The 60,019-nt window shown below is 35.3% G+C and overlaps 6 protein-coding genes across 11 annotated transcripts; 3 read left to right on the forward strand and 3 right to left on the reverse strand.

Annotated features, from left to right (window-relative positions):
• Positions 1-367: 367 nt before the first annotated feature.
• On the reverse strand, positions 368-2,030 carry LOC125192969 (lactosylceramide 4-alpha-galactosyltransferase-like). The gene has a single exon (XM_048090654.1). The coding sequence runs from the start codon at positions 1,866-1,868 to the stop codon at positions 609-611; it is 1,260 nt and encodes a 419-aa protein (XP_047946611.1). The 5' UTR covers positions 1,869-2,030; the 3' UTR covers positions 368-608.
• A 14,957-nt stretch (positions 2,031-16,987) lies between these two features.
• Positions 16,988-17,856, forward strand: LOC125193669 (dof zinc finger protein DOF3.4-like). The gene has a single exon (XM_048091510.1). It carries the CDS (start codon positions 17,082-17,084, stop codon positions 17,706-17,708), a length of 627 nt encoding a protein of 208 aa, XP_047947467.1. The 5' UTR covers positions 16,988-17,081; the 3' UTR covers positions 17,709-17,856.
• A 6,522-nt stretch (positions 17,857-24,378) lies between these two features.
• LOC125195716 (nuclear/nucleolar GTPase 2) lies at positions 24,379-29,426 on the reverse strand. The gene is made up of 11 exons (XM_048093891.1): positions 29,109-29,426; positions 28,454-28,587; positions 28,196-28,325; positions 27,907-28,064; positions 27,251-27,352; positions 27,039-27,143; positions 26,549-26,677; positions 26,180-26,320; positions 25,447-25,547; positions 25,242-25,299; positions 24,379-24,824 (listed from the first exon to the last, which is right to left on the reverse strand). The coding sequence occupies exons 1-11, from the start codon at positions 29,347-29,349 to the stop codon at positions 24,549-24,551; spliced, it is 1,575 nt and encodes a 524-aa protein (XP_047949848.1). The 5' UTR covers positions 29,350-29,426; the 3' UTR covers positions 24,379-24,548.
• A 2,056-nt stretch (positions 29,427-31,482) lies between these two features.
• On the reverse strand, positions 31,483-40,317 carry LOC125193905 (helicase-like transcription factor CHR28). Of its 4 annotated transcripts, XM_048091843.1 has the most exons (12): positions 39,821-40,317; positions 39,138-39,180; positions 38,031-38,881; positions 37,563-37,910; positions 36,167-36,238; positions 35,329-35,406; positions 34,340-35,240; positions 33,929-34,059; positions 33,620-33,841; positions 32,472-33,074; positions 32,183-32,392; positions 31,483-31,891 (listed from the first exon to the last, which is right to left on the reverse strand). In XM_048091843.1, exons 1-12 carry the CDS (start codon positions 39,959-39,961, stop codon positions 31,784-31,786), a joined length of 3,708 nt encoding a protein of 1,235 aa, XP_047947800.1. In that variant the 5' UTR covers positions 39,962-40,317; the 3' UTR covers positions 31,483-31,783. The 4 variants fall into 4 exon arrangements, with proteins under 4 accessions (XP_047947800.1, XP_047947799.1, XP_047947801.1 ...); XM_048091842.1 differs by having other exon boundaries at positions 37,563-38,881; XM_048091844.1 differs by having other exon boundaries at positions 37,563-38,881; positions 39,134-39,180.
• A 784-nt stretch (positions 40,318-41,101) lies between these two features.
• Positions 41,102-43,702, forward strand: LOC125192817 (pentatricopeptide repeat-containing protein At4g21190-like). 3 transcript variants are annotated; one of them, XM_048090474.1, is made up of 6 exons: positions 41,102-41,183; positions 41,269-41,320; positions 41,438-41,534; positions 42,659-42,757; positions 42,840-43,196; positions 43,316-43,702. In XM_048090474.1, the coding sequence occupies exons 1-6, from the start codon at positions 41,129-41,131 to the stop codon at positions 43,652-43,654; spliced, it is 999 nt and encodes a 332-aa protein (XP_047946431.1). In that variant the 5' UTR covers positions 41,102-41,128; the 3' UTR covers positions 43,655-43,702. The 3 variants fall into 3 exon arrangements, with proteins under 3 accessions (XP_047946431.1, XP_047946432.1, XP_047946434.1); XM_048090475.1 differs by having other exon boundaries at positions 41,444-41,534; XM_048090477.1 differs by lacking the exon at positions 41,269-41,320 and having other exon boundaries at positions 41,167-41,183.
• A 9,295-nt stretch (positions 43,703-52,997) lies between these two features.
• On the forward strand, positions 52,998-54,607 carry LOC125197317. Its single transcript, XM_048096052.1, has 2 exons — positions 52,998-53,484; positions 54,295-54,607. Exons 1-2 carry the CDS (start codon positions 53,212-53,214, stop codon positions 54,409-54,411), a joined length of 390 nt encoding a protein of 129 aa, XP_047952009.1. The 5' UTR covers positions 52,998-53,211; the 3' UTR covers positions 54,412-54,607.
• Positions 54,608-60,019: the final 5,412 nt, after the last annotated feature.

Genomic DNA, 60,019 nt, shown 5'->3' on the forward strand with positions numbered 1-60,019 from the left:
CATTAATGAAATTCTCAATGTTTGATGCCAAAAACTTACTCTTGTTTTCTATATAGAGCTTAGGTTAGGTCTCTATTTCTCTCTGAGAGTCTTATTTAGGGAAAAGGCAGTTGTATAGCAAACTCTAGCCTACAACAGTACAACATAATTGCATTTTACCAAATTGCATAAGCAGATATGATAATGTAGGGCAAGAAATCAGGAGTTTGCATCTCTGGAAATGCACTAAGCAACTCTCTATTCACATCTCCATTAAACAACTTTCCATATTTTCAAATTTTCCTATTCATTCAAATTCAAACAGTTTGTAATAAAAAACTCAAAAACATATCCATCACTAACTCAAGAATGCAACAACACAACATCATCTATCAACTGCTCTGAGAAATTTGCATTTTGCATTTCAAATTCAGACCAATACACACAACACAATAACCACCTATATATCATATGTAACTGATCTACAATTCCAGAAAAGAAAAAAAAAAAAACTTTGGCTTCTCCAAGCTACTATCAATTCATATTGCCCCCCTCCCACAAACCTGGATTGAGATAATCCAAATACACCACCTAAAAAAAATCTTAACTTCAAAAAAAAATCCAAACTTTTACTCAACACAACAACCAAACATGAGGTGTTGGATCACACTCCCCTTCTCAACCTCAAACCCCCTGCTCTGCTTGTTCCACAGATGCACCGCGAAGCTCTCGTTCCGTATCTGCCTAAGCTTAGCGAGCAGCCACTTGGAGTGGCTCAGGCTCTGCGGCCCTTCAAACAGGCCCCGGACCTTGCTCCAATCCACGGGGTAAAACGCCATCGGTGGCATCACCGTGAAGTTGTACCCCGGCCGCCCCCCAACCCTCGACACCACCCTCGACACCAGGTAGGGCCCGTTGTGGCCCCACTTGTTCCCATCAAAGGTGAGTGCAAATTCTTGGATGAACTTGAACACAAGTGGATGCCCCTCATCAAATATCATCACTGCATTGTTCAATCTGGTCCAATTCCCTGACTCAAGATCAATAGCTTGAGCACCAATGACATTTCTCAAACCCCCAAAACTCTTCAAGATTATCACATCAGTGTCTAAGTAAATCCCACCAAATCTATACAGCAATCCAAGCCTAAGCAGATTGGAGAGATTCTGCCCTAATGCAACTTCACCAGTATCCACATTTCCCTGCATCAATTGGTTGTACCACACCTCTGCTGGAGTGCCCTTGAACAAGAAATCGAAATTGGGGGAAATTGGCATCAATCTAAAACCCTTTCTCAGTAAGGGTTTCAAGATTTGCATCCCAATTGCTGAATCGAGTGAATTCGAGGCTATGATTAGGCACCCATTTGGATGCGTCTTGAACAAACTGGTGATGGCAAACATCTCCCTCTCCCCAAAGGACTCCGCCGATGAGATCCACGTCATGAAAAAGCGAGATTCGCAGGTAGAATGTGATGAATTCTTGTTGAAGAAGTTCCTCACCCGAACTTGAAAAGGCTTCACCTTTGCGAATTTCTGCCTTTTCCGCCGCTTTGGGTAGAAGTCGTCGATTTCTTTAGCAAAATTAGGATTCTTGTGCAAAAGGGGCAAATGGGATTTGAGCTCCGGTGGGAAAGGCGGCTGCTTTGCGGAGAAGGAGATGGAGAAGAACCTTCTTGATTTAGCGGCGACATTTTCCGGCAAGAAGAGAGCGGGCTCCGGCGAGGTTTTGGGCGGGAAGGGGACTTTGGCGCAGAAAACGGAGGCGCTGTTGTAGGCTAAGAGGCAGAGAGAGAGGAGAGACACCAAAGCGTAGAAAGATTTCTTGCCTCTCTGCAAATGGGAAAGAAGCTCAGACAAGAAAGTATCAGTGATTTTCTCAATTGTCATTTCTGAAAAAGATATAGTTGCGGCTGCTATTATGAGCTCAAGAAGTAGAGAGAGAGGGAGTGGTTTTGAGGTGCAGTAGAATTCCAAGTGTGGTGGTTTGGTTTTTGGTGGTGATGAAGCTTTTTGGGTAGTGAAATTCCAGAAAGGAAAATGTTGTGTGCTAATTTTGGCTTTTGTATTTATATGATTTTCTTCCAAAACTGAATGTAGTTATTCATCGCCGTACAATTTCATAGAATAGACGAATACGATGGTCGAGCACTAATTTTTATGTAGGACTGTCACACTAAGCAAATCATTTTAATTGAAAAATGAAATATTTTTCTCAGTATTGTTTTAAATGTATAAATATAATTTTGCTGGGCCAAATTTATTTCTAAGGGGAACAAGCCGTTCATTAAGAATGGAATCTGTAATAACACCCCATGAATAAGTGTGTGTATCAAGTAGTACAATGTTTGTATACTCGCAAAAGTACACCCAATATGGTACCTAAAAGTATATTTGTACGTAAATTTAAGAGTGAAGGCCAAAATTGATCCTGAACATATGGTCATTTTACGATTTTGGTCTTAAATTTTATCTTATTTTATTTTTTGGTCCTGCACATTTTAAATCGGATCACAATTGGTCTCCCGTCAATAGTTTCGTTAATTTTATAATAGTCAACATGTTTAGCCCAATTTTGACCAAATTAGACTTTTAATTTTATTTTTTTACTCCCTAATTAGACTAGGTCCCGGAGCTCCCGTCGGCGGAGCTAGAGGGCTCGTTTGTGATGGAGATGGAGATGGAGCAGGAGAAGTCGGTTTCGACAGAGCCGGGGTTGGAACCAAAGCCGGAGGGGAAGCAACCGGAGCCGGCATAGGTGCAGCCGGTGGAGGAGGAGATGGCACCGGAGGCGGGAGGAGAAACTGCTGGCGGATGTGACGCTGGCGGTGGTGTGCTAACTGGAGGAGGAGCGGCGACGGGAGTAGCAGCAGGTGGCGGAAATAGAGCACAACTCCAATTTGAGATCACTTTGTTTCTTCTTTATTTCTCTACATCTTCACTCTCTCTCTCTCTCTCATCTCTCAAATCCTAAAGCACCCTACATTTTTCAACCTCCGGCAAACTTTTCACCTTCTCTCTCTTAGAGAGAATCTAATTTGAGTAGTAGTGTTGGGTGGTGCTTTCAATTAAAAGTCTGGTGCTTTAATTTGTCGTGCTTTAATGGCACGACAAAAAGCCGCCTCCAACAGCGACGCCGCCTCCGGTTTCAACAGTCTGCACCTACGCCGCCTCCGGTTGCTTCCCCTCCGGCTTCGGTTCCAGCCCCAGCTCTGTCGAAGCCGACATCTCCTGCTCCATCTCCATCTCCATCACAAACGAGCCCTCTGGCTCTGCCGACGGGAGCTCTGGGACCTAGTCTAATTAGGGAGTAAAAAAATAAAATTAAAAGTCTAATTTGGTCAAAATTGGGCTAAACATGTTGACTGTTATAAAATTAACGGAACTATTGACGGAGGACCAATTGTGATTCGATTTGAAATGTGCAGGACAAAAAAATCAAAAAGATAAAGTTTAGGACCAAAATCGTAAAATGACCATATGTTCAAGACCAGTTTTGGCCTTTACTCTAAATTTAACAATGGTGAAAAATATAATAAAAAAGTTAAATCTTGAGGTGGGGAGGAAAATGAAAGTATATTTTCAGTCAGTGGAATTTTGCAGAGAGAAGCTAATGGATGGGGGACTGGGGGAGTTTAGAGCATCCACTATAGGGGAGCCGCGGCCGGGCCACCAGAGAGCCGCAAGCCGCGCCTCCCTATAGTGACTGGGGTGGGCAGTCGCCGCGGGGGGGTGGGGGGGTATTGCATTGGCCACGAGCCGCGGCTCCCATATTTTCGAATTTTTTTTTTTAATTTTCAAAATTTTTCTATATATACCTAAAATTCATATCTTATTTTTACTCTACTCTCACACACAATTTACCCTATTCCCTTCAATTTGAATTTTTGTGAAATGCAAGGCGGAGACGATCCCGGTTATGGAGATTCGGGACAGGGGAGCTTTCCACCCCCCCAATGCTGGAGATCGAGTCCCAACCCTCCTCCATCCCAGATGTGGAGTCCGCCATCGCCGGCGCCGTGGCAACAAACACCCCAAAACCGGGGTCAGTCCCCGACTTATCAGCAGAGATATGCGGGTCGTACCCAACCGGGGACGGGCGACTACCGACCCAACATGGACGTGATAAACTTCTCGTCCCAATTTCAATCCTCCTCATTCCAGAGCAGTCAATCTCCGCTTGATGAATCTGATATATTCACATGGGAACAATTGATGGGGTCGCCTGATACCCGGACGCCGACGCCCGGTCGTGTAGAGACGGGGAGAGGAGGCGGTGGAAGAAGCGGCGGCGGGCGAAGTGGCGGCGGCAACGGCGGGCGAAGGGGCGGCGGCGGCGAGGTGGCGGCAACGGCAACGGCGACAGCGGGCAGCAAGGCGGCCGCGGTAGTCGCGGACAAGGCGATGGCGGCGGCGGTGGTCACGGAGATGGCAATGGCGGTCGTGGTCGACGAGGGTTTCTGTAAACAGACGCCGAGTCCATTGCTATTGCTAGGGCATGGGACGCGGTGACGACAGATGCCATAGTTAGCACGGATCAGACCGACTTATGCTTCTGGCGGAAAGTCTTGGTGGTGTACAATGAATTCAAACCGCCGGGGAGAGTCGACCGTACACCCGATCAGATTTGGAAGAAGTTCGACAGGATCACTATAGCTCTTCGGAAGTTCATTGGTATATACGAGAACCAAATGCGCACTGCTCAGAGTGGCCGCAGCGAAGCCGACATAAAATCCCTGTCGAGTAGCGGCGGTTCAAGGACCTTCGACCTCAACGACGAGGTTATGGAGGAGCCCCCCCCCCCCGTCACTATCCCGGCGTCCACGGCTCCTTGGTCAAAGTCCGCAATCCGAGCCGCTAGATCCGCCTCCACCGCTGCCTCCCAACACTCTGTTGCGGGCCCGTCTGCACCCTCCCCCCCCCGGATCGGCCCGAGCGGCGTTGAACAACACCCTAGCGGTGCAGATGATAAAGGAACTCAAGGACACTCTGGCCTTGTATGAGAAGTCGACCGACCCGACTACCAAGATGATGTACTACGACCTTATAGTGAGGCTGAGGTCGTTGTTGGGGTGGGAGGACACGGCGGCGGCGGCGGCGGGACCTCAGAGCGGTGGCGGTGGTGGTGACGGTGATGGCGGTGGTGGTGACGGTGATGGCGTTGGCGGTGACGATGCAACGGGTGAAGATGAAGCGGCGGATTCTGATGATGACACCGAGTAGTCGGCGATGACGGTGTTTTTTTATGTTTTTGTTTGCATGTTCTAAAACAATTTTCGTTGTATAATTTTACCCCGTTCTATAATGCAACGAAAAATTGGTTTTCGATTTAGTTTTCATTAAATTATGCATTTTATTTAATTATTGTAGTCTAACAATTTTTATTGTAGTAGAATTAAAATATAAACAAAATGGAAAAAATAAATTTGTTGGTGGCTTGACCGTGTCTACTATAGTGGAAAACATGGGCATTGGTGGCCCGGCCACAATTTTGTGGCCTGACCACACTTTGTGGCTTGACCCGATGAACTATAGTGGACACTCTTTTTGCCTCTCCATAAATATTTTCCATTTTAGTAGTACTTGTAAAAAACTGGAGTATTTATTTTTGGCGTTTTGTGGAGGTTGGGCACTCGAGCTTATTTTAAATTTTTTAAGTGTTTTTTATTTAAATCAAAAAGTCTCAAAGGACTGGTCACTGGTGGACTGGTGGTGAGTGAAAATCCACAAGACAATTAAATTTTTATATACTTGTATAATGGAGTAATCTATGTCGATTCAAAACTTCTACTATTACTAGTAGTAGTAAAAAGGAATATCATCCTATTGTAGGAAGATGAATCGTTTTATTAACTTGGTTGACTATATAGTAGTATTAGTTGATTTATTCTACACTTGCTGAACTACCCACTTATTAATATTATGAGGATAAATATTTATGTATATGTACTTGTTTTAATAGATATAATATAATACTTCCTTCGTCTTTAAAAATACTACATTTAGTTCAACAAAATTTGAATGTATACTTAATAGATAAAGTAAAAGAGATATATAAACAAAAAAGTAATTAAATTATTATTAACTAAATAATGAGTCTCACCTTTTTAATGAAAAAAAAAATTCAAAATTAAAATATTTATATTTTTTAAAAATGGACTAAAAATGAAATTATTCCTGCTTTTCAGTTTTTGGGGAGAGAGGGAGTACTACCAATCGGCAGTATATATGCTCAAAAAGTTAGACATACCGCCACAAATTATTTGGTCTACTTTTTCTGTTATGTAGACCGAGAATCATTTCTATTATATTATCTATATATATTAGTGAAGTTCGTGACTTCACAAAATACTTCACTTACATCATTCATGATACATTTTAAAATTTTAAGACAGTAAACGGCACAAATCTAAATTGTACTACTATAGCAGAAATAGTATTAAAAGAGGCTCTCAGATGGAGAAATTATTTATTTTTTATAAGTTATGAATTTGAATTACACTTAATGTTTGTATGATTACAATATTTTCTAATCACGCATATAGTTAGAGTTGGCAGCAAGTCCAGGAATAATTAATATTCATCATATCTATTTAAAGATAACAATTCCATCATAATGATTGTAGGTAACTAGGTATAGTACATCAGTTACTAGTTAGGTAGTTCCACACTAATGTTTACAAATATTCGAACATTTTGAGATTGAGTAATGTGAATTGTTGGATTGCCTTATTAGAGCGAGATTTGAGTAAACGTGAATTGTTGGATTGCCTTAATAAGGTCCTTCGCAATAGGGCACTTAATTGCCGCAACCGTAAAATTAGACAGCCTAGGCTGCCAAGTGCGTGATTTATCGGCCCTATTGCAAGTGTTCCAGTTGCCAGAAATAATTTTCCTTTTTTTTGCAAATGCAAATTATTTTTAATTTTATTACTCTCTAATTTAATTTGAATTGTTACATTGCTTTTTTTTTTTTTTTTCTAGTTGAGATAATTGTGAACTGAATTGTGATTGAAATGAGGCTATGGTGATTGGTGAGCATAGATAGGACTGGTCTTATTGCAAGTGTTGTGGGTAAAATTTTTTACTGATATAGAAAAATGGAGTTGTAGTTAAAAGTAGAGCTGAAATCGGCCTTATCAACTGATTTTTAGTAGTACTAAGTTTTGGTTTACAGATAAAAGGAAATTTTTGATATAAACATATGATTATTTTATGATTTTGGTCTAGAATATTAATATATGTGATAGCTTCTGGTCCCAAAATATTATGATTTGGTCAGTTTTTAGTCCTAAAAGTGGCAATCGATGCTGCAAAAATATGATGGTCAAAGCGATTTTAACATAATTAACTTAAAGACATTAATCAAACAATTAAATACCGATTACTAGACTAAAGTAGCTTTTAGTCCTAAACGTTTGAACATTTTGCAATTTTGGTTCACAACATTATGTTTGCTAATTGTTGAATTGATACATTTATTGTCGAAAATTGACACAACCGTTAAATTATTACCGTAATAGAGTTTCACTCATGATGTAACCTACTCAAATTTTGGTCGATATTGATAGCGAAGGGAAGTGAAACTTTAGGTGTTTTAAAGGCGAATATCCAACCTTCAAAATCCCATGTATACTTGAGCATGAATAGCACATCTACAAAATTTCGAAGGCAAAAACCTAGCTCATGGTTTTGCGCATGTGATGGTGTTTGTCCTCAACATTGCTCTCGCCGCGCGACCTTGAATCAGTGCGTGGATGTCGAGAATCAACTGATCATATTAAGACGACTAAGATAAGTGAGGTGGCCACAAGTACACTTAGGTTGAAGCATGATTGGAAGTTATGGTTATGGGATGGAAATCATAAATTTGAAAATTTCTTACTTCAATTTTCTTGTAAAATAAAATTTTTTAAAAGTTAGTCAATATTGTTTGAGTTTATAATCAAATATTAATATTATTTTTTTAATGTTTAATTGTTTTAATTAATTGTATTGCAAATTTTGAGAAATGTAATCGCATGTGTGAACATATGTGCTAGATTTTCACAAAATATTCGCCACCAATGTGTTATTTCATGGTCGGGCATCATATAGATATCGAAGATTTGATGATTGATATTTGAAACTTTTACGGTTTCACTGCCCTTCGCTATCAATATATATATAGGTTGAAATTATCGTGATCCATATTGCGAATAAAATCAACTACTGTCGCATTTTAACGATTCCGTCAATTTTTGGCAAAAATGGATCAATTCATAAATTTAGAACTTGAAACTAGCAAATATAATGTTACGAATCAAAATGAATTTTGGTACAGTGTTAAGTTACCAATTAAATCAAATAATAATGATGCTGTTGCTTTTAAGATTATAACATAATGTTAAAGACACAAAACTATTAAATAAATTGAAGTAAATCGCGAAAGGACGATACGATTAGGATAAAATATGTAGTAAACTTTAGTCCAACAAGAAATTTGTTTAAAATTCAATACTCAACCTGAGCCAAACCAAATTTAGAACAAATCAATGCTTCAAACATAATGAATCCCATATATAATATATGGAGTATTAAACAAAATCAATGCTTCAAACTATCTCATAGAGAATGATAACTCTAGATCAAATTTATGGTTGAACTAATGCATGTGGGCCCAACTAATAAAAATATAGAATTCAAGTAAAGTTGGTCCCCCATTTTTTAAAAAATTCTATAATCAATACACAAAAGTTCCCACATCATTGAGATACATCTCTCATTTTTCCATTTTCTTTCCTTTTTGCGCGTAATTATGATCTCGTGAAGGTATAATTAATGTTCTTAATCAAAATAACCCTGCTTTATTAAAGTAAAATGAGAGGATATTACCAGTGATACAAATAGCCAAAATCAAACATTAAAACAAAAAGATGTACTTGAATTGACATTGAACTCATTCCTCCATTGAATATGAGAAGATGGATCTTCAAAACAACGAGTACATAACCCTTCTTATATTACAATAAATTATCCTTGATTCAAAATTTGTGGTCCCTCGACAAAGTTTGTCGCAGTATCAATGCGGTAACACATTTATTTCAATGACAATTAGATACATTTTAAATCCAAACTTACAAATTACTTAATAAACAACTCTAATTTAATTATTATAAGAATGCTATATAAATTAACACATGTTAGTTCAAAGTTAGAAATTTTCAACCATCTCCAACTTAGACGACCTCTATTTCGAGCAAATGCTACAAGTTCAAATTTTATTATTACATATAGTTATCTAGAAATATCTCATCCACTGATTATAGACATGTAAAGATTTATAGACGTTGTGTCACTTTATGCTTGTTGGACTAATTGACGTGAATCCAGATTTGAGCCATAGACATGAACCCAATGAAAGATTAGGAAGGACTGATGGGCTATGACTCACCAGATGCTGGAAGGAGCATCAACAAGGAAGAGGAGGACCGATTCGAAGAGGCACAGAGCTTGAAGATGGTGCTAAAGTTGAGGGCAAAGGAAAGAGTCGATAAGGCGCTTATGAAAGTGCCATCAAATTGCATTGATAATTTAAATATGAGTGATTAATTAATCAAATGGTTGCCTAGATTAATTGCAATTTTGCCATTAAACTTAGAGTGTTCTATATTGATTTTTATGGTGAACACACTAATTAGCCCAACTAAAGGTTACTGGGCCCTTAACTTAGCCCAATAATAGTAAAGTATAGAAAAAGAGACAAACTTATTTTCTTCAGTAAAAATTAAGTGTGAACACGAATAAATAGTGTAGTAGGGTAGTATTTAAACGGGAACACACTAATTAGCATTGGATACAATTTATTATTTTGAGAAACAACCCTTCATTATTGATAATTTGATAGCATTACATTCGAAGTTTAAATAGAAACTTTATCCATTGAAAAATAATTTATTGCCGGTCATTATATTGCGATTATATACTACGAATGTATCTTCTTTGGTAGTAGAGTAATGCATAATCAAGGTCGGAACTTTGAATAGGTGATAAAATATTATAAATATATAGTATAATATTTTGGGAAATTGGTCTCTAAAACCATGAACTTTGCCTAAAATTTGGTATTTCCCATGAACTTTAAAATTGGTATATAATATCATGAACTTTGCATTTTGTTTGGTATTTTCCACGACATGTTTATTGCTCCCTCCGTCCCATTGAAGATGACCCACTTTCCTTTTTGGTTTGTCCCAATCAAGATGACTCATTACTTAAAATGGAAACCCTTTTATCTCTATTTTATTCCATCTCTCTTACTTTACTCTCTCCACTTAACACACAAAATAAAGTTGCATAAAATCCCGTGTCGCCCAAGAAAGGGGTCATCTTCCTTGGGACGGAGGGAGTACTATATTTGACTAACTTACGAGGCTTTTATCATACTTGACAAAATTAAATCAACTTGGTTTTCAACGTGACTTTTTATGCTACATGTTATGAACTTAAAAAGTGGTTTCAAATATTATAAAACATATCACGGTTGCCTATGTTAAATAAGATTTTGATGAAAATATCTTATTTGAGTGAGTTTGGGAAATACCAAACAAAATGCAAAGTTCGTGATATTATATACCAATTTCAAAGTTCATGGGAAATACCAAATTTTAGGCAAAGTTCATGGTTTTAGAGACCAATTTCCCTAATATTTTTTTGTCAAAGTCTTAAGTTGATGGTTTCAATTTAAAAGGCACACTACCGCTGGAAGAGTGTTAGTTACTTACTTCCATCTGACACTGTAGTTCTTAGTGCATCAAAATTAATAAAATTACTTCATTTACTATTATTCTTCCTTGTTAGGGCATCAAAATCAAATTTAGCTTCAAACTATGATATGGGACATCAAACGTAATTAATCATACTAAATCCACACGACTACATGAGGTGTAGTGCATGTAACATATTATTATTTTTCAAAAACCAAATAGAATAAGAAGAGATGAAGCATTGTATATTTGACTAGAATCTTATACTATAATATAGTAGTACTCTGTTTTACTACGTGAAGTTGTAAACATATCTATCGACAATATATGGAATGACACGTTTGAAAGACAGCGACTTGTATTAGATGCATTCTCTTTACTTAATATAAATATAACCATACCTAATTAATGTGAACTAACAAGATTCTTGTCAAAATGGTTCTAGATTTTATATCATTTTAATTTTAATAGTCGTGCTTTAATTAGTACTACAAAATCTATGTCGCAGAATAATAGTACTACTATTATGTCCACAACTTTCATTGCATTTCAAAATGTGCCATAATATTTTCAATTAAAAGCATTTCCTATAAAATACATGCAATACAAAACCGGTCATTTATATTTAAGCTAACTAATACTCGATCCGTCCTAATTAAAAACACGTTTCAACTCAGTATATATTATAAAAAAAATATTGATTTTATGAAAATGAAAACAAAAGAGTTAATGAATTATAGGTCTCACTTTCATATAGTTTTATTGTACTAAATGATAGTGAGGAATAATAATGTAATGGAGTGCAGGGTACATTTATTATAAATGAAAACAATGTAAATGTGATTTTAAACACCATATGTTAAAAAAAAAGTAAAATGATAACAGGTTTTGGCCGATGTAGGGAATATTATTAGAGTATGAAAAGACGTTGTGTTAGTAAGACAGGAATATGTACTTTTGTTACCCCAAATTATATTTTCTAAGAATTCAATAGTTAATTGTACTTTTTTAAATGTTCAATTGTGTTTAGATTACAAATTATAATTTTCTATAGTTAATTACAATGTAATTGTAAAATGTATATCGAAATTTAATGTTTTATGCGTAACAATATATACTCCATATAATACTATCAATAACAAAAAATATATATATACAAACTGAAAATATATACTAGTCCATATTGGGGATTGTTATATTGCTAACTCAATACCTAATTGCTAACTACAACTAAATAATAGCCATTAGATATTCAAATTAAGGGCCTAGATCATCAACCAAGAAATATCAATACGATCAACATAAAACGTCAATAAAGCCATGGGATTAATTCCTTAAAATATCAATAGGGGTATTAATGTCAATTAACTACATGTTTAGTTATAACTAACTTTTAAAAGAAATCCTAAAACTTTAAATTCATATAACATATATCAAATTAAAGATAATTTTATAAGGATTCCAACGATATCATATATGCATATGTTCCGGCGTCAAAATTTGAAAAAAAATTCAAAAATTTTTCAATTTTTTCGTAAAGCAGAAATGTCAACATACTATATAAAATATGTCAATATAATACATGTAGAATGTCAATATAAACAATGGGTTAACATTCTTAAAGCATCGTGTTGATATTCTCAAAGCATTGTGTTGATATTTCCGAAACACTATATTGACATTTTCATCTAAAACCCTAATTTGGCGTTTTTTTTAAATCTTTTTTTATTTTATTAATAAAAGCGAAAATTACACGTGGCAAATTATAGACCACACATTTTCTAAAATCCTATGACCTTAAATTAGTTGTAGTTAGCAATTAAATGATGAGTTAACAATTGATCACTCCCCGGTCCATATTATTGTTGGATACCACTATTTTATATTGCAAGTCTTACTATGCGTAGAATGAAAGCACAATCAAAAATTTAAAATTACTAAGAAAAAGTCTTAGACAAAAACAATCATGGAGGCATTGGTCTTAATTAATAATTAATTAAATATAACGCATGATTCTCATTAATAAATCAATTGCCAAGTCACATTGCACATCCGACATACATTCGATTCTACCGAATACTTATATTTAATAATTTCAGAAAGAATCATCACTACCTACCGTTATTAACTAATTTCCCCTCACATTGCATACTTCTTATTCTTAATTAATGTATTCAATCTTTGACCCTTTGAAAAAAAGATTCACAAAGAAAATAGTGCCATTTTGACTACACCCTCAAACTCCTCAACGCACTAATCAAATAAAAAAATATAAATAATTTACTGTTTAAGCTTTATCAAAACTTTCTTCTTCAAATTTTCAACTTCCCATATGCTATGCAAATTCTTTTTTTTTTCTTGGGTAATATAATTTCTTCGTGTCATGAATAAGAGCATCCGCAGCAGTGAAGAGCCGCTGCTCGTCTGTCCGTGTCGTTGAGCACCGGCTCGTCCGTCCACTAATGGGGCTCGTCCGTCCGTGCTAGCGGCACGGCGTTGCTCTTAGCTAAGAGCACGTCTGTGCCGCTGAGCAGCACACGTGGCGTCGCCTTATTCGCCAACGGCATAGCCATTGGCTTATTTAATTTTTTTAAAGCGAAATTAATTAAAAAAAATGTTTTTAAATAAAAAAAAATATTTTCCCACTTTCCAAAAAAATATATCCGTTTTCTCCCCACTTTTAATTTGTTTTTCAATTTTTTCCCCCCAAAATTCACATTTTCATCTATAAATACCCCCACTTCAATACCAAAAAATCACATTCTCATCTATTCTATCATCACCTACATTCTCTCATCTTTTTTCCTCATACTTTCTCATCTAAATTCCCACCACACTACACAATGTCCGGCTCCGGCGATCACCCCTTCGACAATCGCGGTTGGAACCACGATTGGTTCGACTCCGAGGCCGGATTTAGTCCGGAAACGCAATTTACGGCCCCTCCTCAAACCCAAGGTTCGCAAGCTCCGGGTGGCGATCGTCTTTACCCGGTGCACGACCTAAACGCCTCCGGGTTCGGGTGGGCACCCGAGCCCGGATCGGGAGGGAGCAACGGCTCTACTCCTACTCCTACTTCTGTTCCTACTCCTACTCCTCCTGTTCGTGGCACCCGCATCCCATACACTCCGGGTGAGATGATGGCGATGTTCAAAGCCTACTTGGCAGTCTCCGAAGATTCGGACGTCGGCACGAACCAAACCGGGGATACGTATTGGTGGATGAAAGTCGGTGTTTGTTTCTCGGTGCGCACAGAAGGAAATAAACAGGTTCCCTTGGTCCAGCAAATCCACTAGATCACGCGGTCTAGGAACTCGTTGGTCGTAGGAAATCCTGGTCGTCGGACACACGAGCACTCTTTCAAAAACCCTCAACCACTTTACTAAACCTAGTATAGGGAAGTAGGGATCGATCCCACAGAGATGGATGCGTAATAATCGTGTTCAAGAATTTGGACTTGTTTTTGGTGTTGGTTGCTGCCACGCATTTTTCTTGGGTTGAGGAAAACAAAATAAACTTGACTTGGGAATTTTAAAACGGCTACGCTAACAACTAGACCTAGGTGAAGCAACAAAGAAAACTATGCAAGGAAAATTAACCGCACAATCACTAGATCTAAAAGAAAAACTACTCTAATTACCTAGACCTGGGAAACAAACTGACTGTGGGGACCATGACTGAAAAAGCAGAGTACGGACGAAAAGCTGGCAGAATAACTAACTCTGGTACTAACTAACAGCGACATCATCTTCTTCCACCAAATTGCGTAAAATCTCATAAGAAAAACAACATGAACGAAATCAGAGCAAACTAAATCTAAACCAATTTGATGCATAACAACGAAGAACTAAACAGATCTACAGATGCTAGACGAAGTAAAACAGGAAACAAGCGGAAAACTCAAATCCATCCAACAACTCCCCTTTCTCACTTTGGATCCAACCTCAGACGCTAAATCCACTTCGAATCCAAGCGTCCGACACAAACTCCAACCAACAGAAACATTTCATAACTTCAGATTTTTAACGACAACCTCCAATAAATCAACAAACCACAGATCTATCACCAAATTCCCAGATCGAGTACCACAGCATCAAAATAAAAACAGAGATCGACATAAAACTTGTTAAAATAAACTCTCAGCAGCAAGATCTACGTAAATCAACTTGAAATATCACAAATAAACGCAAACCAATAGAAGCGAAATGATAATAAGTAACATCAACAGCCAAGTCGATTCCCAAAAGTGAAGTTCGACCGCAAAAGTGCAAAAACAACTGAAATTTAAAGAGATTGTATCTTCGCCCACATGCGGACGGTGTTGCAACTGAACTTCTGAAGAAATGAACCCCTTCGTAACCCAAACTACCCCAGATCTCCCATTCCCAAGTGTGTGTTATGTGTGTGAGCTAAGAGTGAGCGAGAAAAAAGTGATAGCGTCTCCTTTTGTGTGTTGCATGCTCTTCTATTTATAGGCGTTGGAGTGGGGCCCAGCAAGGTATAGATAGACTTTGTTGCCCTCAGCTACTGACTCCATCCGTCACGCCTTCTTTTCCTTTTAAGTCTGCTCATTTCACTTCATTCCTTCGCTAGATTGTTTCCTTCAGCATTCCCTCGATCTAGCGATTCTATCACACACCTGGCTTAGGAAACGTGTTAGACTCAGCAAAATGTAACGCTTTTCACCATATAACCGATGCATGAAATTAGCCTTATCGGTGGCGCATCACTCGCTTCTACAATGAAACCCGGCCGGGGGAAACCATCTATCGCACTGATAGTATGGTACGCAATTGCCTCTTCAGATGCAACGAGGCAATCGGTGAGTTCTAGGGGTATTACCTCCAGGAAGAGCGGTCAGCGGGGAGCGGCACGAGCGAGCTCGACATCATCACTGCCGCCTTGGCGACCTACCAACGCATGAAGTTCAAAGCGTTCAAGTACCTCGATTGTTGGCGGGGAGGGGCGCCTACATCCGAAGTATAAGGGCGGCATAGTAGCATTCTCCTCCAACTCCTCTAGCAAACGGTCGAGGTCGGTAGCCCTATCCGACGGCGCCTCCGATGATGTGGCTACCCGGCTTGCCGGAACTAACTTGGGTAGCCCCGACGCTGGCCCGAGCAGTTCCCGCCGACCGCAAGGAAGGAAGAAGGCGACGACCACCCGCCGTCGCGCCCCGACTCCAGCCGCCCCCGCCCCCGCTCCGGCTCCCTTTGTGCCTCCTCCACCCCCGAACAACACGTTGTGGACCCTCTTGGGTCAACTCTATTTGAACGATACGTCTAAGATGACTCCGGAGCAACTTGCAACACATGAGCAAATGATCCGGGGTCTCAAGAGGCAATTGGGGTTAGAGGACTAGTCTTCCACGCGTGTAATTTTTATTTCTAGGATTTTAATTATGTATTCTTATTTTTTAGTATTTTAATTATGTAATTTTTATTTTTTAGGATTTTAATTATGTAATTTTTATTTTTTTAATGTATTTTTATAATGCAGAAATGTTTTTAATAATTGGAGTATTTAAATTGAATAATAGAATGGTGGGACCCTTGAGCTTGTCCTTAGCTAAGAGCACGGATGTGGGTGTTATGCTCTTTCTAAGAACAAGGAGTAAAAGTGGGTTCAGGTCCACTTCCGTGCTCTTAGTTAAGAGTACGGATGGGAATGCTCTAAGTCTTTTGTCCTACCAAAAGAGAATGAAGTGAGCGGATGCAATACTTTATTTTGATTTTTATACAATCACAATTATGTAAATATAATGGTGCAAAATACTCTTGCATTCTTCATTTCATACTACGCGAATTCACATTCACTTTTAAATTTTGACTTAGGAATTGACGTAATAATTTGCGATTTCCACAAAGTTATGAACACCTACCAGCCACGATAGAAACAGTTATTCTTTATTACTACTACATGATAATTCAAAGAGTTTTTCCAAATATTCTCATTATTTCAATACATTTGAAAATTTTGCTTTACTTTGATACACGCTTCTTAATATAAATATGAAATGTGTCTGTAACACATTATTCGATAACGCACATAAAACGCATACTCATTATAATATGATGAAACACAGAATTCAAACTATACAAAACGTGACACAATATCCTAATTCGTCATCACCTTCCTCCCAATTTCATCATCTCCTTCACACACATTTCGTTGATTTATTATAATCATTTTATTTTCACTGTAACAACCCACTATCTCTCATTCTCCTCGTGCTTACTCAAACTTCACACATGTATAAATCTCAAACTCCACTCAATTAATCGACAAAAATTCCATCACAACAATTAATTCCTCACCTAATTATTTAATCAATTCCACTCTTATCCAATTCTACAGCATGCCTTATTTGCTGACTCATCACTTTCCCCACGCCCAAACCGCCGCGCCGGATCTCTCCAAACCGCCGCGCTCGGACTGCCCGAGGTGCGGCTCCGCGAATACGAAATTCTGCTACTACAACAACTACAACAAATCGCAGCCGCGCCATTTCTGCAAGGCGTGCAAGAGGCATTGGACTAAAGGCGGCACCCTGCGTAACATCCCCGCCGGCCGCCGCAGCCGGAAAAAGCGCCCAATCCCTTCCGCGCCGCCGAAGCGGACGCATCTCCTGAATTCTCTCCCTGTCGCCATCGATCAGAGTGATATGTCAGATATTCTCTACCAAGCCCTAATTCGAACCTCGTCTCCAACCTCTGCTGCTCAGGGTACAATCCTGGAAAGCAATGGTACAAGCACAACATGCGGAGTACCTCAAAATTATACCAATACAGAAGAGTTTGCGCTCTCGAGTTTTAATTCCGCTCCGACCTCCGCTGAGAATGGCGACTCCGCGGAGGAGTCGGCCGTCGCGAATAGCGCGGCGGAGATATGGAATTGGAATGAGGTTGATTTTTCAGATAGTTTGTGGGATCATTCGATGATGGCAACGTACAAGTCTCATTTCGAAGGGTATTATCCACGTTGATTAATTTGATTTTTTATACTAATTAATGGATTGGTTTAACTATGGATATTGTTATTTTTTATGTATAGAATAGTGGTGTGTGCATTTGTATCATTGTATTTGTGAGCTATCAACAAAATTGTGCAATATAAGAATACGAATTGATCTATGGGTGAAGCTTGATCTTCACAACAATATGTTATCTGGTGTAATAGTAAGTACTCCAGGATTCACTCTTTGAAGAGGCTAAATACGTTAAATTGACAAATAATGGAATTTCAGATTGTATTATGTGTTGAATCCAACAATCTCCTGTCATCAAATGACCCATATTACATTTATAGAAATGTCATATATCCACACAATATCATTAAGTGATTATAATTATAGTTTCTTAAGCATATAAAATTATCATATGAAATCTTATCAATGTATTACTTTATACTTCCTCCGTTTAAAAAAAATAGGACACATTGTGAATGACACGAGTCTTAATGTGAAATTGATAAAGTAAGAGAGAAGGAAAAAAAAGTAAGAAATAAATAGTGTAAGTGAAATGTATAGTCCATATTATTAGTAAGAGAGAAGTAGAGTTAGTGAAATATGAGGTCCATATTATTAGTAAGAGAGAATGGAAAAAAAGTAAGAGAGAAGTGTGTTAGTGAAATATAAAATCCATATTATTAATAAGAGAGAAGTTGTAACATTTTTCTTTTTTAAATGTGCTATATTTTTCGTGGACTGAGGAAGTATAACGTATCAATCTCGACTACATTCAAAATTTTTTCTTATATTTTTTTTCCAAGATGTAAAAATAGATGGTTCCGAAATTTATCTTTAAAAATATGACGCATTCAAACCTCAATATTAGATGAATAATTATAAATCTTTTAAAATTTATTAGTTAGTTTATATACTTCTAGTTTTAAAAATACCACATCAATTCAAATGTCATCATCTACTAACAAGAGCAGAAGTTTTAGTACTTAAGGATGATGAATAAACAAACAAATACACATATAACCGATCTAATAACAATTACGTATGATTTTTATCAAATATGTATTCGATCCTCCTTATCTTGTCAAAACAATAGTAGTCACCAATTACTTTATCAAATGGTGCATGAACAATCATTCCATACAAAGTGTAAGTGACGAAAAAATACTTTTATGAAATAAGCATACTGATATACTACCAATTTACATTGTGAGGTAAGTTCAATGATAAAATCGTTGTTGATTTCCCTATAAAGTCGTTTGTGTCTAATGTAAAATAGTCGAGCAAAATAGAGAGGAGTGGAGGTAGTCTAGTCCAACTCAATTACACATTCTAAGTAAACAATACAGCTATACTCATCGCATGTATAACCAGCTACAGTTGTAACGTTATACCGTTCCAAATCTTCATAAACTGAACTGCTATTAGCCAATGTTAGTTGAAGGCCAAGATTTTCAAGTTTGTTCTTCTTAACATATTCGCATGTTGGACACTTGACCTACAATGAACAAGTTATAAGAAAACACTAACACGAGACAAAAGTGATAATCTAAAATGATATTCACCAAACACTCTCTTGATCATAGTGTCTGAAACTTCAATATCTAAGCCTTCGTGAGACTTATCACATACAACCAATTCGTTAGAAATATTTTTGAGAATCGTTCTTACGGACTCAATTCTCACATCGGTTGTGATAACAACTGTTGTCGGGTATATAGACTAAATGAGCTCTCTCTCTCTCCTAACATGCTAGTCTTTTGAGCCGAGTTCTCATGTTTGGTCTGTATCAATCGTGATCAAAACCCATGCGGAAGTTCTCATTAGAATGAATTGAAAGTATCTCTACATCAACTGTCTCATTTTTTTGTTTCAATCATCCGTTTGAATAGCACTTTCACATAACACCGGCTACATTCTTCTTCTTAATATTCAAATGCTACATTAAATGACATTGTGTATTAGAATACTATGAATTAGGTAATAACAAGGATTAGTAGTACTTGTACACTAGCCATAGCATTATTCGGTAGACATGATATCCCGGTGAAAAGACTCGGAGCGAATCAAGTTTTGAACAACATAATTGATTGCAGTGTCTAGCCACATTCGATAAACCTATAGCTGGAACAATGACAGGTGCAAAAGCATGTGCCAGACAAGAATCTTTGTTATCTACATCATAACTATCTTCAATATCATCATTGAATTAAAACAGAGAAGAACAACACATATAACCAATGATTACAAAGTTACAGGCAAATCAAAACTCTTACATATTCAAGAGCATCATGCAAGATCCCGACCTCATCTTCAAAATCACCCTGCAAAAGATGGTTAAACAATCATACAAAAAATCTCAACAATTGCAATTAATCAAATACAATCAATTCGAGTAGTTAAACGCACTCGTATATCGGAACACTTTCACAGCGCCCATTTCAAAACTCTCTTCAGGATTCATGGAAGCTAATTAGCTAAACAACCCGAAGAATCCGTATCCGGGGAAGCTACAATTCCCAACTTGCCGGTAATTTGTTAATCTATACAGCAAAAATAAAAACGGAAAGAATATTATAGAAAACTGTTTGTCATTTTTTATGAGAATTCTGCCCAATTTGCTCTGAAATATTGCGAAACTTTATTGTCACATGCTTAGGAGAATTCTCCTCAATCTACTCTGAAATATAGAGAACTTGTTTATCTTAATCTGCCCAATTTACTCTTTGGTGTTTAGGAGAATAGTGTTGGTTGCAGGATTCGTTTACATGGGCACAAGAGAGTATGTTAAAGGATAAAAGCATCAGATACGTTCTCACTTGGCTCTGGCACAAAGTGAATCCAACTGAAATTGTAGGAATGCTCAAACTGATAGGTGCACTGGATGAAGTTGGTCCATTTGGGCACATGCTTGATATTGACCCGACAAAAAAGTTCTCATAATCGGTCTTGGACGCTCTGATCTGTCGAGAGATTAAAAGTCCTAAAATCCCACAACCCGAACATTGGTTTCAGATATCTGGCCAACGAGTCAAGTTTACGGCTAGAGAGTATGCCCTCATCACAGGGCTCAGCTTTGGGGAAACCCAATCATAGCTGAACTTCAAAAATCCTACATTTCCTGAAAGTAGTGTTTTTCTTGAACTCCGAGGTCAATGGGTAAAAAATTAAAACTGGCGGATTTGAAAACAACCTTCTTGAATCAAGAATTAGGAGAAGTTGAAAACTATGTAAAAACAACAAATCTACATATTTGCTACGGTTGTCTCCTTTGCCGAGAGGATTGCACGGTCGAGTATTGGGCATTGACCTTGGTTGAAGATCCAACGGCATGGCGTGGTGATACATGGCGTTGACAGTAGCGCGGGTTGCTGGCAACAATGGAATTGGTTCAAACGACAACAATCCTGGTAATTTAATTTTGCATACAATCTGCTTTCATTTAATTTAAAATTGTGTATATTAGATAACTGCACATTAAAATGTGGTGATACATGGCGTTGACAGTTGTGCGGGCTGCTGGCAACAATGGAATTGGTTCAAAGATCCAACTGCATGGCATCATGTTCCATGAGGAGCTTACACATTTCAGATGATTGAGGACTACATGAAAGACGCTGGAGCTAATGAAGGCCAAAACACATACGGTTTGAGTGGTCTCTTTTGGGCAATTCAATTTTGGGCTCTATAGACCTTTCCTAGTCTCCAATGTTTGTCTGGAAATAAAGTTAGCGATACCAAACTTCCGAGATGTTTGAGGTGGAAACAGGTTACACGAATTTGTCCACGGTTCTTTGTTTGATCAAACAGACGTAAGTTTTATGATTTTGCACCACATGAATTACCAGATTTACATTATTGGTAGGATTTGTTATCAAATCAACATCCATATGTCCTATTCTACGGCAAGGAGTTGCCACTGTAATAATCTTGGCGTTGCACAGCTTTGACGTGTGGCTTGTATCTATGATTTAATGGTTGCATTAGATTTTAGCTTATCCTTTGTCAAATGCAATAAGGGGTATATATATTTTTTATAAGAAAGATCTAATATACTCCTTCCGTCCGCCATTAGGAGTTCCGGTCACTTTTTCACTCATTTTATAAAAATAATAATAAATAGTTAAAGTGGAGAAATAGTAAAGTAAGAGAGAGAATAGTGTTGAGAAGATGCACCGACCTAACCCACCCGGTCAATTTACCGGCCCAACCCACTTGGTTTGGGGTCTGGCCCACTCGGGTTAGAAATTTCAAACTTTATGTTTGGTTGACGGAAAAGTAAATTTGGTAAAGAAAATGAATCCCGGAATATGATTCCTAGTAACTTTACTTTCCTGTATTTTGAAAATATCTAGATTTTAAATTTATATTTAATTTAAACATCAAACTAAAAATATACTTATTACTTTTTATAATATAAAAAAATAGTACTCCCTTCGTCCACGAAAAATAGGACACATTGTGAATGACATGGGTTTTAATGTGGAATTGACAAAATAACATAGAAGGGAAAAAAGTAAGATAATGTTAGTGGAATGTGGAGTCCATATTATTAGTAAGAGAAGGAATAAAAGTAAGAGAGAAGTAGTGTTAGTGAAATGTGGGGTCCATATTATTAGTAAGTGAGAAGAGAAAAAAGTAAGAGAGAAGTTGTTGAAAACTTTCATTTTTTTTTTAAATATGCTCTATTTTTTCATGGACAACCAAAAATGACAAATGTGCTCTATTTTTGGTGGACGGAGCGAGTACAAAATAAACAAATATTACTACTATCCACTAGCTAAATAAACTTCATAAAAGATTATATGCCAAATAGTGAACTACAAAAATGGTCCCTGCACTATAGGGTTATCTCATAAATGGTCCCTGCACTTTAAAAATATCACCAGCAGTCCCTGTACTAAGGGTTAATATCAAAAAAGGTCCTTTTGCACAGTTTCAAGACGAAAATGCCCTTTTGAGGGGTTTGGGCAATTTGGTCTTTTTACACTTTTAATATTTTAAATCTGATATTATTTCAGTTACGTACTAAATTTGATATTATTTCAAAATTATCATTCTTGTTCCCTTTTGTCATATTTCACTTTGTTTCTTTATTTCAATATTAGATTTAATTTTATAAAATTAAATATTAAATTTCAGTTTTTAAATATCAATAAATTTTTTTAATTATAAAATTTATTAAATAACAAAAAATAATAATATAATCAATATTTGATAGTGTCTAATATTTAATCAATAAGATATGACAACGTCTTAGTTTTAATCAATAGTTAATAGCTTTAATCATAAATAGATCATATTACACGATTTATTTTGAAATAAATATATATCTAATGTAAGACTAATATAATTTTCGTATATTAATTTGAAAACAATCAAAATTACTAGAAAATTTCAACAAAAATACTCCTATATAAAATTTTTAGTCAACTTCATAATATTCTATCACAAGCAATTATAACAACCGAACGAAGGCTAAATAGAATAGCTCTTATTTTTCCATCATGATTAATATTATTTTTTTGTACTTCTTCAATTTAGCTGAATATTATATTAAATAACAAAAATTAATAGTTGTAATCAACATTTATAGTGTCCATGAATTAATAGTTTTAATTAAAAAAATTTATTGATATTTAAAAATTAAAATATAATTTTATAAATTAAATCTAATATTGAAATAAAGAAACAAAGTGAAGGATGACAAAAGGGAAGAAGAATGATAATTTTGAAACAATATCAAATTTAGTAAATAACTGAAATAATATCAGATTTAAAATGTTAAAAGTGTAAAAAGACCAAATTGCCCAAACCCCCCAAAACCCCTCAAAAGGGCATTTTCGTCTCAAAACAGTGCAAAAGGACCGTTTTTTATATTAACCCTTAGTCCAGAGACTGCTGGTGATATTTTTAAAGTCCATAGACCATTTATGAGATAACCCCATAGTCCAGGGACCATTTTTGTAGTTCACTTTGTGCAAAAATACTTGAGTTGCTACTATTACTTGAGTTTGGTAAATTTATAAACTTTACAGACAAATTATATGCAAAATTAAAATTTTGAAGTTTAATAATTAAGAGAGAAATTTTCCAAAAATTGATCAAAACAAACAAATCAATCCCATTATAAAAACGCTGAACTGAGCATTGTTAGGTGATATAAAGGCCACTTACTTAGTTTTCAAGTCATTTTATAAAATTCGGATCGGAAAAGTACGGATGTCAACTTTAGATTATTTTAAGTCATTCATATAAAAAATGATCTTAGTATTGTGGTTTGGTATTTTACAATAAGATTGAGTGTTGCATGAATCACAACTGCCAAATAAAAAGTTACGAAAGTATTTTTCACCTTTAAGTTGTAGAGTTGCCCAGTATTCAATAACAAAACTTAAGTTTGCATCTTTTTTATCATGAAATTGTAAAATTGATAGCAAGCATAACATGTAGAAAGGCATACCAATTTTCACTAAAAGTGTTTAAAAAGTTCCCAAGTCATACCAATCTTGTTTTAAAGTGTTTTTGAAGTTAGGACAAGAAGTGAAACATCCCTTTACTCGGCACAGCAAACTCAAGCAAGCCAAAAAAATTGTACTAACTTTTCCCAAAATCGGGAGTTTGGTAATAGACAGTTTAGAGCACATGTAACATGAAAATTATGCATCAGAGATTCAGAGTGCTCAATGTATAGATAAAATCATACTCCTATTTCAATGTAACATGAAATTAAGTGCTCCAAAACTGATACATATTGAATGCCAAGTCATGTATAGATAAAATCATACCTCAATGTATATAAATAATAGTAAAAGGGACATAAGTAGAAGAAGAAACTAGGGAAAGCATTAAGCCTCTTAACTATGATTCCGACGCCGCGCCAGTCAACTCCTGCTCACTGAAAAGATCCTTTTGAATGACAAGTGTATCTATTTTCTGGGATGAAATAACTGCGTCAATTCCCTTTCTGGCAGCCGCCTCCTTGTCATCAGCAATGGTGTCAGCCTCAGCTTTGGTCTCAAGGTCATCTGATGCTTGATCCTCTTCCTTAGGTGGTGGAACGAAAAATGGTATTTTACCCCTTTGCCAATCATGGAGGATCATCTTCGCAGCAGTCATATAATCAGGTTCACCTCCCTAAATCAGGGAAGGAAAAATGGGATAATGTTTATTTCCAAGGCTGAGACTACTAATAAGAGATTGTTAATATTGCCTTTATTAAGATTATTCAGTCAGTTTTGAGATTTTTTTTGTAGAAAGAGATATACTCCCTCCATTCTCTCATAGTTGAGACATTTCCATTTTAGAAAGTTCCCTCAGTTGAGTCATTTCCATATATATAGTACTATTAATTAACACTTTTCCCCACTCTTACTTTACTCTCTCTTACTTTATTCTCTCTACTTTATTCACTTTCTACTCTATTCTCTCTACTTTTTTATCTATCTACTTAACACACTATACATCTCTTTCTTAAACTCCGTGAAAAGTTCCACCTCAATTATGAGGGAACGGAGAGAGTATATTTTAGATGTAGGGTATGAAAGAGATTACCTTTAGAAGTTTACCGGTCAACTTGCATAGCTGAATGAGGAAATCGTTCTCATCCTCCCTATAAATTAACAAGTGTTTTAGTCAGTTTTGCATAGTAATGTTTAGTAAGTATTCAACAAGAAAAGATCTCGATCCTAACTCCATTGAAAAATAATTTGGAAAAAATATTTCTACTACTGATTAAATCATAAAACATAAAGCTTACCAGTCTTTTATCCTATAAGCCCTGAATAGATGCTCCTTTTTGACACGTTTTAGAACTTCACCAATATGCTCGGCAGCATCCTCCAAATTAGTCACGCGTACCTGAGAACAAAGAAACGGACAAACTGTAATGTTTGCTAAGAGACAAATGGATAAAAAGCCATTGTCATTTGGATGATATTCAAATAACACTGATGATTGCTGCAAAACATGGGGATAAGAATAGAATGAAATTTGAGATTGGATAGAAGTAGGAGGTCTTGATGAAGCTTTAATTATGTTCTGTATCTTAACTTTTGGTCCGAGGAAATTACAAACTTTTATATTTTCATTTGCTTCAGTCTCAGTAGTCATTCATTCCCACTTGGCTTCTGATGATAATGAAGTTTAGTATCCATAGAACCATTCAACAATTAACTCCATTAACTCTATATCATAAACATTTAAATTAAATTAACAAATAAAATGCTAATCCCGTCTTATCTCCATTTTAAAAGGAGAAAACTGGATCAGTAGAAAGGTTGTCTGGAGAACCTAATCCAGTATGTTAGGTCAATGAAACAGATGAAACTATATATGTTAGCTTTGTTTTCAGAAAATATAACTGGGACGCAATTTTTAATGCAGATTAAATTATCTAGAAAATTTAACAAAACAGCCACGACTTTTGAAGCTTATCATAAATATAACATCAAGAAAGATTAAAAACATAGGATTAATTAAGTAACACATACCACACCCTTTAAGACAATATCAGTCTCAGAGTCACTGCTCTGATAAACAACTCCAGGGCAATCAATCAGAAAGATTCTCTTTGTGAGTGTTATATATTGCCATACTTTCGTCTCCCCAGGAATCGGTGCAACTTTACAAACCTGCTCATCAAGAGATATAGCAAGCATACGAGATTAAAGGGAGTACTTCTAGTTGGCGATTGACATAAGAAAAAATGGAAACCATGTAGGTCTTGTAAAAAACTAAAACAATTGAATCTAATATGAGCCAACCAAAGTAAAAAGATAGAAAGTTGAGGTTTTTATGCCATCCAGAAAGTGAATATAAGCCAAGTCAAAAGTAGAAACTTAGCTGGAAGAGTTCCTTACATTCTTTGTACGCAAAGTGTTGATAACTGACGACTTCCCAACATTGGGATATCCAACAAATCCGACAGATATAGCTTGCTTGTCACTTTTAAGACGGGAGAATTGTCTTAATACAGCCAGAAGAGAACCCTAAGAATACGAACATTACCAGAAACAAATATCAGCATGCTTTTACATTTAATTTACAGAACCAAAGCTTTTTGAGGTTTAAATTACAGGAACAATAGATTTGATGGCAAACTCTGTTCACAAAACTAAGATTGGTAAGTTATAGAGTTAGTCTTTTGAAAGCTATGGTATTTGCCCAGATTGTACGTCCCAGGGAATGATTTTATCAATGTCATGATTTCCACCAACAAATCATTTTACGACCAAGCAACCATGGCCCCCCGTGCCAACTTATAATGTAAAATTACTAGCGTGATAAGAGTATGAACCCATCAGAAATCGTTCTTCATTGCAGTTTTAAAGATGAGAAGCTTATTACTACCTTTCCAAATGATTTGTTCACGCTTGCATGAAAAGCCAGCGTAGGGTATTCCTTAGACAGTACCCGAAGCCATCCTTTGGTAGCCCAGGCAGGAACCAAATCACACTGTAGAAGGAAAGAGGGCGAACTTTTAATGAAATCAGAAAAAAGATAGTGCTCACTAAGGATTTAAGACCAATACTCTCAAAAACTTATGCAAGTATTGACCATACCTTATTTAGTAGAAGAACCATGTGCTTATGCTTGCAATTGGCCTTCAAATGCTTCTCTAAATGGTAGCATCGTGTACCTTGTGGGTCCCTGGCATCCAATACCTGACATAAAACACCAATAGTTGCCAACATAATGTCATTGCCAAAGTAGGGATATTAGGAAAAATCCATATAACTAAAGCATAATGACAACAACCAGAGCAAACGACAACCAACGAGTTCCAAATAGGAAGCCAACAAAAGTATCAGAATACTGGCCCAAACACTGTTTTGGACATTGCAGATAGTGAAAACAAGATACTTCACGACTTAGGAGAAGGGGAAGAACTGGTAAGAACAGTTAAAACTAGCAAAGATCGTTCCAATATCAAATGTTCTTTACATCATTCATTTATGTTAAATGTACAGATTTCGAGAATTTTCTTGCCATTTATGATTAGACCAAAAATCTGAAACACCATAAAGGCACCAACTCCCCAATCACCTCTCTGAAGTGTTACTAGCCAGGTCATCTTCATATCTCTTGGTCTCACTACTAGACACTAAAGCCATTCAATTCATTCCACAGAAATACTCTTTGTACCAGCAAAGTAATTTACAAAATTAGTCCAGTTACACAAGGATATACTAAAACCGTATTATTTTTAAAAATCTACCTGGACAACCACATCTGAAGAATCAATCACTTTGTAGAGCTCTCCCCATATACGCTTACTCTGACCTTTCTCAAACATTGTGTGGCGTACGAGATCCCTGAACCCATCTTCATCCCCTTCAGTGGATGTACTAGCACCATGTTTCTCTCCAAATTCATCTGCATGATATCATTAAAAGTTAAGAAGCATGTTTGAAAAAGGAGATAAAAAGGTTGAAGCATTAGCATACAATACATATTGACAAACAGGAAAATATGATACAGTAAATAATACTAGTAGTAATTTTTACCTTGAGAACCATCAGCCCTCTTGACTAATGATTCATAATCAGATGCCAGAAGTTTGGGCTTCTTCCTCTTCGTCTTAGGACCAAAAGTATCACTAAAAGGTTGTGTGTCAAGGAGATGGACTCTTGCTTGCTTAAAACACATTTAGAAGAACAGAATGAAAAGATCAGCAACCAAAAAGATGCAAGCAAGACAGTATATAGTTTGTGTAGATAGGTTGTCCTCAGTAATGCACAAGATTTATGTGTTGTCCTTCACACCTTTTGATGATCGTTCAAGAGGGACATGGGTAGCTTCCTTTCCTTCAAAAGGACATTATAGCTGCTTGAAAGACGGGTCTGAAGCTCCTCACGGAAGTATTCAAGCTCTTTCTGATTTACAACACGTGTGTTGCCTAGAAGTGTGACCAACAAAAATTGTTAGCTTCAGTCTGTTCTCTTTCATACCAAAATGTATAATATAGCAACGCCATATGCTGAGATAATGTATTACTAAATGTGAGTTCCAAACAACTAATCGGGAAATCTCAGGATTCTACACTCCGATTCTGACTAATAACAAAGCATTCTAACAATAGCAATGCAAGGCTGCATTCATCATTTACATTGATGACCAGACTGCTTAAACAAATAACATAATGATATAGATAAACATTTGTGTATGATTTTATTGTCAATAATATTATCAGCATACAATCATAACTTCATATAACATCGTGACCAGTCATATAGTCTCAAAACTTCAGCTCCTCAGCCTATGTATTAAAATTAAATCGAACTTGAATTATCAATATTCCATTAATATGTTAGCTCAGGAAAACAACAATAATCAAACACCACTGCATAGAATGACTAAGGAGCAATCAATCCCCAAACATAAATTCGGAAATAGAAATTGAGCAGCAAAATAACACACCGAACCAGCGACGATCAGGCATAATCCGAGTAGACGGCAATTCCTTCGACTGGAGGTCATGCTTGAGGATTTTTCCGCCGGCGTTGCGGACGGGGCGCGTGTTGTACATCTTGAGCCGCCGCACTGTGGCGGCGCTCCGTCCATTGCTACTAGATTTGCCTTTGTTGTTATCTCGATTAACATCGAGCGAGTGTTTCGGCTTCCCGGAAACGTTGACGGACCTCTCCTTCTTCTTTGCCATGGTTTTCGCTTGATTCAGCCGGAAATGATATCGCCGCAACAAACAGTGCGGAGATACGAGAGGAATGAGAGAAGCGGCGGTACCGCTATTTGTACTCTAGGTTAAAGAAAAAATATATGTATTGCTGACGTAATTAATGTATTTCATTTTTAGGTATTTTTTTATTGCATTCATGTCAAAATAAAATAAAATAAAATAAAATAAAGAAAGAGAAATAAAAATTCAAGAAGAAAATGCATTGAAAAAACTTACAGAAACGCAGATGTAACGACTGGCGATGGAAAGAAGAAGAAATACGATTTAATAACCTAATTAATTCTATTAATATTAGGTTAGTTAGTAGTTACTGTGTAGTGGGCTAGCCCATACTACATGTTTTTTTAGTTAAACTTTAACATTATTTATATAATAATAATAATAAGTAGATAACAAAGTTATAAGATAATTCATAATATAACTCAAAAGAGCACTTTTAAATTTTCATAGTATATTTTCACATAAACTTAGGTTAGTTATTGATTAGTGTACATTAGTAATATTTTCATAGAATATTAATGTAAGTATATTTTCTAAGTTGAATTTTTTTATTTAATAAATAATACCCTTTTCATATATAATTATATTAATGTAATAAATTTTATTATATTATTTTATTTTAATTTAAGATATTGACAAAGTGATTTTGAATATTCTTTTAGGTTTGAATTTAGAGTAAGTGGTTGGAGTAAAATTAATTAGTGTGATATTTTACACTAAAATGAGTTTGAGTTTAGTGTAATGGTTGGTGATGCTCTAAAAAGGGTTAATTATGACTTTTTATCTCTGGTAAACTCGATCTCCGACCTATTAGATAAATGAAAAATATCTTACCAATTGAGTTGCACTTCATTGTTTTTTTAATTAGCTGATTAAGTCTTAGGGCATTACCAACGAGAGGGAAGTCACGTTCTAAAAAAGGAACGTGTTGCGAGCCTAAACCGAATACAAAGCAACTGACGAATACAAGAAACACCTAATCTGTCATAGATCAACCAACTATTGAGCTCCGGCGGTGAATGACTCGAAAACATGAGTTCTTCTATGAAAACTATAAAGCTTTAGCAATTCTAGTATCCATCATCCCAAAAAACATAATGTCGTCCACAAAGAAAAGGTGAGTTAGTGGCGGCTCATTCTTGCAAATTTGAAAAGGAGTCCATTCACTTATCTATGCTCAATACCATATGCCAAATTCAAATTCCAAAGTACTTTGAGCGTATTAGGCAATCTAGCTTCATTCAAAGTATCAAATAAAAAAGCCCAACTCACCCAATCATAAGTAATTTCTAGATCTACCTTCAATGCCATCACACCATTCGTTCCTGTTCTTCTCTTCATAAAATGAATTGCCTCCTATGCTAGGATAATATTATCAACTACTCCATGTCTTCCAACAACAAAACTTGATTGAGTGGGCCAACGATGCGACACATGAAGTGATTAATTTGTTTATTAGAGTAATTTTGTGAATTCTTTAATTTAATAGCTAGGATGCAGATGCATTAAGTTAACTTTTTAATTTTTATAACCATATATGTAACAAATCCGCCTTCGGCAGAATTCGACTAATCTTGCTTGATTGAATTTGCGGATTAAGGTCGAAATTCTCCCATGAACTCGCCACCTCATCACTTTCTAAAGGATTATTTATCCATTTTTTTAAAAATAGAACATACTCGTAATTTCACACAATTTTTGAGTTGCCCATCCAAATGTAACCATTTGGTACGAAAAACTATTTACCTAATCTATAATTGTAATGAAAACATGATAGTATAAGTTAAGATCAGAAGTGGTCAGTTTTATTCTATCCCCAAGCCGTTGCCTATGAAGCCTCGATGTCTTGTTAGAAACATTGTTTTATTAGAAAGCAGTAATAGAAAAAAGGAAAAAAGAAATCACACATATCTACAACGTATAACGACATCGTTTGCTTTGTTCAGGAAGTATATAAGCCCCTTCCCAACCCAAAATTTCGAAATCAAGTTCATCTTGAACCTCCAGCAATGCCAAAAAAATCACTAAAACAGTTAGAAATGACAAGGCATAATATAAACCATCTGTATTTGAAATTCTGCTGCCACAGACACTATATAAAGAACAAAAAATGACTATACTTTCCAACATTTAATGTCTACAAAGAAGAGGAAGAGCCACTGATATATACAATAGAATATGTATCTAAGCTATTTGATATACATAATGATTTTAGCAAAGAGAAAGATCACTGGTCCAAAAAATCAGATCATGTCAAACCTGGGAAGATCTTTGAAAAGATTCCCAGAGATTTGCTGTATGCTAGAGCTTAATTACTCTTCGGCTAAGACGCTGCTGCTGTCGTTAGCTGATAAAGAATGGAGAAAGAATACGAGTGAAACAAACCTCTATAACATCCCTAATCCGCCCTGAACAGATACTTCAGATCTTCCACTGTGAGTCGACTCTGTCTGGTGCCTGTTTCGTCCTCTCCAAAGGCATATGCCACCATCTTCCTCTTTTTTTGCTGGAGCAGACCAAAATATTTACAGAAACATCGTCAAAGTGAGAAAACGAATAATAATCTAGATGATGGAATAAACTTGTCTACATCTAGATGCATGGTACAACCACTCCGATTGGGCTTTATATTAATCACAGTTGGGATCTAATAAAGTTGGATACATTGGAGTGTGCCTCATGAATGATTACATGATCAAACAAGCTTCATATTGTTCGAATCACCCAAATTAAACATCATATTATTAAAAGTTAAAGTTTGCAAATTTGCCATGAAAATCTTGAAAAGAAAATGTACCTGTAGGGCTAAAATGCGATCTTCCACTGTGTCCTTTACAGTTAACCGATAAACAGAAACTGGGCGTTTCTGACCAATACGATGCGCTCTATCTATAGCTTGATCTTCAGTCGTAGGGTTCCACCATAGGTCCAGAAGGAGCACATTGCAAGCTGCCACCATGTTCAGCCCGAGACTCGCAGCCTTCAGAGACATGATCATAACCGAAACCTGAAGATAAGCTTTTCACAATTAAAACCAATATGACACGAGGCGAATCTATTATCAAACTGTCAGTTGTCATACAAACCTCAGGCAGAAGATTAAAATCTTTAACGGCTCTGTCTCTAGCAGATATAGGCATCGTACCATCAAGCCTACGATACTGAATGTTATTACTTTTTAGACATGATTCAAGCAAATCCAACATCCCAGTCCACTGAGAGAACACTATGCTTTTCTGCCCCACAGCCTGGACCGAATTGTTGGAGTCACTGCATAAGTGTGATGTTCTGCTGTCATCCCCGGATTCAGAACACAACTTTTTTGAGCCATTGCCACCTCTGATATTCTCTGAGGAACTTGTTTCCGTGGCACAATCCTTTGGTTTAGAAAGGGACAGCAAGATGTTGAGAGCAGCCCTAATTTTTGAAGAATCTTGAGGACATCTCAGCAATTGAGGTTTGGAAGCTTCAGCGACTCCAGAACCAGGGCATTCAGCAGTACTCTCCGTACTCAGTTGACCGAACATAGCAGCCCGTAGTGTGGTTATAGAAAATATACTAGACATTTTAAGAGGAGTTTTGCATTGCTTGGTTGGACACTCGGTGTCATCACCTGATATATGCTCGGATATGCACTGATTGCAAAAAACGTGTCCACATACAGTAACAGCAGCATCTTCAGGTGGATCCTGTAAGGAGTAACGTTATAAACACAAAACTTACTCTAGTAATTATGAGAGGTAGAGTAGTTTACAAATATTGGAATTTTTAAGTTTAGAATGGATGATAAATTTGATTGGTTTCAATGTAAAAATTAACGAGAGAACCATATGCATTATGCAATACAATAATGTAGAGATCAGTCTTGAGGTTCATTGAAAAAAAATTCCAATTGTTAAATTGCAATTGTAAAATACAGAAAACTGAGATTTATGAGGATTTGTAACACTCACAAGCTACCAGAACCTTCCTAAACCAACAAAAATCTAACAAGAATTTTTAGCTGAGCATTCTAGACAATTTAGAAGAAGAAAATAAACTAAAAACTCAAATTAGTGCATCTGCATTTAGAAGCATAATGGACCTCTCAATGTGAAATACGAACCTCCACAATAGAAACTGAGAAACACGAAAGAGAAAAGCAAGCAATAGAAACAACTTATTTAATAGGGAAATAAAGAGAACCCCTAATGAGAGCAGCATTAATAACATGGCCACAAAAAGAACTGCTTACATTGCAAATTCCACAGATCGCCAAAGAACCTTCCAAACAATGCAAAAGAAAACTTTGTTTTTCCTGAGGAAGCTTCTTTACTGTCTCAATTGATGAAGCGATTTTTGCATTAGAATTATAGCCTTTAACAAGAAGAGGGTGATCACAAGCTTGTCGAAGCCGTAGAAGCATTAATAATATGTTGACATAATTCTGTTTCACAGTGCCAGCTGCTTGATATTCCTATTATATAAATAGAAAAAGAGGTTAATATTGAGATCAGCCTATATCCATGTATAACAAGTGATCTGACCGAAGCGAAAAACATACTGCAAATTGAGCACGCGAATCAGCCTCGAGCCTGCAGTAGAAATCACGTTCATCCTTGGAAAATTCAACCTTTTTCAGTTCAATAGTTTTTGGCGGGAGATCGATAATCGGTTCTCCATCAAGAAGTGTACCTGGATTAAAAAAATTCCACTCAAACAATGTTAAGCTCTAGAAGGAAGGATGCTCATTCGGTTAAACTGAAGAACTAATTTCCAAGCCATTAAAACTTTTCACTAAATGGCGAAATAAAGCTAGCACGGTTACCGCTTTTAAGTCAAGTCCTCTAGGTCAACAGGTAGAATATAGTCTATACTATGCAGGACAGCAGGAAGAGAAGCAATTTATTATAACTTCAAAGACTTACTAAAACTTCAGTAAAACAATAGAACTAAATCTAATGGTAACTTTTACCCTTTGTTCGACGCAACATTATAGTCTTCAGCACCGCTTGTAACTTTTTGTAGCCATTCCTCGGATTCTTATTGACTGGAACCTTTAGTTGCTCACAGAAATTCCTAAAGACGGCATATGGCTCATGTCTGAGAAATCTGAAATAGCTATAAAGATCATCTATTGCATTCTGGATAGGAGTCCCTGATAAGCACCATCTGCGTTTAGCACGAAGACCCCAGCAAGCCCTAGCTGCTTGAGTTCGATGATTCTTAATACTCTGAGCCTCATCCAATACAACCCTAAACCAACCAACCTGGGCAAGAGGACCAGATGCATTTTCAAGCGATTCATTGTCAATTCCTTTGCGAGTCTTCTTACTCTTAGATGATTTCTTGTCAAACATACTTTCTTGTAGCTTTCTTTTTCCACCAGATGAGAAGTCTTTATATGACGAGGAACCTATGAGATCATCATTTTCATTAACAACAGGCTGTTTTGGCACCTCCATGCTCACAATTGCATATGTTGTAACCACCACATCATATTTGGTCAGTTCTTGTGGATCCTTTGTCCGATTGCTTCCATAATATACTAGAACAGAGAGATCAGCTTCTTTAGTTACTTTGTTGTGCAACTCTTCCGACCATTGGCGGAGGACACTCGTTGGACATACAATAAGGGTGCCGCCAGAAGGCCTACCCTTTGCTTGCAAAGGTATCTTGCAGTTGTTGATAGGATATCCATTAGCCATAACATGTTCAGCTCCTTCCATAGCATGGCTTTTTTCAAGAATACCATCATCATCATCCAAATCTAACATCTCTGTCACACTTTGTTTTACATTAGTTTTAGAAGCTTTAGACAGAGGTGCCCTCTCCTTTAGAATGAGTGCAATTGTTGATATTGTCTTTCCAAGTCCCTGTCAAAAATTGAACATGAGAATGGTTTAACGGAAATCACCATGGAATATACACAAAAGAAGAAATAAGCAAAACCACCAAAAGAACCTGATCATCTGCAAGAATTCCACCAGAGCAACACGCACTCCTTGTTTCCTTGTTAGCCATCCAAGATAAAGCAATACGCTGCAAGGAAACTCAAATATAATCAGTTGAAATTTAAAGTATAATTAAGGAGATGCAGTAGTATTTTAACTGCAGGAGATATTCATGGTCCCCAGTATCTTTGGCAATCTAAAAATTGAGATTGTTCTACCACAAAGAATCAAACTTTAACTCAAATTCCTGACAGCCTGATGATTACAAACTGCTCTAGGGTCTCAACTAAAGTAACATTCGATGAAACGAAAGATTGTTTTAAACACGAGTTTTAAATAGACATAAACTAAAACAGATGCAATACAGAAGATATGGTGCAGCAGATTGTGAGTTATAATTTCAATTGTTATCTTTTACTAATAAGATAGGATTTGATATCCTTAATTTGTTAGTATTTGATAACTTTGATATGTTTAGTTTGGATAAGACTATGTCTACATATTGTGGAAGTCTCAATAGAGACAGTTATCTTTTGGAGAAGATCACTTTTGGGCGGAGGGAATCCATGTATGGAGAAATTTGTGGTCTCGCAAGAGGAGTGTTTCATTTTCTTTCCTTTTCAGTTTAATTTCTCCCATTCAGTTATTTCTCTCATACATCTTGTGCTATTACATGCTGTCAATTTTTATCAAACATTTGGAGTGCACTGCTGTTTCTGCTTTCCCTCCATATCAAACACGAAAGTATTCACAATAAGGATACCCACACAACACATTTACAAAATAGATAATTTACCATCAGATAAACATCAAAATCATTGTTCTCAAAATGAAGTGAACATATGTACCTGGTGTTTCAGCAGGGACACAGACAAAACTCCATCTGGTGGACAAGCTTCTGATTTCGGCTGAGAAAGATCCTGCAATGGATCAAAATCTAGTATTAAGTATTTTCTCCAAGTAATCAAGATCAAACACTCTCCAAGTAATGGCCTAACGTATATTTCAAGTACAGCAATTCTCCGCCTCAGTATGAAAACATGAAACCACAACCAGTAAAACATTATCGCTCCATTTGAAATTAATAATATAAGGAGCATTCAGAAAGTCCAAAAATAGTAAAAAATTTACAAAATGAGAGTTTGACAGAGTAAGTGTGTGTAAAACGAAACCCCTTGTGATAATAGGAATGTTCCTCACAACAATTTTTTAAAAACTGCAGCAAGTCTGTTTTCCTTTTTCTACCTGGAAAGGTTCTCACCCACTGGGCCATCCCCACCTCCAACTTGGTACACAAATTTGGAAAAGGGAAGCTGTGCATATTTTATGAGAAAAATACAAGAGGATTTGGTACTGTATCTAATATGAGGAGTTTCCATAAAATAATTGTTATCAGAGAATTTTCATGCATTTTAACCCATTAATTTTTGTATACGGAAAATAAATCAATAAATCAGCTTAAATATACATCCCAACCCCGAGGACCAAATAATAGCAATCTCCACCTACAACTAGATGATAAAGTTCAGAAGAGGACTGAACTTGAAGAAAAAATTTCTCCCTTCCGTCCACCAATAGTTGGCTCACTTTGACCAGACACGGGTTTTAAGGAATGTGATGGAAAGTTAAAGGAAAATGATAGTGAAAGGTGAGTCTTACTTTTATAGTATATTAGTTTTATAATAAAATGTGAGTGAGATAAAGTTAGTGGAATGTGGGGTACATTACCAAAAGTAGTAAAAAGAGATATGAGACATATATTGGTGGACAGATGAAAATGGCAAAATGGGGCGATGACTTGTGGACGGAGGGAGAACGGAATATTTTTTCATAATCACTACTCCCTCCGTTCCATACTAATTGAGGCATTTCTTTTCGGCACGGGAATTAAGAAAAATTGTATTAGGTGAGTTAAGTAAAGAGATAATAAAGTGGAAAATGAAAAAGGTAGAGAGATGAAGAGAGAAAAAAAGTAAGAGAGAGTAAAGTAGATGTGGAAAAATGTGTTGACTTGTACTAAAAAAGGAAATGACTCTATTATTATGGAACGTATCAAAATGGCAAAATGACTCTATTACTATGGAACGGAGCCTAAGGTTGAAGTCACCAAAAGCTAAGTATCATTACATAAAAGTTAGTTTGTTGAGTTCAACTGCTGAGCTGGTCGAAGAATATGATTGATTGAACTGAACAACATACCTAGTTTAAAGCAGTAATACATACATAGGCTAATCAGAGATTCACCTGCAATGCAACTCGGAAAATGGCTCTTTCATCATTTGGTTTCCGCCTTGAATGTGTTGTTACTGTTTGGGTTCCGGGCTCCCTAGACATCATAACTTGTTTAGTGACGACTGACCTTTCACTCATTGCAACATGATTTGAACGGGCTGGAGCACTCATATCCTCAAGAATACACAAATCAGAATCATCCTCAGCATTGCCTTGATCGGATGTCTTACTCTGAGCCCCTTGGTAAGTGACATTTGAAATATGACGTTGGGAGAACTTTGGCACCTCATTTTCCATCTTTATGATATTACTCCCTGAGCTAACTGATGGGGGTGGCATAACTCCAGGATGCTCCGAAACCTGACGAAGAGGTTTCCAATTGTGAGCAGCAGCTGCAGAACTTTTAACAGAATTATCACCAGCCATACCAGGAGAAGGGTGAGTTCTCCTTGACTGAAAAAGTTCATCTTCTGTTTTAACCTTTGAATTGATACCATAATTCTTAGACGAAGACCAATCTGTGCCTTGACGCCCATTAATGGCATACTTGACTACTTCAGAAGCTCTGGAAGCTATGTCGGAGGATGGTGTTAAGATGTTCTTCTCAACCTTAACGTGACTTTGTATTCTGTGGTGCTCATTGGAAAAGGTATTAAAAAGATTTTCAGTCTCATTTCCACTGGCGGATTCTCTGGCAGGCATAACACCGTATTCCATTCGAAATGGATCTCTATCACGATTCAACTGTCGAAAATCTGAAGAGTCTTGCTTATGAATAACATTACTGAAACTACTGAAGGAAGACGATCCAGTGCAGTTGTGTTCCTCAAACAAAGCTAAGTTAGTGCCTTTTTCATCAGAAGACTGTTGAATAACAAGGTTAGCACTATCAAAATTAAATTGTTCTCTGTGACTAGGTGTCTCGAATGGAGCGTCCTCATAGTCATTGTTGTAGTAAGGAGAGGAATTATGGAAATCACCACCTATATCCATATAGGAAAAACTATCATCATGACTAATCTGTGATGATGAAGGCTCAGGCATTTCAGAATAAGTTAAGCTGGGACTCCAATCATGTTTCACTAAACTGTTGGCAGGTGCCCACCTAGATTCTGAGCATCCAATCTCTTCTTCTGCCCACAGCGTCTCAGACATATCGAAACGACCATTGTCTAGGCTAAGCTGGGGCGAAGATTCAAGCATTTCACCATCCGGATTGCAGGAATTCCTAGCAGATTCCACAAAACCATCTGAAAGCAACCGCTTTGATTCTGAGGCTTCAAAGTTGTTCTCTTCATTAACCAAGAAAAAGTCTTCAAGAGTCTGCATTCCTATCAAAGTAATATTTGACTATGATTGAAATGTGTTACATGAAGATAGAACTTTTAACCTTATTGATAAAAAAAACAAAGATAATCACTGCTCTCTTAATGAGGAATAATATAATCTGTCATATTGGAAGTTAATGAAACAAATGGTTACTACCAAATTGCCTGCCTCCAAACCACACCAATTCCAAGTATGATGACAAACATGCATTACTTCGAAACAAAAGAGGCTGAAACAAAAAATAAAATGCTTACCAACCTGTTAGGTCATTATCACGAGATAAATTATCCACCTTATTATCCTGCAAATTGGAAGTAACAATGTTAAAACTGAAACAACTTCCCATGTTCAAATTAAATCATAATCCATGTTCTACAAGAACACAGATGCACCACAAAAACTAATAGAACACTAGGGAGGCATAATGTGACAGTATCGCGAATACTCTCTCGACATGCCTATGAATGCGCCAATTCAGTAAGTAAATGTAAGACTCTATGCCCCTATATCTTGCAAGTGATATACGTCGTTCATTAGACCAGTTCAATAGTTCAATGACTACACACAGACAGCTATACACCTCCGAAGATCAACTCATCAAGTATCTAAAACCGGTAAACACAATATACATCTGGCAAATCAACTTCAAGAAAAAGGATATCCACAATCCTTCAAAATTATGTGGTATAAACATGCAAGAAGCCAGTACAACTCGGATCGAACAGAAAACATAATCTTGCATGAACTCATGGAACAAGAGCCCCTGCAACATTATACACAAAACTGCAACAAAACCAAATTTCACAGCAAGTTGTAGCTAGTAAACAAATACCCATCATGGAAACAAATCAATTCATCCTCTTACACCAAATCACTAGCCCCAAACCCATCAATTACAGTTCCCGATAAATATAAACGGAAAAATTGAAGAGAGAATTAACCTGTGGAGGATTAGAAGGCTCGTCCAAGAGTCTCCAAAGAACATCAATATCGATTACATCAAACTCGTCCGAAGCTAGTTCCTTCTCCGCTCTACAAAACTCAACCGCCGGCGATCCCTCTTCTGCCTCCACCATCATCATCACAAACTCAGCGCCACTAAAATTAACTTTCTTCTTCAGAATAAAAACCTACTGAATTTCCACCAAATATATTCTGTAGCAGAAACACAACACACAGAAACGCGGAATTGGGTAGAAAGAAAAGAGATAAATTCGGCGGCGATTTGGAGAATTCCAAAGAGCCGAGAAAAGGAATATGAATTCCGAGATTAAAAGGGGATCGGTGAGTCAATATGCGCGGCGGTAGGTGTTTCCCATTTGCAATAATAAAAAATTAGGAAAGGTAACTACTTTGGAGAAAAAAGAGTCATATAATTTGAACACCATTTCTTAGAAGAAGACTACATTGATTCAGCGTTGGCAACGCGTGAGTATTTTGTTATCTCTCTGCAATCTGACTCTCGTGATTCATCGTCAGCCCGATTTATTAGTGCCAAATCTTAAAAATTTACTGGATTCTATTGGAATTTATTACGTGGAGAGAGAATATGATAGTGATAACGTAATTTTAATTTTTTAAATTTTTTATAAAGAGGGAACATCATTTTTGGTCCACGAACTTTGTCAAAGTATCATTTTAGGTCCGTAAACTTTGAAAATATCATTTGAGGTCCATCAACTATGGAGTAATATCATTTGAAGTATTTTTTTACTATTTCCAAAAAATTTTGGACGAAAATACCCTCAATATTTTTAAGGGTATATATTTTTAATAAACTTATGATATACTCATATATAATTTTCTATTTTTGAAAATTTCATAATAATTGAGTATTTTAGTCATTTATATTTTATTTATAAGGTAAATAAACCTCAAAAGCAGATGATTCAATTGCAACAAAGGAAAAAGATAAATTGAGTATATATATATTTTATTTATAAGGTAAATATAGCTTTTTAAAATAGTAAATTATAAGAAATTGAAAAAGGTGTTTTTACTTTTGCTCCATATGTAGATTTTAGAAGAAGATATATAGAAAGAATCATACAAAAAGTGTATGTGTGGAGAAATGGTAAATATATCTTTTAATAATTGAAAATATATAACAAATTTTCAAATATCCTTGTTATTAGAATAATTTTATGATTTTATCCTCATTCCGGAGGTGCTCTAACAAAAATATTTGGGGTCTAAAATGAGATTAATAGAAGTCATGTGTACTCCCAAGTAAATTGTGCTAGAAAAGAATGGTGTCAAAACCCACGACAGAGATTTATCAATTATCGCATTGCCCAATTTCAGGTATTTTATCTCTGAAATACACTCAACTGCGTGTTTCGTGTGCGTCTTTTCGATTGCTATCTAACTATAATTTCATATTTCAAAGCGTTTCAGCTTCTTCAATTGTTATTGGATTTTTTCAATCCTGTTTCGGAAAGGTGCTGAATTTTATCATTTTGCTCGTCTGCTTTTGGATTTTGATAGTTGAAATAGCTGAGTTATGATTTCTTTTATTCTATTGTTTAATTACTTATGAATATACTGTATATTGTTAGTTGTAGGATGCTCAGTTTGAGGCATTCTGTTGCAAGTATCAGCAGTATTGGATTGCAGTCAGTTGAATTTAGGAAGAATAGGTATCCATGTCTGGTGGTAAGTTTTTTGCTGACTAAATTTTCTTTTTCAACCTTTGCTTCACTAATATTATCCTTTGAGGTTTCTTGAATGCAAACAATATACCCTTGAATTCTCCCTTTTCACTGTATATAGGATCTAGCACACATTAGTATGTTTAATAGTATAGAGTTTTTCAATGCCAAGTGAATGTAAGAGGTTGTAGTTGGCCTAGTGCCAAATTTTAACCAACAATGGCACATGGAATTATCAGTAGGGGCAAAATCATGTTGATGATTCGGTCTGTGATCGTTAAACTGATCCAGAATTATGTTTGGCTCGGCAGCTCTGCTAGATATTTAAAATCACTGTATAGAGGTTGGACACAGTGAGAATTGAATTTAACGTTAGAAATGAGAAACATGCATAAACACGAGTTACACATTGTATAAAAACATGAATTCCGCAAATAAGATATGAACGATTGGATTCTAATCTCATGATTTGTTCATCTCATATTAATGGAAATTTTCATGTTTGTGTGCATGTGTAGTTCGTGTTTATGCATGCGATAGACAATGAGACAGGGAAAATCTTGAAAATTGAATTGTACTGAATGCGAACTCCTCTAATGAGGCCAGCGGTGAAATACAGTTCCAAAATCCAAGACCAAGGACACACTGCTCACTACTTGAGGAGCTATATATTACTACTACTATAGAAGTTAGAACTACTTATAAGCTCCGAGTCTGACTCTAACTTTAACTGATAAAAGTTAACTCTGACAAACTTCTAACAACTCGACTCCTCAATGAAACAAATAATTAATGATCAACCATCTCTATCATCATGTTTCCGATTTTTCATGTTAAATCCAATTCTCACTAGATATTTTCGCTCGTTGCATAAACATACAGCTACAGATTGTTTGTGGGCATATCTTGAAACTACTCACAGAAGAATTTAAAACCATAGTTACATTTCTGAGGTTGAAAATCTCCATTGCTTAGTAAGGGTTTGAAGGGAACAATGATACTATATATATCCAGAAGTGATGGAGCCGGTTAATTTTTATTGGTTTTAAATTTTTAGTCTAAATTATCCTTGATTATGATACAATCAAGAGTCATCTCACCTCACTAATGCATTAGTAATATTTTCAGGAATGTGCTGCTAAAGGTCCTCGGCCAAGGTATCCTCGCGTATGGAAAACCAAAAAAAAGATAGGCACCATTTCAAAGTCCATAAAGCTTGTTGAATGTGTAAGCTTTCGACCCACATGATCTCTAGTTATGGGTAATAGTAGTATCTGATTTTTTTTTTCTTTTACCCGCTTTGCTTCAGATCAAGGGATTATCAAATGTGAAAGAGGAAGTATATGGTGCTCTTGATGCCTTCATCGCCTGGGAACTAGAATTTCCCTTGATTACTGTGAAGAAAGCTTTGAAAAGTCTCGAGAATGAAAAGGAGTGGAAGAGGATAATTCAGGTTACAAAATGGATGCTAAGCAAAGGGCAAGGAAGAACTATGGGGAGCTATTACACTTTACTGAATGCTCTGGCCGAGGATGGAAGGCTCGAGGAGGCTGAAGAACTATGGCAAACGTTGTTTACTCGCAACATAGAAAGTATGCCACGCATGTTCTTTGAGAAGATGGTTTCCATCTACTATCACAGAGAAATGCATGAGAAGATGTTTGAGGTTCACTTCTCAATCTCTCTACACCAAGATTCGTGCCTTTTTCAAGTTGTTGTGAAACTTAGGGTGCTTTGCTCTTAAAATCACGATTTATGATGGCTAAATCGTCTTCCTCTATGCAGATATTTGCTGACATGGAAGAGCTCGGTATCAGGCCAAGCGTGGCAATTGTGACGATGGTGGGGGATGTTTTCAAGAAACTCGACATGCTGGACAAATACGAGAAATTGAACAGGAAGTATCCTCCACCAAAGTGGGAATACCAATATATTAAAGGTAAGCGTGTCAAGATAAGAAGCAAATATGCTGATGATCAGACTGAAAGCAACAGTGAAGTGAATAGAGCTGCAATAGAAGCTGGTAGTGATGCAGTTGAGCTGCATGACAATGCAGAGGTTAGTGGTGATAATTGCGATGAGAAAACTAACTTGTATCCAACTCAAACAACCCTTGAAGATTGATAACTGTATTTTGTTAATGGCTAGTTTTGGTAATCTTTTTCTGTAGTACATGATTCTTTGTGTGTGTGTGTGTGTGAGAGAGAGAGAGAGAGAGAGAGAACATACTATGAAACACCATTAATAAAATGATTAACATAATTAAATTACCACTCCATGCACTAGGATACCTATCCATAACAAAGGTAGATATAAGATTCAAATTTCATCCCATTTATATAAAAGCACTAATTAACAACAAAACAAATTGCCTCTAGCTAATTGATGCTAATTCACTACCACAACATAGACAAATATTCTTCTTTTTTCTACACATTCCTCACATTTAGCTTCCTCAAAGCCCTTCTCCCCACCTCTCATTTCCTTCTCAAATCCATCATCAAAATTCAAGGCATAACTATATGGATCATATTGGAACCTCACTTGTTGTTTGCTCGTCGTCTTCGTCGCCGCCTCTCGTATTCTCCAGCAGAGCCTTCTGCAGTGGCTTTGAATTCTTCCTAGTCTTTGTATGAACCCCATTTTTCACACAATATTCGAACTACTTTGTTTTTTTGGAGAGAGGAAAATGTGAATGAGTTGCATTGCAAAGAGATTTCGTGAATATATATAAGCCAGAAAATGAAGGGCCTCAATTATTCCATGAGAATTGGAAAGAAATGAAAGAGGATTGAGCTAAAGACAAGAGACAAGAAATGTTAAAAAAGTAAAGATTTTAAAAAATCCTTAAGGTTTTTACATTGGGGGACTCAAAATTCCAAGTATAATATTTGTACACACATTCACACAGTAGGCTCATTTCACTATCAAGGTGGTTACACAGTGACTGCCAAACACTCTTAACATTTTCTTAGATTTCTAACTTTGAAATAACTTACTATTCATTGCTATATAGTTAAAATGCTTCCACAAATGCTCAATTTATACTGTTGTAGTACAATTTTTAGCATAGATTTGCAGTAGGATACTCATATAGATATTCACTAATTTTGGTGTATAGTCAGAGGTTCAAATAATGTTAATAGTTTTTTTATATGATGCATCAATACCTATTCTTGTTCTTGGTTGTTTGAAAGCTAGGTTTCATTTTTTTTAGTTGGATGTATTCGAGAAGGTTAGTGTGGAGAAATGAGAATTGTGTTCTTTTTATTTTGGTTCAAAATCTAGTTTTACAAAGTTTAATATACTTACATTATTCTTACTTATTTTGTTTCCTAAACAATACTCCGTTTGGTACGTATAATTGAATTCATTATGATATGTACTCGTATGTCTATATCATTCTACTCCTTATTTTGACTTCAAAAGAATAACTTAGTAAATAATTTAAAATATAACTGAATCCATAATTATATGTACTCATACATACCAATGAATGATACCATTCACCTCGTATAGAATATGATTGAAAAAACAAAATTTTACCCCTCAATGACAAATTACAGTAAGTCATTAAACAATTTTGTGATGAAATTTGCGTAGATATTATTCCATTCTATTTACAGCTGGTTGATATTGATTTGAAACTGTTCTCCAATATTCTCTTGGAGCTAATAAGACAGAGGGTGGAATTTATGTATACGTATAAAAATACAAACATGGTCCATATATATGTTTGATGTATTCATATGTTTCTGATACATCAAATCAACAAACCCTTTTTATGTGAAACTCCTTTTGTTTGCAACAAAAGTTGATAAAAAGTGGCCTTAAATAGAACTGGATTTTTCTTGCAGCAATATTTTTGTTTGTTTCTAAAAAACTACTTAGCCAATTATCCATACTCTCATTTTATTCTCTCTCGTCTCAATCAACACTCCCCTTCCTCCCATACTATTTTATTTAGATGTAAATGATACTAATATTAGTACTACTATATAACATAATTTAATGAAATGATATGCCCTGAAATAAAGAACTATGCAGCCTTAGGAGAAAATATTCAGTGGTCCTGGCATACCACGTGGAAAAATGATGTGGTATATCTTTCCAATAATATTATGACAAATAAACATATACAATGAGCCAACTTCCAACTAGAAGCATACATGGCTATGCAATATATGGAAGTTTTGCATATTACATATATAATAAATATAGCCATAAATAAAACACGTATCTATTTTTCCATGAACTTAAAATTTTCACATCAATTAAAAAAGTCATTGTTGCTGCTATATATTGCGAAGATTTTTTTTCAAAAATTTTAATCAACAACTTGTGTGATAGAATTTGCTTTTATTTTTTATCGTTAGCACTTTTATAGCTAGTATTTCACACAATAAAATATAAAGATAGTTAATAGTATAATATTGAAAATGTTTAAAAAGTTCAAAAGGTTTATTTTTATGCAATTAAAAGGAAATTATATTGGTAAAAGGATATAAACTATAATACCAATAAGAAATAATTTTATAAAACGAAATATGTAGAATTTATAATTACTTAATCAAAAAAGAACAATTATAAAGCAAAGAAAATAAAACTACACAAATAACATACCGCACATATATATATGTATCTTGCACAAGAGATAATTTTTTTTAAAATACAATTCTTACTAGTAATATTTAACATATAATTTTTTTAAAAAGTTTCAGGTTTGCACATAATAACTACTCTACAAATTTATCTTGTTGAAAGACTGAAATAAACTTATATATGAACATATTATATCGCACTAGTAGTTAAAAACATATTTACTTGACTTAAAAAAATTAAATTTTGTTCATTGATTCTGCTAAATTGTATTATGAAGTAGTATGTTTTAATTTATATGTGTATATATTAGTATATATGGGACATGCAAAACTTCCAAATCCAATTAAATTTCTTCCGTTAGATAAGTTTATATATGGATATATGTATTATATGTGAAATATGCAAAACTTCCATATATTGCATAGCCATGTATGCTTCTAGTTGGAGGTTGGCTCATTGTATATGTTTATTTGTCACAATATTATTGGAAGGACATACCACGTCATCTTTCCACGTGGTATACCAGGACCACTGAATATTTTCTCCTTCAATAGGCCTTAGAGCATCCACAATAGTGGACTAGCGCGCGGACTAGCGTGACCGGTGAGCGGCAGACAGACTAGCCAGACAGACGAGAGGTCGTTTGTCGGAATTGGCGCTAGTCCGTCCGCTATTGTGGGCTCCCGACGGACTAGCGCACAGACTAGCGGGTTTTTCGATATTTTTTTATTAATGTAATTTTTCTTTAATTATGTACTTTTTTAATTTATATAAAATGGTTGCATTTTCCCCGTATTCGTGTCAAAATTTTAATTTCGTATTTGTGAATTTGTGATTTTGTTTGTTGGCTGGTCCTAGTGCTAGTCCACACTATTGTGGATGCTCTTAAGTCTTAACCTCAATTGGCACTTTGCAAATTGAAGTTTGGTAGAATTATTTTTCAAAATTTGAAAATTATGAAATGTCTTATGATATCTTTAAAGAAATTTTAGTGCAATGACAAACCTCTAAAGGCTGTTTGCAATTTTGTACCTTTTCACCTTAACCTCAATTGGCTCTTTGCAAATTGGTATATTCAGAATTCAGACAAAAACAAGAAAAAAACATCTTTGTAAATAGACCAAATCTTGCGAATACTTTTAAAATTTCATCATTTCTATTTGTTTAGAACAAAATCAGACCTATACAACTAAGAGAATGTGATATACTATTACTTAGCCAAATGGCTAAACGATTTTCCTGTGTAGATTGAGTTATTTTTCTTGTAAATTCCCAAGAAAACAAATATTTTGGACTTTTGGAATAGAAAAAATGTAGATTGGTCCAATAATAGAGTGAAATAGTTAGTGGGCCTTAACTGGTTGGAATGAGATGGGTGTGATGTGGGCTAGTCAGTGTGGTTGGCATCTTATGACAGTGGCTCCAGTTTTATCAAACACAAATTTCATCCCCATCTTATTACTTTTTGGTCCATTTTATTCAGAAAGTGAGAGTTTTTTATGATTTTTTGTCTCATATACAAATTGAATTCAACAACACAGAGTACAATATATAGAATATACATTTTATTCTAATTTTTTTTTCTTACATGGCAATTAAAAATGATGAGATTTGAATCCTAAAACCTTTGAAGTCCAAAATGCTCAAACTATCAAAATAAGTAAGTAGAGATTCACCAAGCCCTAGAAAACAAAGTTACCGTAAATATACTATTCATAAATGTTACTCCCATCGTCCCTAATAATTTATCACCATTGACTCAACACGGATTTTAAGAAATGTAATAAAAAGTGGGTTGAAAAAATTAGTGGAATATGAGTCTTACTTTTTTATATTAATTTTATAATAAAATATGAATGAATGAATTAGAGGAATGTGAGATCCACTACCAAAAATTAAAAAAAAAAGTGAAAGATTACAAATTTTTAGGAACAAATCAAAATGGAATAAATGACAAATTTTTAGAGACAGTTGGAATAAATAATTAGAGGCATCTCAGTATAACAAAAGCATTAAAGCAAGAGACCAACCAAAACTATAACAAAACCACGTAAGGACAAACAACATATCACGAACTAACCACCAAGTCAATCTAAAGGGAGGACTCGCCGGTCTAAATTGCATAGAGAAAGGAGAACATACACATGAAGTCGTGTTAGCCGTGCTAGTAGCCACAATTTAGATGAGTAAGCATGGTCAAGTATAGTTTGACAGTAACCTATTTATTAATTAATAGCGGAGTAAAGACAGTTCTTAACATATAGTCGTTTTATCAATTTGATTTTAAATATTATTTTTTTGATTATTAGGTACCTCACAAGTGAACTCGGACCCAAATCGGTCCTAAATTAACAGAAGCGTCTAAAATAGACGTCAACGTCATTTAATCAAATACCAAAAATTAACCATTTTAATTGTAATTAGTTACGGCTGATTAAAATTCTTAATTTCTAATTCTATCAGCGCCTAATCCTCCATTTCATCATCAAAGCTCCTCTTCCTCCCCAATTTTATTCTTCTGCATCGTCAACGCTTGTCAAGCCCTCGTCGCTCTTCGAGCTTATAGCCCCCAAATTCTACAGCCTCGAGCTCTGCCGCAGCGCCGCCCTCTTCTGAAACAGAGTCGACTGCGCTCCCACCGGCGGCTGAACCTCGAGAGGCCTCAACAGCTTAGTCCTGTTGGGATTCAATCCCACTCCACAATCCACAGCTAGGGTCGAAAATTGAGAATTAAATCAGTCAAAACCCATCATCATAGGTGCAGAAACCGCGTTCGGAGCGCGGAACTAGCTCTGATCACAGCTCAAATCGAAGCTGCCATTATCAAAATTAGCGGTGGAGAGAGGGCATTGCGGATTTAGGGGGTAAAAAAGCGGGCATCTGGAAGGGCTAGGAGGGAGAGCAGGAGGAAGAGGAATCCAAAGGATTGAATAAAAGAGAGTTGAATTCAGGGAGGTTGAACGGATTGGGGGAGGAAGATTTCGTCACTGAGCGTGGATTTGGGTGAATTCGGGATCGAATTGGAGGGGAAGAGGAAGCTGGGGCATTTTGTGGTTTGATGGGTTTTGATGATGGTTTTTTTTTTTAATCCGTATTGGTGGGAGGCCGAGGGACCGGAACTGGGAGAGACGTAGACGGTGGATTTGCTGGCGGAGGAAAGGAACAGGCTGGCGGCGGTGGCGGTGGTGGAGAGCGTAGAGGGTGAGGAGAGAGAGAGTGAGGAAGAAGATGAAAGTGTGTGTGGGAATTTTACCGGAAAACACCAATTTTTTAAATTTTTGATGATATAATTAAAATGGTTAATTTTTGGTCAAAACATAATTAAATGAGGTTGACCGTCTATTTTATACAGTTCTGTTAATTTAGGACTGATTCGGATTCGAGTTCATTTGAGAGGGACCAAATAATCAAAAAGATAATGTTTATGACCAAATTGATAAAACGGTCATATGTTAGGGACCACATTTGGCCTTTAGTCTTAACAGTGGAGTAGTATTTTGTAATTTAATTGTTTCTACCATATCAAATTTGGACACGTTTGCAAGATTAATGTTAAAAATATGTAACGAAGATGACAAAAAAGTACTAATTAAATGACCACCATATATTGGCACGCAATGGCACGGACGAAGTTTGGCTATCTCGAACGTGTCCACATACATATTAACACGTGATGCCTGTTTGGAACATTATGAGTATTAGGAATTTAAGAACTTAGTAGTGAATGGTAATATTATAACAGATTGGATACACATCATTAGACGAAGATAATTCGTCATTTTGGTTCATATCTAAGTTGTTATATGGAGTACAATAATCTTCTCTAATGTTTCATGTGCTGCACATAAGTTATAAATTGTATACTTTTTCATTAAAAAAATCAACACATTTAATCTCTCTTGTTTTATTAAATTTCTATTATTTTTCTTTAATAATCTACTTTATTGTTTAGTTTACTTTATTATTTATTCACTTATCTATTTTATTCTATATTGTTGTTAAGGGTCTTTTTAGTCTAAAAAATGAAGGATCTAAAACGAGCAAAATACAAAGTTCAAGAATGTTCCATAATGCTATTTTTAAGGATGGTAACTGTTTGAACCCTAAACTCACTCTACACATTTTGGAGAGTTATGTTGTGGGCTTCTGCTTCCTCCGTTTCAGTACATGTAAGACATTTCTTTTGGGAATAGGTTCTTAGGTAGTATATACTCGTATTTAGTGAATAAATGAAAAGAGATAAAGTATATATGAAAGATGATAAATTAAGAGAGATAGAGTGTTGCTTTTGGCCATAAAAGAAAATGTGTCACTTATAATGTGACGGAGGGAGTATCATTCATCTCCATAATTAAATTGATGCCAATATCTAACAACAACGCACACCATCTCCGATCAAAATGTTTTTCCTCTTTTGATAATTTGGTTGTCGTTGTCGAATTGCAGCTCGAACGATAAATTTATATTCTCTTAGCATTTTCGCAGATACCTTTCTAGAAGATAACGTCCTTTAGTCACTCATTTTTTTTTTTTCTGATAATCAAAAGGCTCAACCGAAAAAACAGCGAGCAAGCAAACAAAAACAACTGAGTCCAAAGTACCAGAAGTCTAAAGTCAAAGCTAAACTAACAACCAACCAAACAAAGACACACAAACCTCAAAAGAAGCACACAAACGCTAACCACAAGCAAGCCCGCACAACATAGCACAAAACAACAAGTCGAGTGAAAGAAGAAGGTCACCTCCTCAATGATCAAAATACTGAGCATACATTTGCCAAAGATATATGGAAGCCTTGATGTGATTGTGATTAAAATTTAAATAGATGGACACGAGCAGTCATGAAATAATTACAAACATGGTAAGATTAACATTATTAATTTGGCAAGATAAATTTGGATAATTTATACGAACGTCGAAAATTTGCAAGGTCTGACCAAATTTTGAGAAGAAAAACTTGAATTTTGTGATGTTGATTTGACTCACGTATAGGAATCAAACCAATTTGAAAAGCAATTCATAATATATAAATGTGACATTTTATTGGAATGGCGGTGATGAAAAAGATGTGAGAATTCGAACTGATGAAAAGAGTGAAATTAGAGAAATGATGGTGATGAATATTTATGTACATAAGCATAGTTGTTGAAATTGCGTTCTTTTTTGAAAATTGGTAACTTCAAAAAAAATAAAAATAAAACATTGAGGGAGAGAAAAGAAAAAAAGACAAGAGAAAAGAAGCGAAAACATGATAAAGTGAAAGTGTTGCACAACTGCACAAGTGCGGCTTGAAATCACCAAGTGTGGCTCGTGGTGTTCAGACATGTCCACTATGATCAATTCTGCTGAGATGCTTCCCAAAAAATCCCCCCATTTTAAATCATTTTATATATGCTTTGCATACCAGTGATTTGCAACTTGTTTATTATTCTAAAACTTTATCTACTTGAATTTTAAATAAACTTACATAAAATCAAATAGATGAAAATAATTTGGTACTAACATATTGATTAATTTAGAAAAACAATACTATTAAAATATAAAAAGTTTGGAGAAATATACATGTTGTAGACTTGTAGGTCATCTATCTTTACTTTATAAATGGGATCATATCAAAAGAATTGTTTGTCCAAAATAGGTAATACATCCAATTTATCCTAAATTTATGGTTGTCTTGTTTGGTTTTTTCCAATCAATCCTAAAACTTTTATTGATGATGTTTCATAATCACTCATAAACCTATATAGGCTACTCCTATTATTTATAACCTAATGTTTTCTGTGACGATGAAATTCAAGCTACCCTCATTATTATGATTCTAAACTTTTACTTTTTTGTGACCAGTAAAAAAATAGTACTATATTTTCATTAAAATAATAAAGTGCTTACTTTTTTCATGCATCAATAGGTTGAGAACTGTGAGAGTTATTGAGTAAGTATTGTATTGAGTACTAAGATGAGAAAATTTAAAAATTAAAAAAAGTTGGAGTCAAAGATGTTTTTCCTCTGAAACTGTACAGTTATTTTAATACAGAACCTACACCAAAATGATACTAAAATTAATTAGAAATATCCCAAGTAATTGAGTACTAATATTTTATAACTAAGAAATTATAATGTCAATCATCAGCAACAAGTATAAATGTACCGCACCATATGCAAATTTGTGGAGTATATGATGGAAAGAAGTAATGGGCCGGTTACTGGGCCTATATTCTTTGATTTTATGTTTGTATTGGATTTACAAATGTTCAATGCAAATAGATTATTCAACGATTTTTTTATACTACTAGTAGCATTTTTTTTTAAAAAAATTCACTATTGCTACATTCCACTCTAAGTAGTATCAACATAATACTCTTCGATTTTATTATATAGGCACCATTATTATTGATATACAAATGTCCTTTGCAAATATACTTTTGTTAGTTTATTATGGCAAATATGTGATGTGAGCACATAAAGTTACTTGACTTTAACATTATGTGGAATCTAATGTATTGTATTGAACGCTCGCCTATGTGCTAGTGCGAAGCTTATCGAGTATTTTATGTGTGGGAGGATATATATTGATTTGTATTACTCCCACTTTAGGAGTCTCATTCACTTTTCTGCACCTGTTTTATAAAATTGATAGTAATAAATAGTGAAAGTGGAGAAATGGACAAGTAAGAGAGATAATAATGTTGAGAAGTCGCTTCACTACATTATCCTCTTTCTTACTTTATCATTTATCTGCTTTAACTATTTATTCTCATTTTTATAAAACGGGTGCAGAAAAGTGACTGAGACTCCTAAAGCACGACGGAAGGAGTAATAAATTGAAAGGCAAGTACATGAATTATGGTTAAAAAGTGGTTAGGACTAGAAATTGCACGTGAATGAAAATCACACAAGAGCAACGCAGACAAAGCTTGTCCCTTCAACCTTTCAACCTTCAACTGTCAAACAACAACAACATAGACGACCTTCTCTCTCTCTCCAAACTGATCATACAAACAAAAAGAGAGAAATTAATGTTTGTGATTATGTTGAGTTAAAGATCTCATCTTCAATTCCACCGAAAATCACATATATCTATGAGCGGCGAAGGAGAAGGATGGGGAGGATGGCCGGCGCCGCCGCCGATGTATCTAACAAAAGACGAGCAGTGGAGCCACTTTGACGACTCCGTGAATGCAGTCTCTTTCGGCTTCGTGGCCACCGCCATTCTCATCTCCATGTTTCTCCTCATGGCCATTTTCGAAAAGTTCCTCAGAACCACCTCGCCGGAGCTCTCTCCTCCCGCCTCCCGCCGCCCCGATCATCTTATTGCTGCCGATGCCAAACCACCCTACCACCCTTCTCCTAAAGTGAGTACTATATTTTTTCTTTTTCATTTATTTTGATAAAAAGACCTATTTAAACAAAAGATTTAAGTTTTAATCCCACTTATTTCTTTTTTTCATTATCATTTATTGTAGCATTTTTCTTGATTTAGAAAATTTCAACTTTGTTGTTTCTATTGCACTGAATTAATAAACTCAACTTTAATTATTCACTTTTTGTTTTTCCTGCTTGGCTTTCATATGGCAAGCAGATTTATATGCCTTTTGTTTTCCCTTTCTTTAGTGTTCTTTTTCTTAGTGGGGGAGGATGTGTGGTGGGGTTCTGATAATAATTTCTATAAAATAACATAGTTGAAAGCTTAAAGTATTACTACTAATAACCTACATACAATGCTGTTCTTCAACTTTCATTTTCATGCTAAAATGTCTTAATTAAATAAGAGGGGATTTAAAATTTTAAATCTACAAATTAAGATCCCTAATCACTAAGAATTAAACTGCGCAAATACTAATTAAACAAATGAACTTTGTGCTTTAGTTGTTGTCTTCCATGTCATAAAGCTCACATTTTCCTTAATATATAAATTAGATCATGTGATTGTAGTACAATGAGGATTCCTCTTTGTATTTAGAAAAGTATCGACCCCATCTACTAGTTAATTTGGTGGTTTATTGGTCCCTACATAGTCGTAAGCCTATGTGATGTGCAACCCGATCACAGTCATAAGCCTAGCTCTCATTAATTGGTTTATTACATAGAAAGTGAGAGTCTTAATTAATTAGCTAGGTGTTGTTGAGATAAGGATGAGTTGTGATGTGTGATGAATTTGTTAGGCAATGGAGGTTTATGTGGTGATGCCGGGTGAGGATGTGCCGACCTTCATTGCCCATCCAGCCCTCGACTGCGTGGCCCATGATGCAACCAACATTCTAGTTTCATCAACATCTTGAATTCAAGGCTACTTTTTGTGCCTTACTTTCACTGTTAGTGTGTGTGTGTTTCTTTTGTAATGGTATGCTTTTGCAGGAATTAATTTGGCAAAATAAGTAGGAGACTTTAGAGCATGTCGATAGATGAGATGAGGTCATCATCCAATTTAACATGTATAAACATCCAACCACTGAAAATGGGCTAATTTTTAAGCACTTGGAGTAATTATTTTCGAGTGTTTTTCATATCATCCATTTGTTTTCTTTTCAGGTTTTTAGGATATATACTGTACGTACAATTTTGTGGAATGCTTTTTAAAAAATATTACTACCTCCATGAAAAAATAGTCATTTTGTTCCATTTTTTACCGTTCAACAAAATTACTCGTTTTTATCTATTTAAAGTAAGTTTTTTTTTTCTTTAGTGAGTCTCATTTTCTACTAACAATATTTCAACAACTTTTTTTCACTCTCTCTGATCTCTTTTGTGTTACCAATTTTGTGGTGTATTAAAATTCATGTAGTCTATAACTAAAATTATTATTTGTAGTAGTAGTAGTATATAATTAGTTGAAGACAAATATTATGCTAGGACTGACAATGAAAATGCACACTTTCGACATAATGTAAATGTGTTGACTGTTGTGTCGACCTAAATTCCCATAAAAAAAATTATTGTAACTATCCATATTATAAGCATTTTCTCATAACTTTGGCGTTTATCGAACAGACGATCCAACCCTTTTGTATTGTAGGAAATGATGATTACATCACTAGAGGATCATTATCCATACATTGTCGAAAAAATACTAGTAATAAAGTTTCACAATCTATATAGATAATTAATAGACGACCTATTCAATAGCAATCGTGGTGTCCAGAAATGACACCTAGTGTTTATGGATTGATGAATGATACTGGTGTGGTAAATGAAATGAAATTCACGATAAGAAGCGTCTTTCATATCGAAAGACAAAGGCTCAATAATTATTACTCCCTCCGTCCCCGAATACTTGACACGGTTTGACCCGGCACGGATTTTAAGAAATGTAATGGAAAGTGTGTTGAAAAAGTTGGTGGGATGTGGGTCCTACTTTTAAAGTATTAGTTTTATAATATATATGAGTAGAAATGAGTTAGTGGAATATGAGGTCCACTGCCAAAAATGGAAAAAGTGAACTGTGTCAAGTATTCGGGGACGGACCGATATGGCAAACTGCGTCAAGTATGCGGAGACGGAGGGAGTATTTCTCATTTTTAAAATTTTACTAGATATATATTTATAAGTACTGGAGTAACGGATCAAAGAAGAGTTATAATTCATTGAGGAATTATGTTTTAATTACTCCTTCCGTTTCACTTAAGATGTCCATATTTTTTAGTATACGAGATTTTAGAAAGAATTGTTAGATGGAGTAAGTAAAGAAAAAAATGTATTTGAATAAATGAATGAGGAGAGAAGAGAGGTGGATTTATTTTCAAATATAGGAAGTTACAATTGAATGAGACAAACTTGAAAAGAAAATTGAATAAATAGAGGGAATACATTCTTTGAAGTTTATTAGTTTCCGAGTTTACCCAAAAGTTAGTCGCTTTTTTAATCAATCAACCCTATGCAAAGATGTACGGAGTAGTTATTAAAATATTTTTGTGACTAATTCTCAAACTTTCTTCTCGACAAAAATCTACTACAATTTGTCCCTATACAAATATCCCTTTCGTCCCATTAGCCTACACTTGCTTTCAATGGTGGGTGCTGACATAGGGTGATTGATTGAATTAGCTAGCTATAAATCACATTATTATTCAAAATTAATTGTGTTTGGTCTAAGTTATCACTAATTAAACGATGGATAGATATTAACAATTAATGTGACTGAAATTTTGACCAAATTAGAACTTTATATGAAAAAGACTATACTAAGTTACTCACGGTTGTATATGGGAGTACATGGGAGTTGGACCCCTAATATCACATACTCCATTAAATATATCATCACTATCATGTAAAAGTAAAACCATATTCAACTACCCTATCATACAAAATAATATCATACCAATCAAATGCACCCTAAACATGCAAATAAATTGGGAGTTATGTACTAATCCATGCCACAATTAACAACTCCCTGCAAGCCTATAGTAAATTAGAATTGGTAACAAATTAAATGTCATTAATATGTACTTTGTTGTAAATCTATTCATTAGACAGCTATAGATACCCAATAATATCATGGTTTTCCCCCAACAGAAAATAGTACCACTACTGTTCTAACTTTTAAGTAGTAGTACCAATTAAGATTACCAACTTAGCTTGAAAATTATATCATCATCTAATGCTATTATATATCTACCTTACATAAAATTGTCCCGTTCATAGAGATCAACAAATGTAGCAACTCATGTCATTCCCTTGTTAAGTTTGATTTGCCTTGTTCATGGCCGTGTTGCTAGACCGCTATTTTTACTAATTAATAAGCATTTTATGATTAAAAACATAATGTCTTCCTCCTCAAAAAAGAAAAAACGTTCTTGAATCTTGAATAGGATTGTCAATATATTTTATGATAAAGCCAACCAAAAACAGCGTTAGTAAATATTATAGTATTAATTGTGGTTATTATGGGGTGGTTGTGGAGAAATGAGGCCTTTCTCAAACAAATACTACTAGTGGTTGCTTCTGATTAAATATTTTTAACAGAAATCAATTAATTTGATTTCTGGACATCTCAACCCATAATGAACAAATATACTTACCAAAATACATCAGAGCTGCGAATATTCGGAATGGGCTGTTTGCTACACAAATGAATAATGAAATAAAACTTGAACACATTGTTAAGATATTAGGTTAGTATTAATATCAAAAAAGAAAAGGTTAGTACTTAGTATCAACATCAAACATTATGACAGTTAGGCAAAGTGTACGTGTCTAATTAGGTTACTATAAGTGAAATTAAAATAACAAATTTTATCCACTTAAAGTGAAGTTTAGCATTTATCTTTGACTTTAACATTAACATCATATATTAACAAAATATAAAATATAATCGGTTCTATTTAACATAATTTATTTATCTTTCTAGTCCAAGAATTGGGTGTATAGGGTATATAGTACGTAGATCGCAACCGTTAAATAAAAACATATTTCTAACAAATTAAATTATGTCAAATGAATAGTATATATATATTCTATTTACAAAACCTATTAATGCTCCTTTCTAAGGTATTAATGAGTGATTGGAGCATATACAATATTAAGAAAATTTGTAAACTAATTGCATTCATCACAATATATAGAGCCCACACTGGCTTCGAGCATTTCTAAACTGTATTATACACATTAAACGTCCAATATAAATATCTTCAGTGTCATTTTCAATCATTAATATATTGGAAATTACGGTTACATATATGTATTCAATATGAATATTTTGTAGGTGTAATTTATAATTTGATTATATTGGTCGATTTTTCTTTCTAATTTTTTTTGTATAGTAGTTTTTTAGTACGTAGTTTCTATTTTGTGATAAAAAAAAATATGCATTCTAATTCATCTAATTTATTTATATGTAAAGTACATATAGTGTTATTTTTATTATTTATTTTAGTATATTTGTTCAGACGGTGATATGTTTAGTTGTATTATTTATTTTTGAGTAAAGGCCAAAAGTGGTCCTGAACATATGACCATTTTATGTTTTTTGTCATAAACATTATCTTTTGGACTTTGTGGTCCTGAACATATGAAAATTTGATCATTTTGGTCCTCCGTCAACATTTCCGTTAAAAACTAACGGTCAACGAGTTTAATCCCGATTTTGACCAAATTAAACTTTTAATTCTGATTTTTTTAATCGCTAATTAATTCTCTAATTATTTTTACACTTCAATTTCATCTTCTTCATTCCTCTCATCTTTACTTCTTCCTTCCTTTTCCTCTCAAACCCTTCTTCCTTGAAACAGAAAAATATCATCTCTGCCACACTACAATTCGGAATCGGAATATCATCTTCTCTGCTATCATCCAGCTTCTTATCCCCTTTCTCAACTGCAACTGCAATTCACACTCCAACAATTTCAATGACCGCCTCCTCTCTCTCCGCCACATTCTCCGCCCTCTCCCTCAATTATTCTCCCACCGCCTCCTATTCTCCAATTCCAAAACCCCCCTCTCTCCTCCTCAAATCCCCCCATCCCCTCCCGCTGGCAAAGGTTGCCTCCGGCGATTTCGAGATCCCCTTCCTCGAAGGCGAAGACGGCGAGGATACCGGCGCATTCAGCCCCCCGACGGCTTGGAGTCGTGGAGCTCCTGCGCGGCGTCGGCCAGCTGCGAGAGGGAGAAGTGGTTCGAATTCGCCGCCAGGATTGAGCTCGAAGCTGTTCGGAGCTCCAGCAGCAGTTTAACGGCGGAGGCTGAAGAAACAAGAACCCTAAACATATTATTTAATTCTAATTTTAAAAGAATATTTATAAAACTAATTAGGGAATTAATTATGGCGTAAAAAATCAGAATTATACGTTTATTTTGGTCAAAATCGGGATTAAACCCGTTGACCGTTAGTTTTTAACGGAAATGTTGACGGAGGACCAAAATGATCAAATTTTCATATGTTCAGGACCACAAAATCCAAAAGATAATATTTATGACCAAAAACATAAAATGACCATAGGTTCATGACCAATTTTGACCTTTACTCTTTATTTTTATATTAGGAGTATTAGATTTGACATCTGCTCTTCTCTACTTCTCTCTATTTAATACGGCCTTCTTTCCTTCATCCATAAACATGTTTTAGTCATAAGTAGCTAATTAATTTTGGATCAAATAATAATTATAAAATAATTATACAAAACTAATGATAACTTTTACTTTAAAATCTGATTATATATATTTGTTTAACTACATGAAAAAAAAAGAAATGGATCAAGTTCTAATGTTTACTAACTAGAATTAAGCTTAGAAGATATTACACTTATCCTCCATTTAATAGGTGGGGGTTGAGTTATTTTCAAGATAAATGAGGAATTATAGTAGTAGTAATTATTTATCCTCTTTATACAAAAGTAAAAAACTTAAACATCGCTATAAGTTACTTAAAATACGAAGTCAAACATATGTAGCTATCTTTATGCGTTAATTAACTAGGCATTACGCTAAAACAAGATAATTAAATGTGTTAATAACTTTTAAACATAAATGTGTTACCAAAGAAAACGAATGCATTCGAATATAACAGGCAACCAATAATTTAATTATTGTTCCAGTCCATTTCCTCGATCTCTATTATAGCTATTCCAATATCTACTTATGATTGGCTAGCTCAAATTTCGAATCTATAATATTTCAGTCACGACGTGAGTCATACACCTATGTTTTAGTTTTAAATTTAATTTTATACTTAAACTATTGGTTAGTTTGATAAACAATTCTCAGGAACAATTGATAATCATAACAAAATACATGAACTGTTTGAAACTAATCAAAAATAGATTAAATTACTACTACAATAATAAGATATTTATAGTACTACTACATTTTCAAATATATTGCATATTTTACTAGATACTCCCTCCGTCCCAGTTTTATAGTCACATTTTGCCATAAAAGTCCATCCCACATTTATTG

The sequence above is a fragment of the Salvia hispanica genome, chromosome 6 (genome assembly GCF_023119035.1).
Source record: "Salvia hispanica cultivar TCC Black 2014 chromosome 6, UniMelb_Shisp_WGS_1.0, whole genome shotgun sequence".
Taxonomy (NCBI): Eukaryota; Viridiplantae; Streptophyta; class Magnoliopsida; order Lamiales; family Lamiaceae; genus Salvia; species Salvia hispanica.

What these genes read in the sequence shown, in the direction of transcription:
- LOC125193669 (XM_048091510.1), top strand. Translation starts at nt 17,082, where the DNA reads ATGCCTTATTTGCTGACTCATCACTTTCCCCACGCCCAAACCGCCGCG.
- LOC125195716 (XM_048093891.1), bottom strand. Translation starts at nt 29,349, where the DNA reads ATGGCAAAGAAGAAGGAGAGGTCCGTCAACGTTTCCGGGAAGCCGAAA. An exon ending in CTTCAGATGTGGTTGTCCAG is followed by an intron (nt 27,353 to 27,906) that starts GTAGATTTTTAA and finishes GTTTTATGTCAG; the next exon opens with GTATTGGATGCCAGGGACCC. An exon ending in TGGTTCTTCTACTAAATAAG is followed by an intron (nt 27,144 to 27,250) that starts GTATGGTCAATA and finishes TTCCTTCTACAG; the next exon opens with TGTGATTTGGTTCCTGCCTG.
- LOC125193905 (XM_048091842.1), bottom strand. Translation starts at nt 39,961, where the DNA reads ATGATGATGGTGGAGGCAGAAGAGGGATCGCCGGCGGTTGAGTTTTGT. An exon ending in TTTTCCGAGTTGCATTGCAG is followed by an intron (nt 36,239 to 37,562) that starts GTGAATCTCTGA and finishes GATCCATTGCAG; the next exon opens with GATCTTTCTCAGCCGAAATC. An exon ending in GAATTCTTGCAGATGATCAG is followed by an intron (nt 35,241 to 35,328) that starts GTTCTTTTGGTG and finishes AATTTTTGACAG; the next exon opens with GGACTTGGAAAGACAATATC.
- LOC125197317 (XM_048096052.1), top strand. Translation starts at nt 53,212, where the DNA reads ATGAGCGGCGAAGGAGAAGGATGGGGAGGATGGCCGGCGCCGCCGCCG. An exon ending in CCTACCACCCTTCTCCTAAA is followed by an intron (nt 53,485 to 54,294) that starts GTGAGTACTATA and finishes TGAATTTGTTAG; the next exon opens with GCAATGGAGGTTTATGTGGT.
- LOC125192969 (XM_048090654.1), bottom strand. Translation starts at nt 1,868, where the DNA reads ATGACAATTGAGAAAATCACTGATACTTTCTTGTCTGAGCTTCTTTCC.
- LOC125192817 (XM_048090474.1), top strand. Translation starts at nt 41,129, where the DNA reads ATGGTGTCAAAACCCACGACAGAGATTTATCAATTATCGCATTGCCCA. An exon ending in ATAGGTATCCATGTCTGGTG is followed by an intron (nt 41,535 to 42,658) that starts GTAAGTTTTTTG and finishes TAATATTTTCAG; the next exon opens with GAATGTGCTGCTAAAGGTCC. An exon ending in TGCATGAGAAGATGTTTGAG is followed by an intron (nt 43,197 to 43,315) that starts GTTCACTTCTCA and finishes TCCTCTATGCAG; the next exon opens with ATATTTGCTGACATGGAAGA.